Source organism: Amyelois transitella, chromosome 6, assembly GCF_032362555.1.
Source record: "Amyelois transitella isolate CPQ chromosome 6, ilAmyTran1.1, whole genome shotgun sequence".
Lineage (NCBI taxonomy): Eukaryota > Metazoa > Arthropoda > Insecta > Lepidoptera > Pyralidae > Amyelois > Amyelois transitella.
The window spans coordinates 4,279,810-4,341,634 of NC_083509.1; the positions used below are offsets into that span (position 1 = coordinate 4,279,810).

At 35.5% G+C, this 61,825-nt stretch overlaps 3 protein-coding genes across 8 annotated transcripts; 1 reads left to right on the top strand and 2 right to left on the bottom strand.

Annotated features, from left to right (window-relative positions):
* Positions 1–4,690: 4,690 nt before the first annotated feature.
* LOC132901830 (uncharacterized) lies at positions 4,691–10,014 on the top strand. The gene is made up of 2 exons (XM_060944609.1): positions 4,691–4,833; positions 8,807–10,014. The coding sequence occupies exons 1-2, from the start codon at positions 4,826–4,828 to the stop codon at positions 9,528–9,530; spliced, it is 732 nt and encodes a 243-aa protein (XP_060800592.1). The 5' UTR covers positions 4,691–4,825; the 3' UTR covers positions 9,531–10,014.
* A 782-nt stretch (positions 10,015–10,796) lies between these two features.
* Positions 10,797–14,639, bottom strand: LOC106131151 (uncharacterized). Its single transcript, XM_013330149.2, has 3 exons — positions 14,120–14,639; positions 13,498–13,720; positions 10,797–13,089 (listed from the first exon to the last, which is right to left on the bottom strand). The coding sequence occupies exons 1-3, from the start codon at positions 14,433–14,435 to the stop codon at positions 12,738–12,740; spliced, it is 891 nt and encodes a 296-aa protein (XP_013185603.1). The 5' UTR covers positions 14,436–14,639; the 3' UTR covers positions 10,797–12,737.
* A 1,364-nt stretch (positions 14,640–16,003) lies between these two features.
* On the bottom strand, positions 16,004–57,319 carry LOC106131368 (proton channel OtopLc). 6 transcript variants are annotated; one of them, XM_060944679.1, is made up of 14 exons: positions 57,052–57,319; positions 31,667–31,819; positions 30,811–30,974; positions 23,792–23,976; positions 23,457–23,698; positions 22,444–22,558; positions 22,203–22,363; positions 21,901–22,066; positions 21,638–21,817; positions 20,359–20,575; positions 19,802–20,086; positions 19,094–19,331; positions 18,464–18,631; positions 16,004–18,236 (listed from the first exon to the last, which is right to left on the bottom strand). In XM_060944679.1, exons 2-14 carry the CDS (start codon positions 31,790–31,792, stop codon positions 18,096–18,098), a joined length of 2,388 nt encoding a protein of 795 aa, XP_060800662.1. In that variant the 5' UTR covers positions 31,793–31,819; positions 57,052–57,319; the 3' UTR covers positions 16,004–18,095. The 6 variants fall into 6 exon arrangements, with proteins under 6 accessions (XP_060800662.1, XP_060800661.1, XP_060800663.1 ...); XM_060944678.1 differs by having other exon boundaries at positions 21,638–21,814; positions 31,649–31,819; XM_060944680.1 differs by having other exon boundaries at positions 19,802–20,032; positions 31,649–31,819.
* Positions 57,320–61,825: the final 4,506 nt, after the last annotated feature.

A 61,825-nucleotide genomic window follows, 5' to 3' on the forward strand; every position in this document is an offset into this window, starting at 1 on the left:
CCAGGTAATGGCTAGCCTTACCCTGGCATGCGGGGCTCTGCTGGGGCGGACAAAATTTTTCCCTAGCGTCTCGTGGGAATCGCATGGATGCAAATTTTTTGAAAGAGCACCTAGATGGCGGCGATGGTGTCTGCACCCCATCACGTCTCGTTCCCGGCGGGAGCGGTATGCGGTCTGCTGAAAGCCGCTTTGCGACGATGAATGTAAGAGGAGGAATGAAGGATAAGATTGAGGAAGTATGCCAGATGATGGATGAAAGACGTTTGGATGTGTTGTGCGTGAATGAAACGAAGCGGAAAGGATGCGACGCGACGCAGCACGGCCCTTACACGGCGTATTGGTCTGGAATTTCCAGTACCAGCCGAGGCTGTCAAGGGGTCGGTCTAATTCTTTCTGCACGAATGGCTGAGTGCGTGAATGAGTATGAGTGTGTCAGCCCTCGTCTTCTATGGATTAGGCTGAAAGTTGGAATCACTCGGATCTTCGTTCTAGGTGTTTATGCACCTTGGGATGTGGGTTCGAGGGGTACAACATCAGCAAAAAGCGAAAACGAGGAGTTCTGGAATAGTGTAAGAGAAGTATTGAAAGTTACCAAGCCAAATGAGAAGATTATTATGTTAGGTGATTTTAATGGATGGGTGGGTGTAAAGCGTGATGGATATGAAAAGGTGCTTGGTGCGTTTGGTGACGAAAAGGTGAATGATAATGGAAGAAGTGTATTAGAAATTTGTCTAGAGTGGGATCTTTTTGTGTCGAACTCAATGTTTCAACATAAAGAGATCCACACCTACACAAGAGTGGAAGGTATTTTAAAAAGTATGATAGACTTTGTGATTGTAGATGAAAGATTGAAGAACAAAGTGCTGGATACCCGTGCATATCGCGGTGCTGGCATTGACTCGGACCATTTACTGGTGATATCCCGGATAAGGGGTATCTTCAATCGCTGGCGGCACAGGGTAAGGGAGCAAACCAGCGCTTTGGAAAGAGTAAAAGTAGAAAATTTGCAAGATATGGATGTAGGTAAGAAGTATATTAATAGACTGAAGGATGAATTTGAAGATTTAGAGGAAATGAGCGATATTGAAGATGGATGGAAGGAATTTAAAGAAAGAATTGTGAAAGTAGCTGTTGAAGTGTGTGGTGTAAGTAGAAGAAGGAAAGGAAAAAATCACAAAAATGCGTGGATGAGTAAAGATGTGCAAGAACTTGTGCGATTAAAGAAGAAAGCATGGCTGGATTTGTTAGCAGCAAAAGCTAACTTAAGAATGCAAGAGGTTATAGATGAAGATGTGAATGAAGCACGTAAGGAATATAAGAAAATGAAAGATTTGGTTAAGAAAGCTGTGATTAGAAAGAAAGAAGAGTATAAAGAGGATTTTGATAAAAGGCTATCAGAAGACTTTCAGTCAAATCTGAAAGTATTCTGGAAATCCGTAAGGTCAGCCCGAGGAAATACTATAACCAGAGAGCTGACTAGGATCAGATGCCAGGATGGTAGCGTTGTGAAAGGAGAAGAATGTGTACTAAAGATATGGAAGGACTATTTTGAAAGTTTATTTGAAAAAAAGGAAGGAAATAAGAAAGATTTCTGCTATAGCGAAGAAAAAGAGAATGAGATGGAAGGCGAAATTGAAATGTTCGAAATTGTGGAAGCACTTAAGAGTATGAAAGCGGGAAAGGCTGCTGGGTGTGATAGAGTGTCGGTCGAGATGCTTAAAGCAGGAAAAGGCGTAGTAGCTAGTCAGTTGTACTGCCTTTTCAATTTGTGTTGGAAAAGCGGCCGAGTACCAAAAGATTGGTGTAAGGCTGTTATCGTGCCACTTTACAAAGGAAAAGGGTCACAGCTGGACTGCAAAAATTATCGTGGTATAAGCCTGCTTAGCGTCGTCGGCAAATTGTATGCTAAGGTATTGATTAATAGAGTCAGGAATGAAACTGATGACAAAATATGGGATGCTCAAGCGGGATTTCGAAAGGGAATGGGATGTACTGATCAGGTCTTTTCCTTGCGGTGCATAGCCGAAAAGTTTTTGGCCAAGAGTCAAAAAGTCTATTGCACATTCGTAGATCTGGAAAAGGCCTATGACAGAGTTGAGAGGAATGAATTGTGGTCAGCACTTTCTATGCATGGGGTGAGCAGTCTCTTAATACGAGCACTGAAATCCTTATATGAGGATTCGAGTGCTTGTGTCAGGATAAACGGAGCGCACACTGAGTGGTTTAAGATTGAGAAAGGCGTTAGGCAAGGATGTGTTGCGTCACCGTGGCTGTTCAACCTATTTATGGATAGCTGTTTGACAGATTTGAAAGAGTCTAAAAGTGGATTAAGGATGAATGAGTTACTCGTCAAATGTCTGCTCTATGCCGACGATCAGGTTATACTGGCGTCATCAGCGGAGGAGTTACAGGAGATGGTAAACTGTATGCATGAAGCTTTAAAAGAGAAAGGAATGAAAGTGAACGTAAGTAAAACTAAAACACTGGTTTTTGAAATGGAGAAAGAAATGACAGCATGTAATATTTTGATTGGAGGAGAAAAAGTGGAGCAAGTGAAAGAGTTTGTATATCTAGGATCAAAGTTTACATCAGATGGCAAGTATGATAGTGATATTGAAAGGAGAGTGAATGCGGGGAACATGGTGAATGGAGCTTTGCATGCCTTTATGAGCAGTCAGAAACTATCCAAAAAGGCTCGACTGGCTGTGCACAGGGGCGTGTTGGTCCCGACATTAATGTATGGGAGTGAAAGTTGGGTATGGCAAAAGAAGCATGAAAGCAGAATAAATGCAGTGGAAATGAGAGCGTTAAGGAGTATGATGGGTGTGAAATTGAGTGACAGGATAAGGAACAGCGTGATAAGGGAATGTTGTGATGTGAAAGAAGATGTAGTTACAGGAATAGAAAAGGGTATGTTAAGATGGTTCGGTCATGTGGAGAGGATGAATGAAAGCAGGTTGACTAAGCAGATATACAAGGAGAGTGTGGAGGGAAAGGTCGGAGTGGGAAGACCTAGACGAACGTATCTTGATCAAATTAAGGACGTCCTGGTAAAGGGTCAGGTCAAAAGTACCCGAAACCGCCGAGCTTGTATGAAGAGAGTTATGAATGTGGACGAAGCGAAAGAAGTATGCAGAGATCGTGGCAAGTGGAAAGAGGTAGTCTCTGCCTACCCCTCCGGGAAAGAGGCGTGATTTTATGTATGTATGTATGTATGTATTCCTGATGTCAAATTTGTGAGAAAAGTAAAGGAATCAAAATTTAATAGAGGATCGGTGTTTACTTATCCTACAGTAGATGACATTTGTACCATGAGACATTTGGATGATATTGTTCTAGTATTACCAGAGCCCAACATCTCTCGGCGAGGACAAATCATATTTGATATTGATTTGAGTAATTACAACGTACAATAGGTTTAACTGTTTTGACTTATGGTATTTTAAATTTTATTTTCGAAGTCTTTAGACTGACTATGATTAAGACTGATTTAATGTTATGATTATAATTAAGGAAGTATCAATGCCAAATATTGTGCCTTATTTTTTGTTAAATGTTTACCTACCGCAATGACATTCACCTTCTTACAAACTTTGATGAGAACTTTGATAGTTGATTAAGTATTTGTTTATGTTTGAATTAGACCGCTGATGTCTAGAAAATATTGTTGTTTTAATACATATTATAGTTACCGAGAGACCTGATTAGATAAATAAGTACAGACATTTGATACATATTTTTGAAAGTTTTAATTATATTACCTGGGTTAACTTTATTATCAGAATTCCTACCTACTGAATTTTTAATATGGTAAACTTCCAGTTCCAATGTTCTTATTTGTTTTTTTATGTACATTTTGGAATTTTGAGAATTGGTTTATTTTTGTAATGTTTATTTTAGTGATTGTTGTTGAGTTCTCAACATTGGTTCCATAGTATAATTAAGTTGTTTGAAATAATTGGGTGAGTTGCTCTTTTGCGACTGTGATTTTAGTTATTTTACACGTTGTTTAATAATATGCGTGCCTTATTACTAGTATAGTAAAAGTTAAATTGTTTTTAAATTGCTCAGACTGTTGATGATGATGAGTGAACTGATTAGATAAATAAGTACAGTTATTTGATACTTATGAAAGTTTAAGTGTTATTAACCGGGTCAATTTTATTATTAAAGTTCCTACCTACTTAATTAATATGGTAAACTTCCAGTGTTCTTATTTGATGTTTCTTTTTTGTATCACATTTTTCATTTAAATAAACATACTTAAAGTACATTCAACAATTTCATTTAAATAATGACTTCCCCTTAAATTGTTCCAAATATATCCTACATTCTCTCCTTTAGTCCAACTGATTAATCATCGTACTTCCAAATAACCCCAATATAGTGGCACTATAGTTTTATAGTCCTCTTCGCCCGTGGACTTGTTTAAAAGTGGACGTGTCGCAAGTTGTTTCTATAAACATCGGAGAAATTGCAAGCTATTTACGCAAATTAGTCAGTGCATCAAAGGTGTATTAGGGGTCTATCTCCTGTGTGGTACCAATAAAATAAATAATAAATAACCGGCTTTAATTACTACGAACAGCGAGGCGTTCGAGCGCGGGGACCTACCGCCTCACCGCCACGATAAGAGACGGTTGTGATTTTTCGTCTCCCTCCGCCACACGGCGTGATACGAGATCTTACGAAGGCGACCGACTGCACTAGCTTCGAGCAGCTACGACACTCTGACGCACGGCCTACGGAAAGCCTACGAGCGTACTTTGCTACGAACGAATCGTAGCTTATCAACACCCAAGTGCCGTTATTTTGTTGGCAGCAAATGAATACGTAAGTGTCGTTTCTATTGAATGTTTCTAATTAAAAACAATATAGTAAACTGTCCAAATTGGGCTTCGGCCCCAACGAGTTTATATTCTGTTAACTAGATAAAGATTTACAATAAGAAACAATGCCTAACCTGGCACGGTCCCCGCCATTAAACGGGTCCCTCAGTATGTCTGATTCTGATGTAAATAAAGCGGCTCTGTTCCCGTCGCCTTTAGAAGAACTTGTCCATATTACGCAACGTGATAATAAGCGGCGGCGGGTCGCGGATGAATCACGGGTACTGAGTACTGAGACGGCTGACATTAGAACTATCATTAGAGAGGAGTTGCGTGAATTTATGACCGGAATGCAATCGCAACAGAATGCGCGCCTGGATGTACTTGAAAATCGTATATCGGAGATTATTATCCAGAATGATACGACTCACAAGAAAAATCTTGACATAGTCAATTCTATCGAGTTTGTTACTACCAAAGTGCAGGATTTGCAACTTGCAATAAACCATATGGAAGAAGACAGGAAACAACTTTCTTCGCAAGTATCGAGCCTAGATGAAAAATGCGACATGCTGGAGAGAATTTCTCGCAAGACATGCATTCAAATAAGAAATGTCCCCAGACAGAAGGCGGAAACCAAAGAAAAGCTTTTTGAGATGGTCAATAGCCTGTCTTCTACGCTGGGTGTTCAGCTGACGGCCACCGAGGTGCGCGACGTGTTCAGGATGCCCGCACGTCAAGATAAAACCAACACAACAATAGTAGCTGAATTCTCCTCAACGCTTGTTAAAGGAAACATGCTTACCGCAGCCAAAAGCCACAAATTATCCTCTATGAGATATAAAACAGAACAACTGAACTCGTCCCACATGGGGGTTGAAGGCCAAAAAATGGAGATATACCTCTCAGAGCATCTCACTCCTCAAGCTTCTAGGCTTTACTTCCTGGCACGAGAGTTCCGCAGGTCAATGGGGTACGACTACTGTTGGACTTCCAATGGACTTGTGTACCTTCGTAAAACTCAGGGGCAGCCCTATATTTTAGTTAAAACAGAAGCCCAGCTGCAACAGTTGCGGACTAAATGACTAACTTTTTTCATCATTATTGTTAAACTACTTATATTTGTACTATATTTAAAAAATAGTTTTGTTTATCTTTTCTCTCGTGTGCACTTTGTTTATTTACTTGCATGCAAATATGGTAAATGTCAGTCATATTATGATAAATTTTTATTCAATCTTTGTGCACTGGATATGGAATGGTTTAAACTCAATACAATATTTGTTTTATGTTTAAAACTTACACAATATAAAAATAGTCTTAATGATTCCTTCTCTAGTGTGTACTTTTTGTATAGTATTTCATGCACATATGGTAAAAGTCGGACATCTTATGATGGGTTTATATTCGTCCTATATGCACTAAATATGAAATGGGTTAAACTCAATACAATATTTGTCCCATATTTAAAACTTATACAATTTAAAAATAGTTTTGTTGATCTTTTTTCTAGTGTTTACTTTGTTTATAGTCTTGCATGCGCTTATGGTAAATGTCATTCAACTAATGATAATTCAATGTTCGATCTTTATGCACTAAATATGAAATGGGGTAAACTCAGCACATTCCTACTAAGTTACCCAAATAACACTTTGAATCGTGGTTATAAACTCCTATACTTTTCTGACATTAAAATAAATCTTGAAACGACTTACCTCACTACTGAACTCATATATGGATAACAGACAATTATTTGATGAAATTGACCAATCGTGTTCCACCTCTTGTAAGCTAATAAATGACCCTAACCAACTGGGTTTGGAACTTTCTAACCGGACAACAGATAAAAATAGTAGATTTAATATAATATCCATGAATATAAGGAGTATAAATAAAAACCTTGATAATTTTTTGATCTATGTGACTAGAATTAACGCCAAAATAGATATGATTGTGCTATCGGAATGTTGGTGTGACGAAGACACAGTCCCTCCGACCATAGATGGTTTTTCAGTCTTCTTTACAAAAACCAGTCACAACCAAAATGATGGCGTGATTATCTACATTCACGACACTGTAAAAGCCACAGTACGAGAAATCAAGCTAAAGGATGCTACTTGCATGTCTGCTCAAATAGGTAATATGACTGTTTTTGGCATTTATCGACCATTTGGTTTTACCGATCCAACTGCCTTCCTTGATTCTTTGGACACATTGTTAACTACTAATAAAACAAGAAATATCGTAATCACAGGGGACATTAACATCGATACCTTGAACACATCCAATACCTACGTACGAGATTATTTGGAAATAGTTGGTTCACATGGACTGCAAACCACTATCGACATGCCTACCCACACTAAAACCTGCATGGACCACCTAATGTGCAAACTGACGGGTTCCTTCCAAAGCTATGTCCTTTCCTCTGACATCACAGATCACTACGCAACATTCCTGTCTATCAAATCATCCTTATCACCAAATACCAGCACAGCAACAAAATTGACGAGAACCAAAATTAATTACAAGACCTTAGAAGATGCTATCAAAAACTATGATTGGAATCCATTCTTAAATACTGAGGACCCCAATACAGCAGCAAACATACTAATCAATACTTTGCAAGATCTCATTCTACTTAACACATGCACATTGACTTTCTCTAAAAGAAAACGACCCCTTAAACCGTGGATTACAATGGGCCTAATTAAATGCTTTCGGAAACGCGATCGTTTGCACTTACTAGCAAAAAAGAATCCGGATGATATTGACATAAAGCATGTTTATTTACAATATCGTAATGTCTGCAATGATACGGCTAAAGCTGCTAAAAACGATTATTACAGAAATAAATTCAACCAATATCATAAAAACAGCAAAGGTACTTGGGATACTGTTAAAGAACTATGTAATCTAACAAGTAGCCGTTCCCTAGCTGAGCCATTGCTTAGTTTGCTACCCAAAAAAGAAGATTCCCTGAATCTTGTAAATAGCTTTTTTACTTCAGTCGGCGGAAACCTTGCAGCAGACATATTAAATAAACTAAACACCACTGAATCTGACCTAACGTTAAAATCTTCAAGTAATACTTCGCAAAGAACGTATTCCATGTTTATGTGCCCAACTGACTTTATTGAAATTGATAAAATTATAAGAAATCTTAGAAGTAATAGTGCTCCTGGTGTTGATCTAATTCCTACAATTATACTCAAACATTCACGCATAATTCTATCTACTCTCGTAGCTCACCTGTGCAACCTAAGTATGTCCACTGGATCGTTCCCTACCATATTTAAGAGCGCTGTTGTTATACCTGTTTATAAGGGTGGTGGGAGGGACTCGGTGTCGAACTATCGTCCTATCTCTTTGCTCAGAACCATAAGCAAAATCTTAGAGAAGGTTGTCAATATTCGGTTAACCAATTTCCTAGAGAACAAGGGACTGCTAGCGGACAATCAATATGGTTTCCGACATGGTAGAAATACTGAAGATGCGGTGGTTGCCCTGTCTGAAATTGTTATTAAATCTCTAGACCAAGGCGACAGATGTCTAGCTATTTTTCTTGATTTGAAAAAAGCCTTCGACACCGTGTCCATTCCGCTACTCTTAATTAAATTACAGGAATTGGGTGTCAGGGGCACTGCTCTTGATTGGTTTAATGACTATTTAAATAACCGGTCCCAAGCTGTAAAAATTTCCAACACATTGAGCTCTAGTTTACCGATCACACATGGTATCCCGCAAGGCAGTACACTTGGACCTTCCCTATTTCTCATATATGTTAACTCTTTATGCAAATTGAGGATCGACGGTAGTATTCTGGCTTTCGCTGACGATACTGCCCTTATCTTCAAGGGAAGTACGTGGTCCCAGGTGCAGATAAACGCTGAGCATGGACTCCAAAAGGTTATGACATGGCTTGACAATAACCTCCTCACCATCAATGTACCTAAAACCAAGTACCTTTGTTTCAGAACCTGCGGTGCCACTAAACCTCCTGACAATTTCCGCCTTAAAATCCATTCAGGAAGCTGTAATGAAGTCGACACCATAAGTAACATTTGTAACTGTCCCCTTCTAGCTCAGACGGATACGCATAAATATTTAGGTATTATTATCGACCAAAATCTCAACTGGGCACCACACATTACGTTTCTTAGCAAAAGAGTTCGCAAATTAATATACCTTTTTAAAAATCTTCGGGAGTCTGCAGACTTGAAACTTATGATAAGAATATACTACGCGCTATGCCAATCACTTTTGACGTATTGCATTCCAGTTTGGGGTGGGGCTGGGTCCACTCATCTACTTGACCTTGAAAGGGCCCAGAGAGCCGTCATCAAGGTCATGTTAAAAAAACCTAGGTTATATCCTACGGACAAACTTTATAAAGAATCTGGTTTACTCTCTGTCCGGCAACTATTTATATTCAACTCTGTTCTTCGACATCACAAAACAATTGACCCGTCTTCGCTAGTCTCTCAAAACAGGAGACAACCACGGCCGCGGGTACCATCATATAACCTTCAACTTACCCGTTCCCAAACTTACTACTCCGGACCTTTTCTTTACAGATATTTTAATGACAATCTGAGAATATTCCCTATGTGTAGGACATCACTAAAGACAGCTTTAAACCAATCCTTAAAAACCCTTACCTATGACTCAACTGAACAACTTCTTAAACCTGTAATTTAACTGACCCACGTGACAGGCCATCTTCATTCTTTCTATTAGATTTGACTTCATTTCTACTTTTTCTACTTTTTACCACGTATCCGTGTACTAAATTTCAGCAAAATTCTACCCACTGACCTTCGCATGTTCGTGTTATAAACGTACCCACACGCGAAAAATACAGTCACACACTTACATACTTAATAACTGACCTACTGATTTGGTGCAATTTTACATCCATCCGTACATGTATTTCATACTTAGTGCAAACTTTCCAATAATTTCCCTATTCCATAGATTTATTTACCTATCTAAACCTTTTGTATTTTTAAATGTTCACTTATAATCTAATCTTAAAAGACCAATTATTGGGGTGGAGGGTTGGTAACCTGAGACACAGGTTTTCTTAGTTCAGGTGCCAGCCCACCATGGTCCTTACAGTGTGTATTAGCTCTTAAGACTATTGTCACATTTGTATCGGATTATGGTGAGAAATAAATGTTATTATTATGTTGGTACATGTAAAATGTGCACGGGCCCATAGGGACCCGGTCATTTGGGAGGCGTTCATGGGGCCGAAGCCAACATGAAGAGGCCCTTTGGTACCTTTTGTTCTAAAGTGAGATGGCTGCAGCTGTGGAGATCTGTCTCTTGATGAACCATTGGGATGCACCAACGGACAGCCCTCCATAGCTGCCAAACTATTGCCAGGAAGGGATTTACTTAATTTGGGTCATGCGGATGGGATGCTAATGGATTGGATTTCTGGGCTATGGAGTGAGATACGGACATCTGCCTCGAAAATCTCTCACATAATTTTGATTAGGCAGATGGTGACTCGCTGCTCATTGGCTATACAGCAGCCTGTGGGCACCCTAAATAAGCCACCATGCGGCGGCCAGGGCGCAACACGTTAAAAGCAGCTATAGGATGCCGAGAGGTGCGGCCCCGGTTTCACGAGCACGAGGCATGACCCCGTGCTGGTTTCCCCGCTATTACGCCATTACGTGCAATACACTTCCATCCTGGAGCATAGGATCTGCTCTTGCGACTCCACTCTGGCCGGCCGGCCAAGGCAAGCCAGAGGCGGGGAAAGTGTCACTGTGTGTATGTGTGTGTATGGCGCATGTCTGTATGTTCCCCAGGAGGTAGGGTCCGTGGTGTCGCCACTCACCAACGGCTTCGCCACAAGCCGCCCCGCGGAGACTGCCTGCACTGGGAAGGAAACCCTTCCACAGAGGGCGATGGGGTCGTCACGTCCCGACGCCTTTATTATTATTATTATTATTATGTTTCTCCTCTTAGATTTCACGGGTCTATACACCCCGGATTTTTGAGAGGCTTGCGTGGGGATATAAATCCAACACGTAGAGGCCCTTTGGAGAAGTTGATGTTATGTTGTTCTCCTGCCAAAACCCGTTCCCGGGCATATCAATAGATGATATGTCCATGAACAGGTCTCGGCAGGAGGTGGAGCTATTACAAAATAAGGAAAAGGATTATGGGTTATGGAGTTGACGTTTGGATGGATTTAAACTGGGCTATTGTTGGAGAAGTTCGGACACCTGCCATAATCATGAATACGTGACTATTATGTGGCAGGTGGTGACTCGCCACTCACTAAATGGGCCCCTCAAATCAGTCACCATGATTGGCAACAAAGGGGCAACATCGGCGTGGGTGGCTAAGGATGTCGAGAGGTGAGACTGCGGGGCGTGAAATCGTGGTGATCCAGTCAGGCACCCCCGGCGTTATGACATTTTACACTTCCATCCTTCGAGCCTATAGCTCTCGCGACTCCACTCTGACCGGCCGGTTAAGGCAAGCCAGAGGTAGGGGTCCTGTCCCTCATCGGTTTCCACTCCGACCTTGGCGAAGGAAGATCGGAGGCGAGGAACAGGGGCCTCCCCTGGGAGCACTCAGGTCCGTGGGGTCGCTACTCCCCAACAGCTCGCCACAAGCTGCCCTGCGGAGACTGATTGCACTGGGAAGGTGACCCAGGGGGCGATGGGGTCGTCACGTTCCGACGCCTTTATTATTATTATTATTATAGTGCAAGATTTTACAACAAAATTGAACAAGAGCACTATAGACATATAGCCAGGTACACACTATCAATGTTCTGATTATCGCCAAACTGATTCAAATTAAAACTGGCCTACATTTTACTGAAATATTAAACATTTTGTGTCGATTTCCAGATAGCCCCAAAATTGCGAAAATTGGAACAGCGCTTATAAAACAGGCTATCTTCGGAATTTTAATCAATATACGTTTGAAAATAATAGTTCCGGAAACGCCACTTCAAAATCTGTCCAAATTAATCATCAAAACAGGATTATTTAAACATAAAGTCGTTAAAAAAATTGTTTTTTACCAAATCTTGTACCAAATAGCCCCATTTTACGGTACAGTAAGTAGGCATTTATGAATTAAGTATCTCTGACAGCCTGTCATATAAAAGTTAAAAAAATATACGATAAAAATGGCACATTGTATGTTCTCATTGCTTTTTTTTAATAACCCTACAGGTTGAAACGTTTTGTTTAAGAATCTTTTGTTGCTTCCGTATGCAAAATTAGTATAAAATAGGTAATCTACCTATTACTAAAATATGTATTGTATACCACTACCATGGAATTAAGAATAAAATTAGATTTTTCCGATTTCTGGTTCCTACTAAGACATATATTTTATAAGTAATAATTTTGAGTTTATAATAAAATACTCCTATAAAATGTTTGTATTAAAATACTGTTAGAAAATTATGTTCTAAAACAAGAAGGAACATTACATAAACAAAGAGATTACAGTTATGAAATCAACTGTTGAAATATGAAGGCCTCAACACTGCACTCTTGAATAATGTGTACTAATAATAACAGAGTAAAATTAGTACAATACGAGAGATTCGCGTGTTTATAACATGTCGAGGTTATTAATAAATGAGAACTGAAAAATAGTTTTGACCTAGAATTAGTGTCCATTTTTAGTGTGCCATTATTTAAATCTATTCTCTTCTTTTATACATTCTGCAAATGAATTACGTGACAAATGCAAATAGAAAGTAATAGGTCAAAAAATAAACATTATAGTACTGTCACAAACAACAATTAACAATCATAGGACAGCATGTTAAAAAAATAAACCATACAAACAAATTAAATGCGCAATAAATAAATTGGCGACATGCGGTCGCTATGTGTCATCTCCTTGCCTAATGAAAAATTATAATATAGACTTGTTACCGTTATTAACCCAATCCATTGAAGTATCTATTGAGGCATCTTCAATGTCCAATAATAAATTGTCTCTGTCATTTTGTCTATTATTTTCAGAGGAAAACACGACATCTTCATCATTAGTCTGTAGATTCACATATGAAAGTGACTTCTTCTTTTGCTCAAGGTCAAATATCTCCAAGTCATCTTCTTCATCCTCATCAGATTCCATGGTTAATGGCACTCGTGATAGTTCCAAGTTATCTCTCCGGTCATCTGACTGGAGGATACCGTATCTGAACTGGTTGGCATCGTTAATTCCGTGTGTACTATTGGTGTCATTATTTTTACCCTTTCTCCTGAAAATTTTAAAAACAAATCTGTTTATTATGTAAAAAAGGAAATAAACCATGTCATGTCAATAAACCATTTATAAGGTATTTTTTGTGTAGTGAGGCACATAATTTTAAAGCTGAAGCGATTTATCTTAGACAAATTAATTCTGAAATTTATATATTTATAAATTTAATTTTTTTTACAATTTATTTTTTATGTCCCTTTTATTTTGCACTAGATGTATCGTCCTGCATTTTATGCTATTCTACAGATAACAGGTCTATAATGCATTCAAACAACTATCTATAAGCAGCTATATGACTTACACACAGTAAGTAATATGGGTATATGAGCCGAAGGCTGCAATGTGCTTTTGCATTATAAAGGTTTTTGTTAGCACAGACAACAGTTAATAAAAATAAATAATTTACCTATAAAATATTAAGTAAGCTCCGGCCATCAATGCAAATCCACCAAAGACTATTAAAGCACGAGTTAAGACTCCTGGATTATTTAAATCTGCAGGCATAGTTTTTGTAGTGGTCCCATTATGCTTTGTTTCATCCTCAGGCATTGCCGGCATCACAACTTTGTCAGTTGTGTTGCCTAAGTTTTGTGTAGATACAGCACTTTGGTTGTTTGATGTTGAATTCACTGGAAATTTTAATTGATAACAGAATTATACTGCTAGTCAAGGATGATACAATACCTCCTGAATGACCATTGACTATGCAGAGATTAGAACAAAAATATCAAACTATCATTATTCACAACTTGAAGCTTAAAGAATTAGGTATTTAAATTATTGGCACATACATTTTGCTTTATATTTTTTTACTGAGAAGTTACAATGTTAAAATCATCTTTCTGTTCATTTTTAAAGAGAATGTGCCTACAGCATTCTACTCAATTATTTGAGCCTGGAATTTTCTAACAAATCTTAATAAATATCCCTATAACTTGATATAATATGCTTATAAGACTGGAACAAATGAATCATGTATTACATCATAAAAGTGATTTAAGTGATTAGCATTCAATGTTGAGTTTTACCTGTTATGGAGGTATCCAGCTTAGGAGTAAGATTTGATTTATGGATTTCATCACTAGGCTGAATAGGAACTGTTGGATTAGCAGAAGAATTGCCTGTAGATTTTACGTCACCTGCTTCATTTAAAACTTTCGGATCTTGAACTTGCCGTTTTCTTAACTTCATCATCTTTGCTCCATTGTGCACAGAAGGCCAAAATGAATATGAAAATATCCTCTCCAAATCACTACTCCCAACCAATTCATCCTGATTTGGATGATTTTCAGTCGTCTTCACAAAACTCAAAAACAATAACAAGAGCCCGCACCGAATTATCATGATACGAAATGAAAACGGGGAAAGTTATCAAAAATACCACTCATAAATACAAATGAATAGATTTAGTTCCTTATAAACAGAAAATGAAGATATTGTGGAATCCAACAGTCTCAAAATATTCAATTAGGGAAAAATAGGCAGTTTGATGCTTTGATGAGATGACTTTTCTTTCGACGAGCGAGCAATAGCAAGCAATGTGAATGCAAGCAGAAACTCAAACTTGACATTGACTAATGCCAATTGATGTCAAATGAACCTAAACTTATTTGACACTGACATTACTTTAAGGTTTTTTTTTTATACAGAGAATGCTTCGACGAGAGAAAATTAAAGATAACCTTTATCATAAAAAATATATGGAAAGGTGATTCTAAGGTTTTATCTGCCCCTGACTATACTATACAAGACATATGCAAGACGAAGTAAAAAACAAGTGGGTATGTCTAGGTTGGTATTAAAGGTAGGAACATAATAAAAACATAAGGAACATTATAACACTCTCGTGGATAAGAAATCGATTTAAAGTTCTATGAATAAAAATGGATTTAGTGATGCATAGTTCCGACCAGAAGTTTATTTATGGCGGAGGGCCGCGGTAAGACTCGCCAAAAAGACAGCAGCTCCTGGGCTTCAGAATGGAGTCTTGGAGGTTAAGCACTTCAGTGATCGTTTATTGGCCTTGAGGATGCTTATCATTCTGATCTGGTCGATCGTAGCAACTTTGACAAAGGCGAAGTTCTGGTGTCAAGTCGGCGAAATGTTCCACGTTTTTCCAATGAAGCAGGCAATTGTTTCGGGTGGTGATCTTAATATATCTTAACTGTCACGTAGGTAGGTAAGGCATGTGAGGAAACGCCAGCCAGATGGATTTCGAAAAACTGTTACTGTCCCGTTTTACGTCATAATAAAAAGGGAAACAGCAATATTTTTTCGCGCGATAAAAACGGCGTCACACATGCCATGCCACCCCATATATCTTTCCCCTTAATATCGTAAAAGACGACTAAGTAAAGGCTAATACACTCGGAATTTTTTGTAGGTGATAGGCTAGCAACCTGTCACTGTTAGGATGTCTGAATCTGGCCTTTCAATGCTATCAAGACTGTAAGCTCTATCTACACGCAAGAGATAGAGACGTGATTGTATGTACCTATTAATGGGTAGTTGTTGCCCGCAATTTCGTTTACGAATTACCTCAATAAAAAAACTGACCCCCGAGTATTGCCCCTTGAAGGGATGGGGCAGTAATTTTTGTAGGTATACTTTCCAGTTTTTAGTTGGAACAAGCTTAACACATCACAGAAAATCCCATTCAAATCAGAGCGAATCTTTCGCGTGATGCGAATAAAAGTCACCTTTTGGCTTCTTACACGGTCACCTTTTACAGATCACCCATATAGATTTTTAGAAAATATTTTTCAAGTACCTACAGACATCATCAGTTACAATTTAATCATATACATATACATAGGTATGAATGGATTACTAAGATAAGGTGAGTGAGTAAGCTTCTTAGGGTAAGATCGTAAATAAAACAAACAATCACATATACTGTATTATTTGATTTATTCAAATAGACATTTACATAATATTAATCATATATTTTAAAGTAGAATTTCCAAATTTTAATTTTTGGTATCTCTATATAACACTGATTGAGTATCCACAGTATGATAATTGTTAAACCTAAAGTTACAAACATCGGTACATTTTGTTCCAAACATTTAAGGTACACAGTAAATATCACCTACAAAATTGAACAAGTTAGAAATAGTATAGTTTTATCAAAGGACTTACTAATAAAATTTAGTGTTGTTAAAAATATCGGCAGTGATAAAACAAGCCAAACGCACTTGGTTCTATTTCACATTGACCATTCATGTTAATGCTAGATTTCTTACATTTTATTCAAGATTCTGATTTCTATTTAGTTGCAACTGTTGCAAGTTCTCGCATAATTTGCATCAATAAATTACCATTTAACATTTCAAATATAAACCAGTCAAAACTAACTACCTACATTCACTCAAAACCTCACGTCGTAAGCACACGTTACTCTCAGACCCCTAGAGCAATAAATTACAAATTACCCTTATGTTAATTTACAAAATTAATAAATATTGTAATATAAATAATCGAGTATGAACTATTTTATACAAAATGTATAACACTGAAATGATATCACGTGCTAAACGCGATGTTAAGACCGCACTACATTCACGTGTAAATAAGTCAGCCTATAAAAATAGATTGCACATAAGACCATTAAGAAAATATTTTGCAGAAAAGATCTTAACACAATTAAAATAGTATTCTTAAATAAGATATTTATTTTTGATATTTATACCGCCTCAAAAACCTCGCTTTTATAAATCATTCTTCAAGTTACGCAAACGATTTCACATTACCAATAAGTAATGCTATCCATTGTAAAGAATTCACAAAGCCGTGATACTCGTAAGCCATCTATGGTATCGTAACGTCATCTACAGTATGACTGAATCCTCTAACGTCAATGCTAATTACAAAAATGTGCATATTGTGGTGAATGAAGATTGTTTTATGATTTGACAAACAATGGCCCCTTGCAATAAACTCAATATCGAAGTGATTTCTCAAACCAAGCTACTTAGCAGCACAAGCGGTATATCTACTCTCGTATTCGTCTATAGTTAAGTACATAGAATTAATGTATTTCTTTCACACCTACTTACGTTCTTAACGAATATCGTATTTTAAACTTCCAATAATATCTCTACTTGCTTATAATCCAATTTATGTGGCTAATAAATCTCCTGAAACTTTAAATATAGTACATAATTAATATTATTTTACTCTAAACAAGTATGTATCACTTCGAATAAGTGAACATGAAGTTTATTCATTTTTGTTCAGTTGCAGTGGACTTTGATGTTGTTAAAGTTGATTGAAAATTTTACCCCGTTTAAAATAATGAAGAAATTTTAAAATATTGTCGAATTTTAATTAAGTCTTAATCCTAAAACCATGGCACACAAATTACCTCTAACAAAGGAGGGAACGCTTCACAACTGGGGATTACTCATCTATTATCATGATTCGTTTCATGGTTTTTAAATTCATCAAAATATTTAAACAAACTTCCAAGAAGATATAGAAAATCTGAATAATGAGCAATTCAGTTTACGTATCTATTTCACAAAATAAGTTGACAAAATATATATGTTTGGTCACGTTAGTCTCCACAGTCAGTCTTCCAAGAAAAAATAGACATTACTGATGAAAAAACTGTAAAGTTAAAATGGAATGTTAAAGAAAAATAAAAAAGGAGATAAGAAACATCAACCTAATTATGTGATGATCTCTAGTTTATATTCGGGTGTAAGTATTTTGATTTGACTAGGTAGGTACTATAGACACGCATCATTTCAGGATAGCAAAACTATCGCAGCTCAACAAATCAGAATGGTATCGCTCTTAATTCGTCACACGGTCCTATATCTATAACACTTTAGGAATAGGTAGCAGATGATTCTGAAACTAGCAACAAATTTTATTCATTCTAACTACAAAAATTGTTGTCCCGGATTAGGACGAAATTGGTAGTTTCTCCCGACCTCGGAGGTGCTGAAAGTTAATGATTGGATGCGTTTTCCAATTCTCCCTTTGTCTTGTAGGTTCTCACTCCAAGCGCGCTTTGTAACTGGTCTTCCATATTTCAGCTAGAGTCACAGCAGAGTGGAAGCGATGGAAAATGCAAAGCGGGAGAGTGAAACGTTGGACGAGGGACCAGGCGACGAAACCGTAAAAATCAAGTTGCACCTGAAAAAAGTGAATAATTTGGTTAATAAGAAAATTCTTAACCTTGGGTTGGAACTTAAATACCCCTAATTCTTAGCAAATACAGATGCAGGGAAGTACCATGCAGTATATCCTGTACAGAAAGTAAAGTAGTACCTGGGTTTGCTACATTCAGTGGTATTATAGGAGCAGTCAAATGTGCTCCATACATGTCTGGATTTACTACCGATATTTCTTTTAATACTGACCGGGTTAGCAAGTACTTTCTGCGCCTCGAAGGTGTAGATGAGCCACATGGTAACATTGCAGATGAGAAGGAAGGTGACGGCCTGGCGGGCGGGCTTACTGCGCTCCTGCTCTGGGAGGTGGACGCGGCGGCGAGACACATCGGCAATGAACAGCAGTTGAAGGACCACCTGGAAATTCCGAATAAATAATTAGCATGAGCAAAAGGTACTCATTATGATAGTTCTAAGGGATGAGCAAACCAATATAGTCATTTAATCGATTAAGAATGACATGTGATTTCAATTTCTCTTGCATCTTTGCATACTCTCGGTCTTAATCTTTTGTTGTTGTGACTAAAACCCCGGAGTTCAGTTTAATGTGTATATACGTGAAATGATTTAAAATAGTGTTTAAGGAGCCAATTCATTCGAAATCCATTATATCAAAAGATTTTTCGTTAACTTTTGTAAACAATAAATAAACTGAAAAATTAATTTGACACAGAGACGTTGGAAGTAAGTTCCTAGCGAAAGTTTACTTTGTTATAAATTTTATTATTACTTTTCCCTCTCTTTTCATCGGGATGATTCGAATCCAGAACTTTTAATGTTGACTTAGAATTAAACAAACAATCACTAATTAATGTTTACCTGGAGTACACTCAAGCATCCAGTTATCATGACGAGCAAATTCGGTTCGTGAGTAAAGGCTCCCATTCCACCAGCAATGACGCTGAACACGGCATAGACGAAGAGTCCAAACGCAGACACACGCAGCAAGATGTCGTTGAGGTCCGACTGTTCTTCGGAGCGGAACTTCAATGATTGTACCCTGCGGAGAGGCTCGGTACAGGAGGGAGGGCTCGCACTCCACTTCATTACACGACCACTGGTCGATTAACAGAAACGAACCAAAATAGGTAAAAAAAAAACAAAGGAAATGTAGTGTTCAAACACGGAATTCGTGATGGTGTTAAAAGAAAATTACATGGGAATGTAAGAAATAACACGGATGTGTGCATGATTGATTTGGAGGCAAGTGACGGAATTTGGATAGTGGTTGATTGTGATGGGCGTGGAAAAGGAACGGAAACAAAAAAAAACTAATTAACATAAATAAGAATAACTAAATTCTACTAACGAAAAAGAAATCAGGTAGAACAATAAAGTACAAAAAATATATCAAAAGATTAATCCATATCACAAAGAGGAAGTTAAAAAGAAAAAGCACTTTACTACTTATAGTTACAAAATCAATGTTCTAAAGATAAGTTTTTGATACATTCAAGTGATATTGCACATTTTAGTCTTTTAATTTTCAAAGTATGTAAAATAGAAGGGATATCAATTTCGACTTACCGTATAAATCCAATCAAAATTGCCAGAATAGAGAGCACCATCAGTGCGCAATGAGATACGTCAGCCAAATAAATCGACAGGCGCTTCAACTCCTGGTGTCTTATCAAAACGAAGAAGAGTATCAAGCAGATCAGTGATGCGACCAGTAGAAGAAGTCCACAGAAGAGTCCCTTGGAAGCTCCAGCGCAATCAACACGGTTGCCACGTTGAGCCGCTGCAAGTGCTGCTGCCCTGCGGGATAGAACAGCCTCCAGACGTCTTTCCAGATCTTCATCGTTGGCCACACTGCAACCAAATGCGTGCAGAAATCAGCCAAACCCTTTTGCTAGTTTTACGTTATCTACAGTTTGCTCGTGCACAATCGTTGTTATTTAAACGAAAAAAATTGGGAGGTGTTTGTTGGTTGGGATTTTACTAAATATTATATGGTTCGCATTATGTTATTGAAATCGATAATAAATTATTATGGGGTGAAACTTTACCTATTTTTAAATTCTATTGTTAAAATTAACTCTACTGAACTAGGTACAGACAAGATTATTAAAATTAATATTTACCTAGGATAGCGGCCAATATGCTTCCACATGACGTAAATAACAGCAGCTCCAATAAGGGAATATTCGATGATGAACGGATAAAGATACGGTGCGGAGTCAGATACTATACTACCCATAATTGGGTTTCTTCCGCACACAGTGGAGTTGTCGATGTTGGCAATCAATGGCGCTGGATTCAGAGCATCAAATGACTCAAATATCTCCAATGAATTATTAGCTAGAAAGAAGATGAATTATAATTCAATAAAATCATTAATACAAATAAAATTTATTTAAAACTTCTTATATTGGTAAAATAAAGTAAAACCTACATCTAAACATTCAAATTTGAGAATATATTGAGAATATATATACTTCATGCAGAAAATGTACAAGTTTACATACACTAGATAGAAAGAAAGAAACAGTTTATTACGACAATCACTCTAGTAAGTAAGTAATACACAAAAAAGAACTAAGCTTTATATGTGTATGCCATACAGGTCCTGGTTCACTGATACGCTGAACACGTTCAGCACTGACTTTCACCTAAACTATTTTCTTTCTTTCTTTCTAGTGTATGTTAACTTGTAAAAATATATGTATGTAAACACTAAAAAGTAAAGAAATCTAAAACACGTGTAAACTGATGATGTGAAGTGTAAACAAAGACATAAATGGACAACCCCTAAGGCACTATGACAACAAAAATAAGTGGGTAATATCGACACAAGAGACAATCTGCAAAATAAAAGTGCAATTGCGAATAATGAAACGTGATTCAAAACGACACTCCGACAAACCTGAATGTGGTGGTTCATCTACACGATAAGTATCGACACTATTTCCCCACTCATCTCTATCAGTTATATATGATCCCGCAGTTGAAGAAGGTGCCGTAGTCGTAGAGTACATAGAGTTAACAATGGGTTTGAAAGTCGAAGAAAGCCACTGGAATACTTCCAACATGGCTGTTTGCGTTTGTGTCACTTTTTCTGCCTCCTTGGTTAGTGGTGCAAATGTGGAGGTAGTAGTGAAAGGGTTATCATTTGGCCACGAATCATGCGATTCATGGTCATATCCCATATTACCGTATCCTACAGTGGTCTTTATTGTATCAATCAGTTTTGATTTAGGAAGGTACCCACCACCCATGTTATAATATGGTGAAGGAGTGGTCGCTGAAAAATTAGTCGAAAACACTTTAAATGTTAACATATACATGCATATTAAAATAAATGTTTTACTGGGACACCGTGATTTAATAAAATTAGTATATCTATTATAAATGAACACTAACTTGTCGTGGTTGATGTAGTGACAGTAGTTGGGGCAGCTGCAGTAGTTGTGACAATGTTCAACATGTGTTCACCAGCTGATTTTATTGTAGTCGCTGCAGTTGCCGCTACAGTCGTAGCAGCAGTGGAAGCAGCTCCAATCACTTTACCAGAATGCCTCAGGGTGTGCTTCCGGATCACTTCTGAGGAAAAAGAATTCATAAATATCTAAAAAAATTAACTAACTTTACCACCACAAGATACGACAAACAAATAAAAATCTTACTGCCGAGAACACCTTCTCCAGTTACTCCAAGGGGATTCCTTACGTGGTAGTCCGTAATTTCTTTCAAGGATTCTAATACTAATGTTCGAATCCACACACAAATATTGGTAGCTACGACGTGCATCAGCCCAAAACGAGCTATCACTTTGAATCGGTGGATATTTAACTACAAATGAAAAACATGATATTAGTTCGTGTTAATACAGTCTAATTAATAATAATAAGTGTAGACAATAATAATAACACTTTCAGGGGAAGTTAAACTATGTAGATTTTCTTAAATAAAGTGCCTGAATTCTTACCCGAGAGTTCATGAAGATGAAATACATTTGCATGAAAGTGAAGACCATTTGAAGAACTGGGTTGACACCTTTCAAAATAAGATAACAGGGTGACTCCAATGGCAACTCAAAGAAAGTGCCAAACTCCAAACCATTGTAGATCATTGTTCCAAGTCCAAAAGCTGTAAAAAGTTGTCTTTAGTTGAACATTGTCCTTAAATGTATTAAACATGTAAGTATTTTTTATGATTATTCAACTTACCAATGGCACCAATTCGAAGGAAAAAGCTACCATGGCTGTGGTCATTTTGGGAAGTCTTGCGCCTGCGTACCGGCCTCGCCACAGGTCCAGACTCCAATTCAACGATGTCTTGTTGCTGTAAATAACAGTTAAAGTTAATATGTACGAAAATACATTGTTTGTACCTATTTATGTTTTTTTCGATTAACAATGTCTTTCTTAATTCGTTTGTTTTTTTTTCATAATTGTGAAATAAAAAGGAAGTACGATTACGTGGTAGGTACAACTAGTAATTTGGTTTTTGGTTTATTTATACAGATACATGTCAGTAAATTTACGCAAAATTAGTACATATCTACAAACGCTACGATAAGAGTCATATTTATTCGTTAATTTACCGGGGATACGAAATTCCATAAGGCAACTCTAGAAATATTCAAAGCCCTGTAAAACACTGTCAAAATCTGTAATTAAGTACGTATACACACAAGCCTTAACATGTGAAAGCAAGTCGAAAGATACAGCAGACAACGACAAAAGCACTTACAAAAATGTGTTTCTAAATACATCAGCACATCCAAAGCTTTCAAAATGATAAGTAAAAATACGTAAGTTCAAGCAAGAGGCGTCATCTTATACCTCACCTGTTCAGACGCATACAATTGCGCCATTTGAATTTGCAATTGTTGTTGACGAACTTTATCACGCATCTTACGGGGATACACCTCCTGCCCAAATGATATGGAAAAAACAAAAAGTTGGCAGCATAAACAAAAATAAATCATGCGGCTTGTTACGTCCTGAAAAAGCTTCGGTGTAGACAATTTAATGTGAGGGGGCAAATTATAAACTTGCGTTGATGTGCGTAAAAATAAAATCATGAAAATAATATGTTCAAATAATTTAAAATTAACATCAAATCAAATACATGGTTATATAAAACAGAACGACACGAGTAAGCGACGAAAACGTGGAATATGTTAAATACAATAATGATGGATGTGCTGTGTAACAGTAATGAATTGTGCACTGACCTGAAACTGGCTTTGTTTCTTGGCGTCTTTAGCTGCCTTTTCTTTAGCGCCATCCTTTTCCTTATCCTTGTCTTTAGATTTTCCTTCTTTTTTGCTGTCTTTCTTAGCATCTTTTCCTTCTTTACCGTCCTTCCCCTCTTTTGCTTCCTTATCTTTGGTTTTCTTTTCTTTTTCTTTTTTCGGTTTCTTCTCTTTTGGTGGTGGTTTTGGTTTTGGAGGGCTTCCGCTGCAGCATGCGCTCTCTGAAAAAAAAATTTATTTATGTCAAATATCTTGTGAATATTTGATTCATTGAGAATATTTTGCCTTGTTACTTTTATATAAATAACTCTTACCTTGAAGTAGGAAGCAGAAGACGTACAATAAAAACAATATGCTCATGCCATATAAGTAGGTGAAGAAGCCCTCGTAGTAGTAAAGGGGTAGGTTGTGGGTGATGACGTCACTGATGACGTAAGCAATGCAAACCACTACTAAAAGCTTCGCGTAGATGAAACTTGATATGATGAACAGCGATGTTCTGAAATAGAAACAACCCAAAGGTTTTATCAAAATGGCCTTGAATTTCGACTAATAAGCTGAAAACATAATAAAAATTATAATACCATGTTTACTTTTGTTTTATACTGAATTGATATTCAGTATAAAACTATGAAAATTAAAAACAGTTCAGTTGTGAAATATAAAACTTAGTCATTGTGTCAATCAGTTCTTCGAAATTCAACAGAACAATAACAAGTAAGGGAACAAATTAATTTTAGTTTTAAAAATAAATAAGTTAGTAAATACGAGTATGTAACTAGGTAAGTTGCATAAATGCATATCTCCGTTTAAATTTCTACAATAGAATATAAGGCCACAAGTGAAACACCCCACACAAATTCTTCTTCATCTCTCACGGGTAGACAAAGTCACAGCACTCGAAGACCATCTTTAGCTGAATAGCTTACTGCTGGAATAGCGATTCCTATTTAATAAAAATGATAAACAATTTCTTAATCTTGTCCGGTAACTCAACAATGAAAAAGTAATCAACATACTTTTTAGACGGCTTCGGTTGTACGCATTTCAGCTCCATCTCTTTGTTCGCAGTGTTATGTTTCTCGGCGATGGCTATATCGCTTCCCTGCTGCCTATGCTGTCCTACAGGCAGAGTCGCCATATTGTCCACGGCCTCCAGGTCTACCGTGGCCACCTTCACTTCAGCCTCTGTGGGCTGGTGCTTGTCCTTCCCCATCACTGACACTTCACGTTTCACCGGGACGAAGGGTCACTACAGGGCGTCCATTGTTATCGGTTCAGGGTTAAGGATAAAGGTGAGGGCAGGACACTGTCACAGGAATTACTTTACGGCAAAAGGCTCCGGAAATGCGAAGGTGCGGCTCAAGACCGAGCCTCTGGCTTGAGTGCGCTGAGAGTTGCGCAGTAACGGATGCTGCGCGACTGGCACTCTCAATAGGGGCGGCACCGACCCTCCCGGGCGCTCCCTATTTTGTATAAATTGCACTCGGAATGGCAAGAGGGTCGTAATTTTTGTACGGCGTACAGATTAGACGGCTTATTGGAGGGAGAGGGGAATGCATGTTGACTGCACTTTGGTGTTTTTGAATTTTTGAATAAGGGAATTTTAAATCTCTCAGAAACCGATCAATTGGTTGTTCGAAAAATTGACACATTAATTAATATATATGTTAAGATAAGTTTTACTTTTATTTTATAGTTCAAGATATCTCTTAATGTGGTGAAAATATTTATCAATATTCCACATTTTTTCACTCTAGAATTTTACAAATAAAATTCAAGATTTGATTTGACAATGATTCTTAATTAAATGTGGCGCGTACGTTTTTAATGAGATGAGTATAAATATCACAAATTAACACAATGTTAATTTCCGTTTCCGTGTTCCAAATTTTGGACAACCCTAAAGTAATTGGCGACAAGCGGTCGATAGAGGCGCGTCTCTCCCGGAGAGCTTTTGGGAGGCTGCGCGAGCGACCCACTGACCCGGCCTCTGCTCCACCCCCCTCTTCCTCCACCGAAACATAAAGGTAAAATCACGCACCCTACTGGTGGCAACCCTACCAATGCACATGCAATGATCTTTACAAAAGAAGTGTAATAAAAAGGGAGTCTGCAGTAATGAACATCTTATATGAATGAAAGCGCATGCCCGACTTGTGTAAGTACTTGAGTGCCTTCCTTTAGCCGACCTTCCACGTTAGGTCGACGAACTCCAGCTATTAAATCTAGATCTATAGGAAGTTTAGTTGTACGCGAGCTGAAGGACGATACAAAATCTTAACTTATTCATGCATTAATTAGTTGTTGTAACAAACATCATATTGTAGTAAGTAAAATATACATAGGTACGTACCTACACAACCAGTGTTAATAAAGGAAAATTAAAACATTATTCATAAAAGTTTATTAGTTTTATTTTAAACGATTTTAATATAATATAAAGATTAATTAATTACAATTCTGGTTTGGGATGTTAAAAAATGAAACTATAACCCATTAAAATGTCACTAAAATTCACTGATTTACTGTTAGGCTATGGTAAATTTAAACTGACGATCTTTATTATTTGTGATGACAATAAATTTGGCTTCTATAAAGTTAACTTTATTACACGTAGAATAGCAAATTATCCAGGACAATAGCTCTTTTAGGCGACCACATTGGCTTTGTAATATTTTTATAATACTAGCTGTCCGGCTAACGTTGTGTTGCCATATAAAAAATTTTAAGAAATATCTAGTTTTAAAAAAATTTAAGGGTGGACAACCCTTATCACAAAGGGGTATGAAAAATAGTAGTATGTTGGCCGGTTCTCAGACCTACTCAATATGCTCACAAATTTCATAAGAATCGGTCAAGGTGTTTCGGAGGAGTACGGGAACGAACATTGTGACACGAGAATTTTTATATATAATATTTATTATTTATATTTTCTTTCGAACCATCTTCTTTTAAAGTTTGCTGCTGTAATTTTAGATTATAATCATAATCATTTATTCCTTGAATACAATACAATAGGTCTTAATTATTTAAGTACAGTTTTTCTTGCACACATATTCTACCTCTCAAGACGTCGGAATTATAATATAAGCATATATATTTTAAATAAGCAGCGTTTGAGAATGGCATACAAATATGGCGATTATTGCCATACATATTTACTATACGTATACGCGTTTAGAGTATACGACTAATGATCTAACTACCTACATATTTAATCGCATAAAGCCTATTTATATTCTGAAATTCTATATCATCAAATCAACTAACGTTACAAATAAACAATGAGACCTGTTTTTAATAAATGCAAAGGATTATCTGCTTGCCGCCAACGAGACAAAAGATTGCGACAAAGCAATTAGTAGTCCACTGCTACCGGGCTTCGTTAAAATTGCCGTATGCATTCTAAGTACCTGTGGTACAATTGCGTAATGTGTTATTTATCACAACACTAAACAGTTTGAAGTCACTCGCCGAATTAACATCATCGATGTAACTTTAGAAGTATCATTTAACTTTCATTGTTATGAAATCAGTCATACATTTTTTTGGGAAATTCAGATGAATGAATTCTCACTGGAGGTCTTATGTCACAATGTATTTGTCTGTTTCTGATTTATTTAAGAGCATATTCAGTTAGGTACACCTACAGCACTGTCTTCTTAGGAAATACAACTTTATGAGTTACATCTAGAACATAAAATGGCTATCTATTACCATAATAATCACGTTTCGGCTATAAACCTTCAGAGTGCCATATTTTTATGATTAATTAGCATCTTTTTATGGCAAGTCGTTGCAAAATTGGTGATCTCTATATGGAAAGTCTGTTTTGTCAATTGCTATTGTGATGACCGCCGGACATCTATAATTGTTGAGGGAACATCCTTGACGCATTTCTTGGCCTTGAATTAATAGAACTACAGTGAAGGATCACTGGTTACAATTTCGAATATCAAAAAGTCGTACGATGATTAGAAACAAATTTACTCTTGTTGTTTACGATGAATTTTTTTTTTCAAATATTTTGCTAAAGGCTCAATGCATCAATCATAATGTAATTAGTAATAATTTCAGATTTATAAACCACAAACAATAACAAACAAGCGTTACGACCACAACATAACAGAGTTATAACCATAAAATACCAATAGCCCGTAGTCTTGTACGAGTACTATTGTTTATGTGTGTAACAATACTATTCTGTGATTTACGGTGTTGTTACTCCATGATTTATAACTTCATCTGTATACTAGAAAAATCTGTGATCCTAATGATAGAGAACAATAGAAAAAAAGTACGGTAGAATTAAGAACCTCCTCCTTATTTGAAGACGGTAAAAGAACAAAAGTACCTAGTAAAAATTTCATTATTTGGGAAGCTCAAAGTATGTTGAAGTACTTTGAAAGTAATACTTATTTTAATAAATCGTGTCGATCTTAAAATGAAGGTAGCCATTACGTGGGTACTTACAATATTTGACCAAGCCGACACCTTGAAAATGGAAAAACCAAAGACAACTATCATCAGTGTATTAAATTTCAAGAAAAACCTATCTGAAGGCCAGGTTTTGCAGTGATAGATGTCGGTAACCTACCTCTTTAATATAACATGTCTATATTCCTAAGGTTACCTACTTTAGAAATGTAAATATATGTATAAAATATAGTAACGGTATCCTTCCATCATCAAGGGACCGTCCACATCCGATCCCACAACGAACGAGCGCCTTTGACCGTAATTAAGAATGTGTTCCATTGTCAGGATATTTAACATAAGATTTAATCTCAGTATATAACGCTCGTGGATAACAGAAAAAGATCACTCCGTCTGTTCCTCTGAATGTCGTAATAGATGATTAGTGGACAAAATAAATTTAAGCAGTTTATTGGAATAAAGGTACTATTGTTTACTTGAACAACATAAACAGACAAATTAAATTTAATTCAGAATCTTAAGGTGATGCTTTAATAGAATGTTCAAGCGCTGCGAAACAATATCTCTGACAATGGAACAATTGCCTTAATGTTACATAGTAATTGATTTTCTACCTTAAGTAAAGGGTAGCAAGATCTATAATAAAATTGTATTTTACTCACACGTGGCCTTATTTAGAAGCTTCCATGAAGGTATGCGTACGACCATTTAATCGATTGTCCATCCATGCGACGGGGAAGTGCTTTGATTAAAGCTTCCTCCCCTTTATTTATTTTTAAATTGTCCATTGGAGTTTTTGTGTGACGCGACGCATCATTCTACTTCGTTAACTAAATAGACCGACAATGACCTAACTATACTCAGACTGTTGATGTTGTAAAATTTTCAGACCATTATTTGAAATTTTTTAAACATAAGATCTGTAAGATATAACATTACATTGCTATATTATTCCATTAAATAGATAGATAATAAATAGTAAGTATTTTGTCATTGCCAAATACTTACGTTCAACTTTCGAGGAACTTATAAGCATGTCAATAGCAAACAAGATGTTATAGAAAAGGCAGGCAAAGACGAGATACAGATATGGTGTTCTGTCGAAACAAAAAGTAGGTATCGCACATAAAATACATACATACATATGATCACGTCTTTATCCCTTACGGGGTAGACAGAGCCAACAGTCTTGAGAAGACTGATAGGCCACATTCAGCTGTTTGGTTTAATAATGGAATTGAGATTCAAATAGTGACGGGTTGCTAGCCCATTGCCTAAAAGAAGAATCCCAAGTTTATAAGCCTTTCCCTTAGTCGCCTTTTACGACATCCATGGGAACGAGATGGAGTGGGCCTATTCTTTTTTTTATTGGTGCCGGGAACCACACGGCATAAAATACATGTGAATCTTAAATACTTCGTTTGAAGTCTCATGGAAATTGAAATATTAAAATGAAAGCGTCTTCACCTCAAATGATTTAATTTTCGTGTCGCACACCTTGATGTAAAATTATGGGTGAAATAAATCCTCTTAAATAGTCAAGCTCATTCTCCATAATACAGTGATTTATCGCAAGAACAGCCATACATTATTCATTTACCGATCCTTCGCATCAATTCTCTTCAAACCCAGAAAGTACCTACGATTGTTTAAGCCCATTTAATTATATTATCTAGTGTTAAATGTTTATAATAATAGATCAAGCAATCAATTCTTTAAAAGATTTACAAAAATTTATTTTCTATAAAGTATACATTGTATGCTTTAAGTACATTTTTCTATATGTTATTTTACAACACAACAATGCACAACTTTGTATTTTTCATGCTTCACAAAAAATTTATGGATTTTTTTTTACAACTCGTTATCCAAAACAATCATAGAGTAAAGATTTTCACGTTTTTTTTTTTACTTTGCCTATTGCAATACTGTCCATTTTAGTCAAAAAGTTTATACTGGGCGACTCGCATTTGGCCAGTTTTTTATTGTAGTTATTATAACCCATAACTCGTATTTCGTTGTACTGTTTCCAGCAGGATCATTATAAAAGTTATAGTTCAAGTTAACATTACATGCAGCTGGTTACAGTTCCTCGGTTAATTTCGACTAAGCTTCGCAACCTGGTTCCGCATTCATACGACCATAAATGCTATGTAACGGGTTCCTATGAGCTATTAAACGAGTGGGAATTGCATTGTTCAATCGAGCCACGACGTGACCCAGGACCATCATAGGTTATATGTTCTTAACAAACAAAATAAAATTATGTAATTTTGAATTATTACTAAAATCTAAAGGCATATTCATATTTCAAAACCGAACTGTTTTGTTTCTTATGTTAAATTAAGTATCTAGTTATTATTTTTATCTTATAGCTTACTTACCTTACTTATTTTTTTATTTATGAGTAAGATCAACGTCACAGATATCTGACGTTCTGTACCGGAGTATTGCCTCAGTAGGCCTCAATGCGTTGGTCTCATTCACCGAAACCTTCTGGCGGAATATTAGTAGCACACATTTGTCAATCCTTGACATATTGTTCAACTTACTTGGCATTCTTGAAAGTACCCTCAGTTTGGCAGCATACCATGTACTGCAGAATTGTCTCACTTGGCGTTAAAACATTGGTCTCTTCCGCCGAGGCCTTACACCCACACAGCAGCTTACTAGAAGCTCATCATGATTTAACATTTCTGAACTGCCCATTATATTGTGTTCAACTTACTTGGCATTATTGAAAGTAGTCTCAGGTTGTCGCCCTGTATGAGAGAGTTGCCGCAATAGGTATCAATGCGTGTTTTCATCCGACGGCGACTCACATTCAGCGGCTAATAAGAAGTTTATCATAATTAAACTTATTATTCAATTATCTATATTTTGGTCGACTTACTTGGCATTCTTAGGAGTAGTCTCAGGTTGGCAACACGCCCTATACCGGAGTATTGCCTCACTAGGCGTCAAGGCGTCGGTCTCGTCCGCCGGCGCATCGCACTCCTCAACCACGAGGGGCGCGCGCGCCGGCGACGTATGTGACCCGTACCCGTCGGAATTCAGCTGGAAAATACTGTTATTTAGAATGTTATCTACGGTTTGATGGCACAGCACTAGTTTTACCAAATGAAATAAGAAAATATTGAAAGAACTAACAATGCACCAGTAGTTACTAAGTACTATATGTCTAAGCAAGCAACTAGGTAAGTATGTGTAGAATCAGATTCTTCTTTTTTTTAGCCTAAAGGGTGGCGACAAATGTTCCATCTTTTTAAAATTTTGAAACTATGAAACTCAAGAGAAGGGTCATAAATTTAAGGTACAGTAGGAACTAAGAATAAGGGCTAGATGATAGCTATGTGCATGTCAACTCCAATACAATCTAGGTGCATCACAACATTTACTACCAATGCCAGTGAATAGGTACTGTATTCGATTTTAACTGTCACTAAGTATAATTAACATTATAAAAAGAAATTTAATGATAATTATTATTTACAGTAAGACGCTCAAATGCTGCTGCTGTTAAAAATCACAAACACTTTAATCAATACGAACAAACAAATTCACCTTTCACTATTTTTATTATGGTAATGCAACTATAACTACTGTTACGTAGGTAGGTATATATCCAATGATTCGACATTATATTTTTACAAAAATAAATTACTGATGTCATTCGTCCTTTCAGTTGACAGTCAAAATGAAATACCATGACAAGATGGGGATGAGCTCACTTTGACGATGGTGCCGACCTGGGTGTCCTGGGCGGGCTCCGGGGCCCTGTCCCGAGGGACTTCCCGCAGCTCTCGAGAATCCCCTTCCAATGGCGCGCCAAGCAGCCGCTCTTTCATCTCGTGGATGTAAGGGCAACGCTGCATGGCGATGTAGATTTCGCGTACGCGCACCTGTAAAATAATATATCGTAAGATCGTTGCAAAATTTGGGGCTACTGGTAAACGGGTAAAATATAATCTGCAAAGTAAATAAGATTTTTGTGTTAACAAAACCCATAACAACGAATGCGCAGTATTAATGTCTCAAACAATGGTAGACCCAATAAATAAATAATATGTATAATAAAGTTTTAATAAATAAATAAGTATGTAGAAGATTCTTTATTTTTCGATTAAAATTCCATTTCTTTCTCAATTAGTAAATTGCGTTTAAAATATTTTATATCAGGAAAACCTATGATATTTTTTAATGTCCTATTCGGTTCCTTCTGTGATTAATCAAATAATTCCTTCTTCATTTATTCATCAAATGCAAAGGTACTGAAGCAACTGAATAAATGCATTTCTCCAGATGGCGCCTTCTACCTTAGATATACGTTCCTTAATAGTCTATTAACAGTACTAATTGAGTTACGCTTGTTCGTAGAATTTCCTCTTCGATATCGACAACAGATTGCTTTACCACGTGCCAACCTGGATTGCTGATGTTATCGCTAATCGTCAGACTAACGGCAGCATTTGATCATTCGAATTCCCTTCTTATCTTTTTAAGTCATCTCTTAAAATATCCTGGTATGATATGATTGTTTAGCCTATTGTGTACAGAAGTAATGGAGTTAAGAAGATTTTAGAATTGGCATATGACCGTGCTACCTAAAACGCCTTTGTCATCAGAAAAGTAGAAGGCTCTTTATGTGCTCCATTTATATTTTTAATAGTAGCAAACTTACAAATAAACCCAAGAACCCAAAATAGAGGTGCTATAAGTGCAGGCAATAACCTCGTGTATACGGAAGTACCTTCTTCTTAAAATAAAAACGGTACGGTAAGGGTTAAACGCAATTGTAGCGTTTAACTGTTGACAAAAGAAACGGCTGAAATTTTTTGCAATAAATGGGAATACATACATATATGTATTTCTACTACTGTTATTTTTATAAAATAAACAAGTTTCTCCTACCTATATATCCTATAAAAAATTGGCTTTGAACTTTTTGAAGTTTTTTTAGTTTCATATTTTCCATTTAACATTGCTTAACCGCTGAAAGGATCGAAACAAAACTCGTAAAAGTTCTAGTTCACACCTGCGCAAGAACAATATTATGAGGAAGTTGCTCCATTACGAGTACTCTCTCTTAAGAAAATCATATTGAGGACGAAAAGAAACGCGTTAGGAATAGAAAACTTCATAAAGTTACCTTACCATATGGGGGGACTTTATGACGAACGAACGGACTCAGTTTCCGGTATTTTTTTATAAACGAGTAAGAAAATCTTCAGGTTTGAAACTGTTGTTTAAATACTGTCCTGACAAGTTTTTTATTACATTGTTTGATTAATTTGTTGGAAGTCTCTGTAACTAGAGAAGTAGGAAAGCTATATTGTATTCTTATGAAATTGTATCAATCTTCCTCAATGAGAAAAACATAAGCTTAATTTTCCAGCTGTGGAGCCAAGTTCCTAAAATTAGCCCTCAATATAAAAAAACAACTATTACGTAAGTATTTAAAATAAGGGTCTAAACTATATGGATCAAAGATTTCCAAAATTTAAATAACAATGGTTTCTAATTCGTTTACTTTGTACTTTGCAATACCAGTAATTAATCGCTTTTGAAAGCAACTTTTGTGCGTGACAACGGCCCTCGCTGACCTAAATAGCCGTTATTCATAAATTAGTTGGATAGTACTGTAGTTTTTCATTTGTAAAGTGTATTAATGGGAATTAAATTGCAGTGCTGGTCGTTAGTAAAAATGCTCAGTCTGTTTAAAACGTATTTCCGACTTATTTTAAGATGCAGTGTGTTTCCGGTCCTTTAAAAGATATATTCAAAATTTATTGAAAAGCTGCATGTTTTTGATATCTATTTTCCCTACAAATTACAAAGTACTAGTGCTACAATATAAAGCTTTTACGATTCTATAGTTAAGCTTTTACGGTGAGGGAAAACATCGTGAGAAAACCTGCACATTCAGGCAACTCGATGTGTTACCATGATTCAATACGGGTAAGGTTTCCCTGCGAAGGTTGCAAAGGTCAGACGGAAGTCGCTTCGTGTAAAAAACTGACTCACCCAATCCAGGATCCATGTTGGAAAGCGTACCCCGGGCCCCTCTGCGGACTGGTGAGGATGCAATCGGGACTATAGCAAGTTGGAAGAAGAAAATAAAGCTATTACCTTACATTTATAATCTGACCTCGGCGTAATCTTCCTTACTCTCTATATGTATACAACCAACAACAACAAAAGTTACGACTAGTGTATAAATAGCCGAGATGCGGACCGTACACATTAACATCGATGTCAAACCCATTGCAACGAAACAAATCAATGCCACCGCTAATGGATTATGTATTTAGCCCGACCTTATGTTAATAGTTAAAACACAAGCAATTGAATGGCGTGCCTACTTTGAAAACAGCAAATTCCTTTGAAGAAAGAGGTTTCATTGCATGCGTTTTCTTTGTTTTGAGACCTTATCGCACAAAACAATTCGTTTAGGCAAGTAAACGTGTTATATATCAGACCAAAATAATGATGAAGTTTTGCGATTTTGCGATTATGAGATCGCGCTACCAAACACAAGTGTATTATGAAGAAATACATCTACTTGGAGAGTTAAAAAAATTACGGGAGACATGAAAGCAGTGCCTTTACTGAAAAACAATGAAGCCATACAAATTTTCCTTGTCCTGACCTACTAAAAAGTTCAATATGCTTCCGTGTAAGGAATACACATGCAAATGAATCCTTAGCTCGTTCATTTTGGGAACAATGAGCCACACGGGACAAGCTATAGACTTTTGTGCCCTGACAGATAACTGATATATACAAAGCACAGAACTATCTACCATCTTTACACGTGTTCAGTTTAAGAACACCATTTCAAGGCTAAAAATAAACCTTGATTCGAAAGACCCGTGCAAAACATTTTTTGTGAAAATTACATTTCGATACAAATCATGACCGTGGCCTACTTTATTAACTTTGATAAGTACTTCCGTGTTTAATGAAAATACCCGACAAAAAATACGCTTTGGAAAATTTGGCTAATGTAATGTCAAGGGCAGAAATGAAATCGTATCTACGTTTTGGTTTGTGTTTGATTTGCTTTTAGTGTGCAAAATTAAATTTGAACGTCTTTTGAACTATATTTGATTTTACGTATTTTATTTTTCACTAGGATTTCGATATTCAATTTTAAAACCGGAAATAATAATCCAATTTCTTTGATGGTACCACATGTTTTATATATATTTCTATATAAGCCAAAATTCTATAGTGCCAGTAAGTTATAAACTGGTCTGCCCAATGCTCAATAATGTCCGTCTAACATCGAATTCTACTTCAGCAGACGAAAATAATAGTTCAGTCGACAAATATAAGTGACAAATCTGGTGATTGTCTGTTCCACTTCACATTAAGGGAATTAATTCAGCCATGCGGAGGTTGCGGAAAGCGGGCTGAGTGTATGTTTTTGCCGAGAGAAACGTTTCTATTATGAGCGGTGAAAATACCAGCACAAGCCGGTCCGGATCGTGTGTTCCTTGGCCATTTATGGTCTGAACTGTCACAAATGTGTAGTAAAATAAATCCTACAGTGTCAGTGGACTTAATAATAAAATCAGTACTGATGAGCAAGTCGCTACACGATATGATAAACAAGAGAAATGTAAGAAGAGTGATAAAAATAGCCTTATAAAAACTGAACGAACAAAGAAACCGTCAAATAAAAAATATCTTGCCAGATAACTGGGGAACAAATGTCTTACTACAGCCAGAGAATTATAGAAAAACGGACGCACGGATAAAAAAATATAAATAATTAGGGTGACCTTGATTCAAAATATTATGTCGCAATCAAAACTTTGTCAAAGACTTGTTCAGAAAAATAATATGAACTGAATGTCGAGTAGGACAGGTATGACCGCCATAAAGATTCTCACGTAAAGCAGGATTGCAGGATAACCTGCAAAATCGATACCAAGTGAACGAGGTTTCTAGGACACCAATCGATAATAATGTTATTATTTTCAATTAATAATTCAAAATAATAATAGATTAATATGTTTGCCATGTAGTTCTCGGCACTTTAGAATAACACTCCATCTCTTTTCCATGGATGCCCAAAAGAAAGGCCAATAAACATGGGATTCTTCTTTTAGGCGATGTGCTTTCAACCACTATTTGAATCCCATTTCCATCTTCAAGCCATAACATGATCTGTCTACACCGTAAGGGATAAAGACGTGATTATATGTATGCATACATAATAAATTCAAACCTTTTAAGAAAATTTTGTCATTTCAATCAATAGGTTACATAATGTGGATTACCCACAATATGTAACTTATTGATAAAGTTGTCTTTGAAATTAGGCATGGCAATAGCCATTGTACTCTAGAATACACACTCGGCAAAGCGAGGACTGAGAACCGACGAGCGTCTTTTCACTTCACTCGACAATACTTCACGTCAAGAGGTTGTACGAGAAATTTCTTTCTACAAATCCCACTTGCTTTCATTTTATGTTGATTTATTAATTTTGCACCAGAAATAAAAAATATTGTGACTGCTTTGATACTATTCTCGTATGGATGTATAGATGTATGGAGTTGTATTTTGGTATACAAACGTGATCATCTTTCAGAAGTGACTAAAATTTGATAATATTTATATGTAAACGATAATTCAGTCAATCTTATTTTCAATCTATTTTCATAGATTCAGGTCACTGGATCATTAAGTTAAATTAAATTCATCACAACAATCGTATAAAACCAATACATCTGTTGGTGAATATTTTTAGAGAATTTATGAGCTTCCAACAGCTATTTGCAAAGCGTTAAGTATATTAAACGGACAGTATAAAATATATTTAGGCCTAGAATCTGGGTCAGTAGTGAAGGTACAATGTGTTTCGATGAAGCTGTTTAGCTTGCCACAATGTAAACAACGGTAGTAGACCTTTGATTCGATACTACAGTGGTCTGGACAATAGCCATCGTCAAAGATTCTCCGACCAATCTTGTTTGAACCATGCGCCCCCGTTTTCACGCAATGTTACTTTTAAATACTGCATAATTATTATGTACTGCAAATAACTATGAACTGTTTTTATCTTTAACGTGATTTTAAGCAAACAAAACTTATAACAAAGTAAAATATAAAACTTTGTGGTTTTAGTACTTATCCAGCTAATACAAAATGTAACATTAAGTGATGGTATGTAGAACTGTTAATACTTCTGTAGTAATGATGAAACCATATAAATGTGAAAATTCTAAAAGAAAAACTGCAATTATAATTTTAAAACCAATACACTTGTTCTATTCACACTCTAGGTACTTTAAATTTTTTACGCAACACTAACTTAAAAAAACGTTTTGTAACCAACGCTTTCAATGTTTATTTGAACAGTGATCATTTTGATCCATCGTGTGCGGTCGAAGCTCCTTTTAAAATGGCTAATATTTTTCCAATCAAGCATTCACCGCAAATAGCACAAAGCCGCCGAGCGGAAGTTTAACTAGGTTTCCAATATATGATGCAAGAGACATAGAACATCCGTGTTCTTGTTTCGAGGAAATTAATTTTCTGTATATTTGTTGATTTTGCTTGAGTAGGTTGGAATAACATGGAATTGTGTCGATGGTGGCAGCAACAAGTGAAGAAGTTTTTATTACATACAAACATTATGGTCTGGAAGTTTTACGACTATGTCGTGAAATTTTGGCAGGGCCTTGGTTGTTAAGTGATATAAATGCTTATGTATTTTCATTCACTTCGTAGGTTTTTGCAGCCTTTACTTTATTTATTAATTTATTTATATAATCTTTATGCACGTAAAATGAACAACAGGTGGACTTAATGCCACAAGGCACTTTACCTCCCATTACTTTTTTAGAACTTATTTTATGCATCCTCTAGTTCTGAAAATTGTATAATTTTGATAAAATTTTCCTTTATCCTACTTTGTTAACAAAAACTTATAAATTATTTTGCCAATAGCATTTAACAATCCTACAAATTGATGACAACTAACGATAATGTGATTCACGTAGTTCGTACAGACAGACCGATGGATCGAAGCCCGCAGCATTTGCATAATAACAAGATCGAATACGCCATAATTTGTGTGCGCGATCACGACCCATAATGTTCATGAATTGTTGGTCGGATGCATCGGAATCCAATGAAATTTCCAAAGGGCTTTCATTCTGTTTCCAAACAACTCAGTGTATTTTAACGCTTTATAAACTGCGACTTGATTAATTGTTAAGCAAATTGTAAATTGTATATGATTTTAAATATTCATATTACAGCACATACCTATAGCAAAACGCTGTGCAATAAATTAATTTACATAAAGCTCTTGAGTTACTGAGTGACTGGCATCCGAAACTATTGGGCGTAGGAAGCTGAAGTTTTACATTTACCTTTGGCAGTGTAGAGGAGCAAAAAAAATATTTTTTATTTTTTTTATTCTATTTAAGCTTTATGCTTGAAAAGGCGCAGGAAAACGCCTGTTCTTTATTAGCTCTGGCACCAGGGTATGCCATATATAAATTGGTCTTCTACAGTCAATCTACATCACAAGATCAAAGTATAATAAGATGATACTCCGAAGAAACGTACAACAAATAATCCATTTTGCTCAGAATATTGATTGAATTTATCATGACGTCATATCTAATACAGACTTGATTACTTATGACGACATCTCTAAGAAAATATTTGTGAGAGCAATACAACAAATTTATCTTTTGTGGTACAAATGTATTTTTTTAAACAGTATGGTTAGGTTATGTTTTAAAATACCTGTAGTGTATTTATGAAAAGTATTCTGAAATTTTCATTATCATATGACCTACGTAGAAAAACTAGGCCAAATTAAAACCAGAAAACAAGAGCGTGGCATATTTTAAACCAATACAGTTTTATATAGATTCACTGCCATTATATTTCTTACGTCATCTTTTCTTAATTTTGTTTTATTTACGTTTTAAACCTTATTCAAACTTTTTTAAACAAGTCAATTATATCTTTTAGCAGCTGCAGTTGTTCATCGCGTTCGAGATTAAAAGAATTTTGTTCCAGTTTAAAAACTGACATTAAATGAGCAACGTGTCCTACTTCTCAAACTAGTACCAACCCTATGTTCTTCCATCAGATTGTGTTTGTTTACGATTGAACTCATTGCTGACTTCCTATGTAGTTGGTAATGGTATCAACACCTCATTATTTATGACTGTTTTAGCATTATTCTTGAAAATCTGTTTTCTTCTATCTGTATTAGTGAAACTGTTTCAATGTGTATGTTGTTAAATGACAAGATTATTATTTCCATTTTGTCCCTCGTTTTAGTTTCTAACGGGCAAATAATCTTATGCTAAAGTTTTATGAAAATAAACACTCATAAATAAAATACGTATGATAATCGAGACATGTTTCTAAACCATTCTCCCTAAAGATCAAATCCTGTCGGAAATCATGTTTGACGATTTAAAAGTAATTTAATAAATTACTTTTAAATCGTCAAACATGATTTCCGATTACTTTAGAGATATACGTAAAACAAAATAGAAAATCTGTGATCACAAGCCTTTTATCACGTCCAGTAAAAATAACCTACGAAATGACTACGACGCCGTATAACTTGTTTGAACTTTAAACGCATTACTTCAAAGGGTGAAGTCAGTTATGTAATTCTATTTATAGCTCGCATGACAATGTGCTCCTGTATCCTCTTACCTCGATTATATATGGCAAATACTAGAGGTATATAAAGCATAAAATACATAATTTATCAATATTATTATAGGTTCGAAAGATCAGCTTTAGTCCACATAATTTTTATAATAAGTTATTTATTTTTAGTATTAGTAAATAGCTCAATTTTTATTTTGTTTTTTTATTTTGTTTTTTTAAAGTTTTGGTTCATCATCGTTTACATGTCCCTTTATTGAAAAAAGCCTGGTTTTCATAAACTTGTATGTCAACAAGCGGGTAAATCCTAAACAACTGTTGTTACCTTCATTTGGTTAGCCTAATAAATTGACAAACTAAATAAACCTCAAAAGCTATATAGCCTATTGTGTCTACTTCGAACAGCTTACATGTGGTACACATTAAGCTAGTTAAAGCTAATAAAAAATAAAATAAATAGAGAAGAGAAATATTTATTAACAACTCAATTCACCTTTAAACGAAACAATTACCGTGAAAAGTGATCGAAAATCGATTATAATCGTGAATGTTAACGATGGCCGAGCCCTGAGAACATTTTCATCGCTTCAGGCAGACTTCGCTCATTAGCACCGTAAACGGGTTAACGCTGGCGGGAAAATCGTCCGCATGCTAATCCTTAGTTAATTTTGCACCAGACTGAGCTGTACTTTGTCAAGCATGACTGATTTATTTTGATGAGATAGGACCCTCAAAATATAAACTTATTAAATGACTTTCGCCCTAATCATATTTTTTCATATTGACAATTAACACATACCCCTTACCTACCCCAGTTATATCTCATTCTCCAAATTCTTGCATTATTAAAACCAATACACTTGTTCTATTCACACTCTAGGTACTTTAAATTTTTTACGCAACACTAACTTAAAAAAACGTTTTGTAACCAACGCTTTCAATGTTTATTTGAACAGTGATCATTTTGATCCATCGTGTGCGGTCGAAGCTCCTTTTAAAATGGCTAATATTTTTCCAATCAAGCATTCACCGCAAATAGCACAAAGCCGCCGAGCGGAAGTTTAACTAGGTTTCCAATATATGATGCAAGAGACATAGAACATCCGTGTTCTTGTTTCGAGGAAATTAATTTTCTGTATATTTGTTGATTTTGCTTGAGTAGGTTGGAATAACATGGAATTGTGTCGATGGTGGCAGCAACAAGTGAAGAAGTTTTTATTACATACAAACATTATGGTCTGGAAGTTTTACGACTATGTCGTGAAATTTTGGCAGGGCCTTGGTTGTTAAGTGATATAAATGCTTATGTATTTTCATTCACTTCGTAGGTTTTTGCAGCCTTTACTTTATTTATTAATTTATTTATATAATCTTTATGCACGTAAAATGAACAACAGGTGGACTTAATGCCACAAGGCACTTTACCTCCCATTACTTTTTTAGAACTTATTTTATGCATCCTCTAGTTCTGAAAATTGTATAATTTTGATAAAATTTTCCTTTATCCTACTTTGTTAACAAAAACTTATAAATTATTTTGCCAATAGCATTTAACAATCCTACAAATTGATGACAACTAACGATAATGTGATTCACGTAGTTCGTACAGACAGACCGATGGATCGAAGCCCGCAGCATTTGCATAATAACAAGATCGAATACGCCATAATTTGTGTGCGCGATCACGACCCATAATGTTCATGAATTGTTGGTCGGATGCATCGGAATCCAATGAAATTTCCAAAGGGCTTTCATTCTGTTTCCAAACAACTCAGTGTATTTTAACGCTTTATAAACTGCGACTTGATTAATTGTTAAGCAAATTGTAAATTGTATATGATTTTAAATTCTTATTATAATTCTTGCATTATAATCTACGTTTTTAACTTTCCACTAACTATGTTAAGTACAACAAAAGAGTATATAGAATCACCCCTTTCATTTAGATACTATATGGACATAGTAAAAGGGAGAGCTACCAGATTTCAATGCACAAATTAATCTTGCCAGTGCTCGTTACTGCACTTATGAGAACCAATCCAAAGTGGCCATGCTTCGAGTCCCGGACCAAATGGCGCATTTAAATGTCCATAAATTTTTCACAGCAACTGCAGCATGGGAACGCGAAACAGGATGTGATTTGATTAATACGAATTGACCATAGCACTACGTTCTATACATCGATCATAATTTTGTATAATTATTTATTCGTAGGAAATACTATGTCATCGTGGAAAGGCGGACACGTAATAGATACTAATCCAATTATATGGATATTGGATAATGATAATTGAATAGAAAAATTAATTTACATATTTATCTGGCTTTATGAAAGCTATGGAAATATAGATAGGTGATGATTATATTAAGAACAAAGTACTGTTAGTTTAAGAGTATCTAATACTGGCCAGAGTTACAACAATTTGAAATTACACCAAAATATAAGGTATAGAATGACGTCATGCTGATGTCACCAGATCCTTTTTAAATATTCCCTTTTGCTTACAGAGAGTGATACAATCTGAAGAAAATAAACATTCCTACCTGAGATACTTTTTTTATAACTAAGCCTACATCTCAAATTTCAAAAGCAAGAAACAAATTATGATCCTAAAAACAAATGTAAAGTTCCTTATAAATCTCGGGCGTAAATAATGACACCAATCATAAGTATTCGTACTTAAATAGATGCTCCACCGCAGCTCTAAGCCAAGGTTGAGACTTAGGACCGTTTAGACGTAGATGCTTGATTAGTTTACATTTCAACTACTACTTGATGCATATGCATTTACTATTTGCCATTCTGTAATCGACATAAAGCGTCATCAATGATCGTCCCATTCGGATGATGATCTCAGATATTCTCAGCATCGAAGCTATTATTTTGAAGCGTGACATCTCCCTTGGCGTGATTGCTGGTTTGTACAGTTCTAGAGAACACACCACAATCTAATTTCGGTGTAAGACACGTTATGTAGGTCACATTTTCTATGTGACGGGATAAGATTATACTCATCAGTTTAATAATTTCATAGCAAGATATTACAACTAGAAACATTTTTCTTATATGGTTTGCTGCCAACAAGAAAAAAGAAATGGTCGATACTAATGAAGAAGAAAGGAAACTGTAGATAGATTTTTTCTGTGTAGGTCAAGGGTGTGGTTTGACATGTTACTAATTTTTCTAATCTTCCTTACTTATCTTTTTTCTATTTTATTTAATATTTTGGTAGGTATTAGATCTTATTGTACAGCAAAGCATTTTACGCGAATTAAAACACCAAACTGTTCTTGTGCCTATTTAAAAATAAAAGAATCTGGTACAGTATTTTATTCCACCAAACATTTTTTCGGGGTATAAAATTTTACCTACAAATTTACGGAACTAGACAAAAACTATCTTCAAAGTTTTCGCGATATATTTTACATAGAAAGCTCTATTTAATAGGTAAGTAAATAATTTTCGCATTGAATGGTTGCATCTTATGCTACAAACATTAAATGTAGGCATTGTGAAAAATCAGATTGTTACAAAATGGGAATCAAAGCGACGTTTGACATTTGGAGCGTACGAGGAAATAACTGCTGTGCACAGTGACAGAAGTTATCCGTTTGGGCGGAAGTAAACCGGGCTCAGGGGCTCTGAACTTGGGTAGGTTTTCGGTTGCACTTTAGTAGGGTCACCAACCTTTTGATACTGAAAATCAGTGTCGGTGGCACTGTTGCCGTCCGCGGTCGATTCAGAGAATGTGACGCCGCGGCGGCCGCGGCGCGTGCCGGCGTGCGCCAGGGCGCAGGCGTCGTAGGGCTTGCTTCGGCGCGCGGCCGGTCGCGCTCGCAGGCCGAGACTGCGAGAGTTCGCGCGTTTTCCCTCCCGCGCTTTCCCGGCGGCGGCGTGCGCACTTCAACAGTGTAGCCAACCCCTCAGCTTTGACTGTAGAGCTACAGATTCTCTATGCCAAATCCGTTTTCAGTTTTGACATCGAAATTTAAAGTTGTTTTCTTTGTTAGATAGGTACACATTTTTTTACAAAAACAAACGTAATTCGACAAAGAATTTTATAGTGAACAAAAAATAAAGCTCATACCATCGAGGAATACACAAAAAGTTGGTTCAGTTTTCAAAGGAGACTAACCGTTTTTTTCAAAGCTTATCTACAGTTTTACTCCACATTGAGGTTGGCAACACTGCGTCAAGCCTGCATTGTTTCTGCAAATAGTGGACAGCCGACGCGAGGGCTGGGCCGCCATTCAACTGAGATGAGCGCGCGCCTTTCAGCGTGATACTGGCACGCACTCAACCGCATATGAAGGCAACTTCGCTCACAAAAAAACTATTTAGCTACGGTTACACAATCGCAGGTTTAATTACGCTCAGGCTACTGGAATAATCAACGTTCGTCTGCTAGACAAATGGGTTGTACTATATATTTCAAAGCGCAACTTTTTTGTACTGGTTTTACGAAAATGTCTACTTTTAACAAAGCAACTTTGCATCTTTTAACTGTTACGTTCGTTATCTACGTTTTTCCTTAGTTATGGAAGCTCTTGACTTCATCTTTTCATCTTACTTACGAATTACGATGAATGCAAAACTCTTTGAATTAAAATTTCAATCTCCTAAATGTCTGTTTGTTATTATGTCTGCATCTTTCTTAGTACACTTCTGGCTTAGAAAATAATTATTATGAATGACTTTGCAGTATGAAATTCAGTAACATGAATAAATGTAGTACATTAAACTTCTAGATTGATAATCGAATGGTTTGTGTATTAGATCAAATGATCTCATACTATTAATAATAACTGACTAACTGATCCTCATTTACAAAGATACTCGTAAGTACGTGTTCACCTAAGTTTATGGCCTAACGATTATATTAAATTTTGGTCATTGTTTCCAACCTTGAAATATCAAAGTCAAGCAAACAATATCACAGGGTGTAACCACAGGCGTTCCCAAACAAAACAAAATGTTGTTGGCACAGGCCACATCAGAAATGTCGATCAGCGCAAACAATCGACTTTCCGAGTAATGGTCGCTATGTGGCCCCGTTGCAAGCTAATGCGTTTACTTACAGCCGGGAACATAATACACCCGTACAAACGCATTTAGATCCGTATATGGGTATACTTCTGTAGTTGTATTGGTTTTAATCCAACCCTATCGAGCGAGGGGCTGCAAAGTAAAATACATCGTGCAGATATGTATTGGTTCATAAAAGACTGGGTAACGTAAAGGTTGATATGTAAAACCTAAAGAAAATAACGATTATGCCAAATAGGTATATATTATATGCGTATTGATGATTATGCTAGTTTATTTAAATGACATTATAACTCTCAAATAACTAGATATTAATGAAACATCCTACTCACTCTTAAGAAGTAATTCTAGATGGCGACTGTTGGAATAAATGTAATAAATGAAAAACAACCTAGTCTCATAATATTGTCTCAACCTTGGCATAAAAGCAAAATACTTACTTATGCCTGCCTAACATATAAAATCACGGGCGAAGCTGTGGCGGGCCGTCGAGTATAATTTTTTTGTTAAAATTATACCTAGACAAATACGATACGATAAATACATATGAATATATACGGGATAAATTACAGGAAGTCTAGCCACAAACATGATATTATATGAGAAACCAGGCAAAAAGTTTTCTAAAGCTGATCTGTACTGTAATGAAAGTCCATCGCAATTTTCCGCGTCTTCACCGCATAATATCAAACTTATCCGTGCCTGAATAGACCTAAATTGAGCCAATTTAGCATTATGTAAAAGCTACTATCTATACTCCATCTACATAAATGGTGGAGATCATCTAACAACTATAACTAGTTTATGTTTGGGGCACCGCTCGCATTAAAATTATGTAAAAATGTGTGTGGAAGTGTTCAAAAAAGTATGTAATAAGCCTATGTTTGACCTTTGGTAATAAAAACAACACAGACAAACAGGCTTTGAATATTGCTATGGTCTCTGTCAACATAAATAACGAACAATTTCACTTTGTCATCATAGATCAGGGTTCCATAAATATGATATCGTGTTGTACGTCGTGAAAATATTTGGGATAATTTTACAGTCACTTTTACCAACTTATTTTGAATATTTTTGATGCTCTTCAGTACTTTTTTTTACTCGTTTACATTTACAACACAAATGTCGCGCCCTCATTAGGATCCTGATCCTGACCCTATTGAGGCTTTTTACGAATATGATAAATCATATGTCTTATTTTCGCTTTATCTTTTTGTTTTAAATGCAAAAAAATGATACACAAAAACATACATACAAATATAACATTTAATCCATTACTGGGTAGAAAGACCCAACTGTCTCGTAGACCACATTAAACTGGATAATAAAATGATGGGATAAAGATTCAGATAGTGACAGATTGCTAGCTTTTCACCTAAAAAGAACCCCGAGTTTTATACACATCATTGACTTTTGCATTCTGCAAACTTTTATACAAAAATGATGAATTAAGAAGAAGAATAAGAATAACAAATAACATCACAAAGGCCACATCCAACTAAATTGCTTTAAGATAGAATCGAGATTAATTACTCTAATAATAATTTACTAAGTGACATTACTAGCATATTGTCCGAAAGGAAACCTCCAAGTTTATTAGCCTCTCTTTTGGTTGACTTTTACGATCTGCGCCGAAAGTAAACTAGCACATCATGTGTTGTCTTCGCTACAACACCAGTACAGAAAATTCAGAAAATACGACAGGTATAATTAGGTAGCCACACATTTGGTATTTAAAAAATTATTATTTAATATTTAAGATTATAGATTTTTGAATTGTTTAAGATTTTAACTGACTTGTACTGACAAACTAGAAACCTTATTTCAAATTTTTATCCTTCGCTTTGTTGTTTTATACAACCTCCATTCTATATTTAACGTGCAAAGATGAGAGAAAGAGAGAGAGACTACTTTTAATCTATGAAGCTATAAATCAATTCAAAAATACAATAACTACTAGCCACTGGATGCCAATAAAATAACTCAATCTAAACTCCTTGTTAACCATAAAATACTATTGGTTCCACACTATCAAGAAGGCAGCTAGTTACGAGCCACGAACCATTCCTCACTAGATTTTAGATTTACTTGTAATGAGCATTAAATTAACTTGCATAACATGCAAATCGCACCTTAATGGAAATTTGCATATTGTTATATGATCAATTATGTTTTATCAATATTCTTAAGGAAAGGATCTTTAGAAAAGACTTCGTCAAGATTGATTTAGCTAGTGCTTTTTTAAATAAGTCAATAATCCTTGAAATTTTAATAGTTATACCTTCTATCACACAGTGAGTTACAAATTTGGGTCAATACTTACTAAATTAAAATACTTTCATTAAAATTACTTACATTTTCAGTTTTTCGTAAATAATGGAACAAGCTCAAGAACAATAAATCATAACAGAACACTGTGCTATTTACTTTAACAACACGAATGCCGATACACAAATATAATCGCAACAATGTGGAGTATTTATAATAACAAATACTGGTGTTATAAGAAGTTTAACACGATCGCGTTGTGGCGCAGACGAACACCATAAGCTCCAAGTCGGAGCTTTCAAACACTGTTTTTGTTTGAGTGAAAGAACGAGACAGAGTAAAAAACAACATAAAGTTTCGGGGGACTTCGGACGTCTCCGTCGAGCCACGGTTGAGTTCAGAGGTTATAATAACACGGAATAGCCTTAAATAGAGGACGTGACAACGCATGCAGACGAAATAAATCATGTTCGTATCTCTTGGAATAAATCAGTTTAGAAATGTTAAGCTTTTATGTAGTGCTTTGGCTGTGAGGTAAATGTAAAAGGATTTGTTGAACATAATGTAAAGAAAACAAGGTCTAGGAAGGAATTAAACCACAATTAAAATGTAGCAAGTCCAATGCATGCTATAGTTCGTGTTTTTAAAATGTTAAATTAATTGTTAAATCCTTACTATCGCTAAATCAAAAAAGTAAGCCCTAGTGTTTATTAAAATAAGATTTAACTGTTTGATATCAAAACACATGTTTTGAACAGTTTATATCGCAAATATTTTATCATGTTAGTTAAAATAAATACTTTCCAATCGTTGCTAATTGGGGTGCTAATTGTGCCTCAGTGACTTTCACATTCACCAAAATAGTCACAACCTCTTATCATATAGTAGTTAAGTACCACCTTTATCATAGGTAACCACATCACGTCCGTTCCTAAATGCTCTGCTAATGCTCCCATTGTCATCCCTTGATTGTGAGTCGTGATACCATTTCCAGAAGGGGTTGATATCAGTAAAAACAAAATAACATCTATTACAATTCGATAGAGCTTACTTTTATTTGTGACCATTAGAGAATTTATAATTTAAGAATACTGAACTCTTGGAATATTAAAGATTCTATCACGTTTATCCATTTAGTTAGCGATATCTGTAACGAAATCATTATCAGTCTCCTTGCCCAATGTTTTGAAATATAAATTTTATTATGTTAAGATTATTTGTATGTTGGTGAGGAAAAATACGGCAATTTTCGAACAGCAATATGTATTCAAGAAGTTTTTACTACTTTTCTTGCATCTTGAAAGTTTTTTTACACTCTTCTATGAAAAAAAAACCTGTGAGGTGTCCTGTAAGATATTTTCTTTTATTATTGTTCCTCTTCATACGACTCTTTTTTTAATATTAAATGGTCACCAAATACAACAAATCTCAATTCATAAATCACTACTATATTGATCATTGTTAGTTAATATGCTTAACGACAACGCTATTGATCCATATTATTCTCACGGAGCGCAGCGATTGAATGGACGCATCGGAAACAGATGGGGGCGGCATTGTGGGGTTCCGATGGTGTCTCGAGACTTTTTATTTTACACCAGGCTCGTACTCCCGTAGTATTTCACACCCTCTCTCTTCTTACTATGCTTCAGTACTATTTCACACCACGCCGTCGTAAATAGAATGGCCACAGTTATTTGATGCTGACAGATTTTTTATCGAAATGTTTCATCTGAAGTTTTATGGTGATTGGTTATGACTTTTTTTTACGAGAGCTCGTAGTGGAATAAGTTCACAGTATTGCTCACAGATCATTTCTTTTTCTTTCTTATTTGTTACAAATTTCTTTTCACGGTATTCTAAAACCATTAAATTTTACGAATTTCGTATTTCAAATCTGTGTCTTAACTTGTAAAGTTGTTACAAAGATTGTGATAAAATCCAGAATCTCAACATCTCAAACCAGCCAACCTACTTTAGAATTCCTACCTGTTGTATTTCCCAGTTCTGAGAAACTTATGATGGCGCCGACAGAAGTACCATAAACCCCATATCTCGTGCGCGTGCACATGCCATTGTTTACGTGACCGCCGGCTGTCTTAATATCAACTAGAGCTGTGTGTACTGTACCACCTTCAACATTTTACGAAGATCAGTATCTTTTAGATTTTAAATAACCAATAAATCATTTTTGTCTAGACACTGTTTCATATCATACTGATAATATTATAGGTCCGGATTCTGGAATGATTAAGTTTATTTATCGTCCTTTTATCGAGTTTAAAATGACAAATTCAAAAACAATCAGAGTTGGTGGTTAGATTCGGTAGGGCTTTTTCCAAGAAACTGAATACTTTCTTTCATATCTTATAACTTATTGCCTTTTATTAGAAGTATTCAACAGAAGATAGATAGGGCATCCAGTCTATTAAAAATCATATTTAAGATTCCACATAATAACTCGTTTTAATAAAGACTTGCGTCAAACGAATAAAAAAGGCTACTAAAATAAAGTACCTAATTGTTGTTATTCTGTCTGTTATTGTAGCTATCATCTAAAATGACTGGTTTTGCTAGACCTACAACCTGAATCTAAAAAAATGTATGCATAAGTGAAACGCGAAGTATGTTTCTTCACCGTGTTTCCAAATTTGATCTCTCATTTTTTTTTCTCTCATTTTCTTCTTAGCAATCTTGATAAGCAATGATTATAAATTATTATAATAATTATAAGCAACAACAAATAAGCAAAATTTAAGTAACACTAATGTAGCTAAATGTTTGCTTATCAAGTGAGTGGCATTAATTTTTCAACAGATAGCACTTTGTTTATTTTTTAAATCACTAGCGATGATAACTCTAATAGGTCAAGTCATGATATGTTTAACCGGTTCAATTATTGAACATTTTCTTTTTTAGGATAATGATAAGTTTGTTTGATGTTTTTTTTTCTTGCCATAATCCAACTTTTAGTCATCGAAATAAAAACAACGAAAATCGCCATAAACAATCTGTTCCATAAAAAATTAGTCCGAATTTGTTTCATTAGTTAGACAGATACCTACGTAGGTAAAATATTTAAAAATGTATCTCGACCTATCATTTATGACAAAGAATTTACTTTAGCTAAATACAATATAGATATTCATTTCTGAATCGAAGATTATACTACCTTACTCAATAAATAAACAATTATCTCGGAACATTCAATCTTCCGGAAACAAAGTTTGTTGTTATTTGATTTTGGGCCGAATACGGCACGCTATCGGCCATTAATCAGTCGCTGGATGGCTGGCAGTAGAAGGCGGGAACCACCGACCTTCTTCTTGTAGATACAACTAGTTTTCTCTAAATGAAAATAAAGCTTTCATTTCTTTGCTGCCATAAAGCACACGCGCCAGAGGATTTATAGCATGGGCGTTAACTGTCTTATAAAACGAATGAAAACTGCACAAATAATGCTTTTGACACTTTTGCTGAATTCAACACCAACATTTGTCGTTTATTTTACAGATATAGTTCAAGATATATATATATATATATAGGACGATTTTTATACTTCAGTTTTTGAAAATCACTTTAGGTACACAATAAAACAAATAAAAAAGTGGTTTATTAATCGCTCTTTTGGCAAAAATTTGGCACCCAAATAAATACGAACTGAAGGAGAGCTTATACAGAAACGTTAACACACGCGGGGTCTATTTACATCTATGTCTGTGGCGGTAACCAAGTCGATCCTAGCCGGATATAAGTTCAGCGTACGTTTAATGTAATCATAACTTGAGGCGTCTCTATACGTGATAATTCTGTTTGTAGACGCATTCGAGTTTTAGTGATGTTTTGGAGGAAGACAAGGGGTAAAAAGAAGTTACACCTCTGCAACAAGTAGGTAGTTAAATCAAATTTTGTACAGTAGATTTTTGTTTTCACTTAATCAAAAATGATTGATTTTTTAAGCAGTTAGGGCCGTGTGGTACCGGGCACCAATATAAAAAAATGGGACCACTCCACTCATTCCCATGGATGTCCTAAAAAGCAACTTAGAGATAGGATTATAAACTTGGTATTCTTCTAATAGGCAATGGGCAAGCAACCTGTCACTATTTGAATCTTAATTCTTTCATTAAGCCTTACAGCTGAACGTGGCCTGTCAGTCCTTCATGATTGCTGGCTCTGTCTACCCCGCAGGGTATATAGACGTGATTATATGATTAATTAATTAATGATTTTTTCCTTAATTCTTTTCATAATTTGGTTTTGAAAGTGCCCGAAGGGAATGGCTGTTCGGATTGGGGCTCGTCGTTTGGGATACATTCAGCATCTTAGGTATAGGAAGAAATTTTTATTGATAGACTAACGCCCAGTAGACCTAGTTGAAGGAATTTTATAAATAGTGTTAACATTTTTAAAACTCATATGGTCGCGTGTCATTTAGCGCTCTACAAATGATTAAAACTCTACGTTATGCAATTCGACCGCACGTCTCCACTTCCTCGACTAATTTGGGAGTTATTGTGTCCAAATTTGGCTGCCATCCATTATATCTGGTCGAAAATAGTCCTATTATCGTGGCACGACTCCCCCTGTGCCGTCATTCGTCGGCCATTGCGTGATGGAGGCCATTCGAATTTACTCGGACAGGCTACACAAAGGTGGGTCGAAAAAACTATTTTGTTTACCAACAAACATAGTCAGACTACTTTTATATCGAAACAGCTATACTTCAAAAGCTGCGTTGGGTATTACGACTCTGAAGGTAAAGTTTGTGTATATTTCAAGTGTTTTGTTGTATTTGTATTGTGCCTTGTAGTTCCTGGCAATTTAGAAGGGACTACTTGATCTCTTTTTTACGGACGACGTTAAAGGCGACTCAGGGAATGGGCGTAATCTTCATCTGGTTCAAGCATCAATGGCGGTCTGTTAGAGAAGGAAGAGCATTCTGTGTGCCAGCTGGTTCTCTTACCGCTCATATTTTTAAAGTCAATCAAATGAAAAGGTCCCAATCTTGGTATTTTTCTTTAAGGTAACTAAAAAAATGAACACCTTATTATTAGTTAGTTATAATTTTATTTACACCTGTTAGTTTCTATTGTTTTGTTATATTATTATTCAGTACTTTGCCTTCTGCACAAAGTTTTTTTTTTTTATCTACCTCTATTTTATCTACGTCTCTTGCATTTTAAAATATTTTACGATCACAACCATTTTTTATTTTTATCGCGTCAATATAATGGAAATGGGGCCTATTTTCGTAAAGATTTCCATCAAAGGGCTAGTACATTATGCAAGGCGTTTGAAAGCGATCCCACGCCGGATATTACGTGGCGAAGAACGCCTACTCGGGCTGAGTGTACAACATGTGGTGAATTAAATACTGGGAATTTATACAACTCATTACAGAAATATTTTTAAACTAAATTTTTAACTTAAAAATAATTATGTAAAAATTTACCAGAATCATGTAGATATTACAGTAATTTAGTTTCTCGTAGAACTAAGAGTAGTACCTATAATATAGTAGTAATAATCCGCTTTAATTTTCAAAATATATATTTTAGGTATAATATTAATTTCCGAACACCCGGAACAAAAGACAGTAGTAACAAATAAGGTTCTACCAAATAGAAACCAAACTCTACGAATGTAGTTTACATTCGATAAATATTTAGAAAAATTAAAACGGAAGTTATACAGTAATTTTCCTATAAAATATCGTAATTGAAGCAATTTGAACCCGATCTTCGCGCATGCCTATTTGAACTCTCAGAGGGTGCGCTAGACTGTCTGACGCCCTTCCTAGGGGTGGCTGGGGTCAACGAACGCACCAAAACAAAGCACACACCACCTGTAGCAAATAGCCGGTGGTATAACGATCAATAAACCCATACAAGTCAGTCAAAACAAACCATTAAAAAAGTCTCTTAAAACTGCTTAAACAATTTTTTTTGACAAACTTGAAATCTTAATCTTGTTTAATAATCACGAAAGTTAATTGCGATTCAAATCTTTATATTGAAATTTAGAATTTTCTGTTATTATTTTATTAATATTTTTAATTTAAGTGATTTTCAAAAGATTCTGGCCAATATATTTTTTTTTATAAATGTAATGTTTTCTTTCTAATTAAAATTCGCCAAATAGTTTTCATTAAGTTACATAAAGTTTTTCTTCCTTTATTTTTAATTTATGACTTAATTATGATTTAAAGTAAATATTTCCACTGCTCCACATTGCAATCGCGACATAACAGACGGTAATTAACGCAGACTAAGCGTAAAGTATGTCAATATGAATTCCATTTGTCATTTCTGTATTTGCAGCTAATCGATATGTATGTATGTAGAATCTCATTATGAAATTGTGTGACTATTAAATTAAATTTATACATAAAACTACAGGAAGACTGTGTTAATATTTTGCCTGTTGTTGAAGAACTTTCGTAATTATTGATCATAGGATATAGCAATTAATAAAAAAGAAACAATCTGGGAAATTAAATCACGAGCGTGGTCTGAGAGAAAACAAAACAAGAACCCACAATGTCATCCTATTCTCATATTTCTAAAAACAAACTACCATTCCCAACATATGGACGAGATAAATTTTTCAAAGTTGGATCATTATGTTGGATTTAAAACAAAAACAAATTGTCGTTCTCGAGTGAACTCTCTAGATTAATTAGATGGCTGCCAGTGATAGTCATGGTGTTATGGTGCACTTGTGTAAGGGGATCGTTTCATTTCAAAAGGTTAATTTAAATTTCGTATTTTAATAATTGGGCTCCCCTTTTCGAATTTATAAAAGAGGAAACTGACTGAATGATATACTCGTATCAATGCCGACTTAAACCAGATCTAGAGACTATAAATTTGGCATGTAGGTTCATTTTGTGTTCTAGATGCACCGGTCACAAAAATGATTTAAACTGATTGGTACGGAAATAAAGTTTATTATTATTTACTAGATGATTTATTCACAATACGTGCTTATATTTTCTATATATTCGTAAGTGTTGCTAGTTTTGTTGCTATTAACAAATTAATTACAGTTACAGTGTAACATACCCACTTCTGGATCATGATCATACACCAGAGTTCTCTCGATGCAAAGAAGATAACCACTAGGGAGATGCTGTTAAGGTACTTACAAATAGCAGACAGATCATTGATATGCCGTTTTGTATACAACAAAATGTCTTACAAATCCTTACGAAATAGCTGTCATTATTTTCGTGACTCTGTAGTAAAGTGTTTCAAAATCATAAAGATAATAGATTTTATGTTTGTATTTGCTGCGACAATTAATGTGTCCCCGAATTAAGTAAAAGTACTAGAAGTAAGAGGTTGGAATTAATATACTCGTATTATATGTATGCATAACAAAATTTGTCGTTAAAGCACATTGGAAAAAAAAAGTTGCATGATCAAAATGAAATAGCAGTTCAAAATATAAAGGTGTAAAGGTTCTTAGCGATATTACCAGAGATTAAATTCACCTGCATTACAACAGCAGATGTTTACGAACGGTCATTATGTAATGCAGCGAGCCTTGAACTCCTACGATATGTAAATTGCAGTCTTGCCAGGTTTATACATATATAGCACACTGCTATGGATTTTGATAAAAATTTTAATATAAAATTTTGTATCGTACATACAAATTTCAATTATTTGAAAATTACGCTAAAGTTACCTATGTTATGCGTGTCATTAACGTGCCTTGAATGAGATGATTAAAAAAGCAGTGAATCTTTAAAAATTACGAATGCATTGTAAATATTTTCTCACCGCTTTATAAATACAGACAAAAAATTTACAGTTTTAATAGTGATTATCACGCCATCGAAATCATGACAAAAAGTATTTGAAAAACAAACAACGTAGCGAATTTAAATCTTACCCAGAGCAAAGTGGAAAATCTCGCAAATGAAGCAGCAGTAATTAAAATGCGTAAAAGCGCAATTCCATTACTGCGGCTGCACAGATGAATGTGAGAGCAAACGAAGATCACCTTTAACATCATTAATGACCATAAATATTTAGACTTTTGTTTAACTATTCAGAAAATTTCGTGAATGCTTCAAATACCTACATGTCGAAGGACCAATTTATGTTCTAGGGATAATTTTTTAAAAATACATTCTCATTCGACTACAACTAACTGCCAAGAATCTTGTTAAATGTAAAAAAATCCAGGGAGGACACGATTAGCTATGCAGTATAGAAATGCGTAGCATTTTTCACTCCAGTAAATTTAATGTCGACGTGGATTTGCGGCTTAAAAATTCATAATTGTGGGAACATCAATGTTAACAATGTACTGTTTCATTACAACTCTACTGTCAATATGGTGAGGGACAGAGACAAACATGTAATTGAAGAGCTTATCTCGCTCTAACCATGTCTGCAAACCTTGACCGGTCTCGGTCGGCTGCGAAATGATTGACTGCTGCATTCAAAATCACAATACGCCATTTTTGGACTACCGACATTTAAGGAATATAACAAAAAGGTTTATTGCGTCATTTAGGATGCTGTACATCATTGGGATGTTGCATTGTGGTGGTCTTTAAGATTTCTGTTGCTACGCGAAAAGAAATTAAAATGTTTCTTTGGAAACATTTCTCATGAACCAGTATAGAAGTTAAAATTATAACTGCATATAATAATGTTATGCTTATGTTTTTACATTACTTACTTCTAATTGAAAAAATATCAAACGTAACGTAACATTTCAACATCTACCTGGACCTATCGGCCGACTTAAAAGACAATTTTCTTACTGGACCTGGACTAGAAATTGAAGCCTGTAGCTTAGAGGCAAAAAGAAAACCACTTCGCCAAAGAGGCTGCCTGAGATATCAGTACCCAAGCAAGTGCCCCATTTTGCTTGAGAAAATCTGTGGTATTGTGATCGTGTCTTGTAAGACATATATTATGCAGCTATTGACGTTGTAAGTGGCACATTCTGCTTGGAAACAAACCGCACAATCCGAGCCTTGACGCATATCCATTCAAATCAGAGTAACATGCTAACTATAGAACGATGCGTTTGTTACTTATAATCTGTAATGGCTAATGTGGCCTGTAAATTGGTTCTTATTACTAAAATGATACTTATTGAAGTCGGTCATTCTGTACTTTTCATAAAGTGTTAGAGGACAATTAATTTTATTATATTGCATCAAAAAATACAATACTCAAGAATGTTTAAATCGTCAGATGATCGTAGAAACTGTTGATCTCTTCGCAGCATAAAAAATGTGAAAATGTTTTTGTGTGTTATTTGTCAGTCTTTTATGTTAAAACCACTGAATCTATCACTATGAAGTTGCACACTTATAGTGTCAAATGCACAGAATGATATAGGATACTACGAGGAAACCTAATAAGCACAGATTCCTAAATTTTGAGGCCAGCAGTTAAAAATACAAATGCATTACTATAAGAGAGAGTAGGTAAGTATAAAAAATACACTTTTTTAAGTCTGCTTATTGTCTTCAAGTGTGGTTTTTTAATACCTTTTCCTTCATTTGTCTTCAGCTCTATCCCTAGCAATACATGAAATCTCGGCAGGGCTTTTGTATCTTAAATATTATCATTCTTATCAAAAAACTCATACTAGCTATAACAGCTATTCTAGCTTAGAATTTACTATTATGATTGTATTTATTTTCCCATTGACTTTCAAATACTCTGTCATTGCCATGTAGGTACACAAGAGTTACTTCAAAATTGATTTTTAAAAATAATTAAATGAGACGTAATTATACAAACATGAGACTTGTTTGTAAGCATGTCGTCGATTTCTAGACATGGCTTGTTAGAAGACCTCCTGTAATTTGTGTTTTTTATTACAGGTCTAATCTCGACGGCTCTACGTGACTGCACCTGGTGCCTAGTCATTTAAGCACTTATCTAGTTTAATTAATAACTTAAGCCTGTTAGAAAATCTCGTTTATAAGTGCGGTTGTTTACTTTACCAGTTCAAAAATTAAACCCATACTCAACGGCCTACAGAAAAGATAAAACTTGAAAAGTGCCCAATGGACACTATCATACTAAAAGCGGAGCAAATATCTGTTTGGTCACGCTGGTAATTGAACTCGAGATACGGAGTAGCACAGGCTAGATAATAAAACACAATACTTACGATTTCATTTTCTCGCGAAGTAATAAACTAGATGAGTAGTCCCATTGTCCATTCAGGAAAATAAAGACGCGCACTCACTACACACAAAAAGTAAATCAAACTTAACTTCTTTGTCTATTCTTTACACGAATTCAAATAGATTTACTTCTGTTCAAATGCCAGTATCTTTATACCTATTTGGTTTTTAAATTAAAAGGAACAATATTTCGTTCGAATTCAGAATTGGCGCGAACGCGCGATCTAGTCCGAGGCCCGGCGCCAACTCGCGGATGGCGCGCCGGTTGTTTCTGCACACAGACACACCTACAACCACGGGTCTTTTGTGCCATGGCAGCCCTTCTATCCTATAACCAAACCCATAGATTCCATAGAAATCGATTTTTGTGTACCATAGGTTACCATCAAGAACTCTCGAAGGTATTTGTCTGATTCTAAAAAATATGGATCTGTTTTGTAAACAAAACCTATATTGTAATGAGATGCATGTTGTAGGTGGGAAGTGTAGGCATAACGTGGGCTGCAGATTTTTAGAAAGTTAATATCGTAGAAGTGACATAATAATGTAGTGTATCGATTGACAATAGTATTAAAACAAATTCATATCCTCTCGTTATTAGCATAAGTGTTCCCGATTACATCCGGTAAAAAAATGTAGATTTTGCTTATAATCGGTTGCCTGGTTAAAACTTATTTACATTAGAAAATCGTTGGTCCTTTGTATTGCCTCGTACGACAATCAACAAGAAAATTTAGTTAATTAATCAGTAAAATAGAGCAGAGCACTTACTACCAGAACTATGGCTAATATATAAGTCACAACAAGCTGTTACCCACGACTTCATCTGCGAAGAACATAGTCTATGATCTTGAACGACTCCTATTAAAGATTTCATAAAAATCGATCCAACTATTTAGCCGTACAAGGGTTAAGACTTTTGCATTTATATCATTAAGTACTAAGAGATGTATATGTAATTGCATACTATGCATTTGCCTACCAATCTCTTTCAACAATACTTTTACCGTTAGATGTCCCCAATTAGCATATGAATGTTTTCCACTCTCAATAGGCTAAATTTATCAACCGCACAGATTAAAAAGTGGCCTAGAAATTGACAAGAGAAAGTGCTAATGTCATTGGCACGTTGCTATTACCGGATAATATCAAGTCGTAATGACTTATCGATAACCAATCAGTCAAAATAAGTTTTTATGAAGATGGATATAAAATAAATTAAGCATGGATTTTCTATTTTTTTTCTGTTCATGTACCTAAGATGTTATTAAATGTATATTTAAATTATGTCTTTACTTATTAAAGTGGTCATCAGTCCAACTGAGTAAACTTTGCTTAGTTGGACAAAATACTAAGGTTTTTCCAAAATAAGTATTTCGATCTGTTTGTTTGTTTTTTTAATAATATAGTAAATTAAATAAAATCAAAATTATGATCTAAGGTGCACAGTTTGACGTCAAAAATACTAAAGTAAGTAACACATAGCTGGTAAGAGAGTATATTATAACAGAACCAAATATTTTGAAAAAAGATAAAATTTGAAAACCACAGTCTAACGCTGCTCAAAGTTATACCGCTCGTGTGCACTTCGCGTGGCTTTATAAGGGGTGTTTTACACCAAAATGTCGGGGTGGTAGCCAGAGATGCATCTACAAGCATTACAAAAATTTGATAATGCATTTATTATTAAACTTACTTCATTTAGGGCATCATTACAAGAGAGTGTAAAAAATATTTCATATTGTGAAAGAATTTTCTAGGTAGAAAGAAAAATCAAATGATCCAGTAATAGGTACAATTTACTTCCATTATTGCAATTTAATGGGCGCATTGTTTGCTGTTCCGTGTAAATTTCCTTAAAATAGAAATATAGCACACAGATTGAGCCCGGTTTATCAAAAATACTTATTCATACAACATTTAACCAAAATCGCTTAGCCGTTAAAGTGTACTAAACAGCAAATAGACAGACAAAGACTATATAAAAATAGTATGGTTGTGGAGTGAATGGATAAATTTCCTCAAATACCTTCTCCAAAGTAAAGCGCCTATTCTACACTCATTGTCTCGTCTATCCGCCATTGCACTTCCTTAGTACCCCATGCCATGCATGGATCGATACCGACTAGGGCGGACTAAAGAATAGAGTCTCATTCACAACTAATGGTTGTATTGAAAATTTAAACAAAAATCTTTCGTTCTGGCCACATACATATAATACGTCTTGTAAGTGTTTTACAAGAATCTTTGTTATATAGTTACAATAAAAGTGGTTCCCAGCACTTTAGAATGGGAAATTGCAAATTTTTCTCATCTCTCATCGTAAAAGGTGACTCATGATAATGCTTATAAACTTGGGATTCTTAAAACAAGCTATGGGCTATAGCAACCTGTTACTATTCGAATCTCAATTTAATCACTAAGTTATACAGCTGAACGGGGCCTTTCAGTCTCTCAGGCTCGCATAGGATATAGACGTGATTATATGTATACATGTAAGGGTACTTACAAACATTGCCATTTCTTCCGACAAAGGGCCTACAGTTGCATGACCTAAATATCGATCAGTGCAGGTAGTTCGTTATAATTGCCCGATCATTATCTTTATGTTCCTACGACATGAATACTCACAATAATTACAAGCAACGTCAGTTATGCGAATGATATAAAATATATAATTGAATTCGTTTTATCGTTTCCATTATATTTATTTATAGCCATTTATTTAAAGATGTGATAACGCCGTAAATATTTTAAACATACATAGATACATACATAATTAACATGCCTCTTTATCGAAGAGGATGATAAACATTACACCCTGCTACTTCCTACGATTTCTGCTTACTTTTCTTTCTATTTTTTTTTACTTCATTTTCTTACATTCATCAATTATGCTTCTTTACATTTTAATTACCTAAGCCAAATAAAACAGTCAAGTGTAATTTTGTTACGTCTATATACCTGTGTATATAAAAGGATACCTCAACGTTGTATGTAGGTATGAACTTTGTTTCTATTCAAGAAGCCTCAAGACCCAAGATACCCTTTCTAGAAAAATTGGTATCCACTGATTTCTAACAAATAAAAACGTAACTTATAAACACAAATATTGATCACGCCTGTATTTTACTACTCCCGTTCACAGCACTACCATTGAATTCAAATTATAATTTCTCTATGTGAAGTAAACCATTTCTTTATAAGGTAAGCCGGTATCTCTTCCTATAAGGCTTTCGAATAAAAAAGACAAGTTTGATAAAGTTAGTAAGGTTCCATAGAAATGACTCCCATCTGAGTATCCACAACCTTTGCACGGGAACCTTACTCATATTGATCGTGAAAAAAAATCCATTAGTCGCCTTATACTCATACGATATCAATGGAAAATAGTGGTGGGTCCATTTTTAAAGCGCCGATAATTACACGATACTAGTTCGAAATACAATATCTACAAAGTAGGTACCTAATAAACACATAAAATCAAGACATACAAAAGAGCCCAAGCTAGCGCTAAGGTTAGATTTTTTTCGAATATGATATGAAAGGAATGAATGTATGAACATTTCTTTATCTTTATGGCTTGATTATCGGATCAGTGTATGTATGTAGCCTATATTTATTTCTCATTCTAAAATATACGGCGTTCGTTGAACTTGGCCTGTTGCGAGTGCGCATAGAAAGAATATTTAGAGCACTGTATCTACCAATGTTATCGATAGTGCATTTAAAAATAGAACTTCGGTGACGCGATACTGAAACAATGACAGTCGTTGTTTGCATCATCAGTCAATCAATGTCTGTCTGTCTGCTACCATTTTCGCTTAAACCACTAAACCGACTTTCATGACAAGTGGTACAGAGATAGAGTTCAATCTGAGGAAAAACATAGACTTACGTGAAGAAGGTGTTAAAATAGGGGATAAAAGATTGTCAGTAAACTTTTACGGCGACCAAAGACGCAGGCAACATTTATTAACTTTACAAAACTCTTGCGTTACTGAACAAGCAACAACCTGACAGACAATCTTCTTCGTCCCAGTTACAGTCTCATCTCTCGAAAAGAATACCCGGCGAGCACCATTTGGTCATAGGAAAAAGGTAAGTAATGACCTTCGCAACCTTTTCAGTGGTGCCTTGCCCATAATGGATTATGGTAAAAACTGCAGAAGATGAATGCGACTTCCCTTAGTTACGTTTTACGATATCCGTGAACCAAATATAAATTGGTTACATGACAGCATAAAATAATACGAATAGAGTTAGCCACAAGTTTAAGTTAAGACTTGTTTTGTGAGAAACTGACTCAACGGTACCTACTAGGTATATTTGATATAAAAACGCTAATAAGTGTAGATAAACATACAAGACCCAGGCCAATCAGAAAAAGTTCATTTTACATCAAGCTCCGGCCGTGATCGAACTCCTTTGGCAAAGACAGTTAACTCAAGTCTTTCGCCCAAATCAGAAATATTTTCCTAAAAACAATAATAACAAGAGCTCCTGGTAAAAGTAAATAATTACACGTCAATGCTTCCAAGAAATTTTATTTGCTTTTTAACTTGAAACATCCAAGGAGACAATCAGAGCTATTCACAGTCTTGCCTAATTAAATAAATAGTTCACAAATATATGTATACTTATTTAAAAACATTACTCTAATATCACTATTATTTTACAAAACTAAATAGTTTTAAAAATTATCAAAATGTCATATAATAGGGTATTTAACAAATATTTGGTATTATATTAAACCTT

Coding starts and splice junctions, on each gene's coding strand:
- LOC106131151 (XM_013330149.2), bottom strand. CDS start 14,435: ATGATAATTCGGTGCGGGCTCTTGTTATTGTTTTTGAGTTTTGTGAAG. Junction 13,721..14,119: donor GCTGGATACCTCCATAACAG/GTAAAACTCAAC, acceptor TAAAATTTCCAG/TGAATTCAACATCAAACAAC. Junction 13,090..13,497: donor GCTTACTTAATATTTTATAG/GTAAATTATTTA, acceptor TAAAATTTTCAG/GAGAAAGGGTAAAAATAATG.
- LOC106131368 (XM_060944676.1), bottom strand. CDS start 31,792: ATGCAGCGTTGCCCTTACATCCACGAGATGAAAGAGCGGCTGCTTGGC. Junction 23,977..30,810: donor ACTACTCCTAAGAATGCCAA/GTAAGTCGACCA, acceptor TTTCTATTTCAG/AACATCGCTGTTCATCATAT. Junction 19,332..19,801: donor ATTTTGATTGGATTTATACG/GTAAGTCGAAAT, acceptor TTAATCGACCAG/TGGTCGTGTAATGAAGTGGA.